The sequence below is a fragment of the Pecten maximus genome, chromosome 8, assembly GCF_902652985.1.
Source record: "Pecten maximus chromosome 8, xPecMax1.1, whole genome shotgun sequence".
Lineage (NCBI taxonomy): Eukaryota > Metazoa > Mollusca > Bivalvia > Pectinida > Pectinidae > Pecten > Pecten maximus.
In genome coordinates, this window is record NC_047022.1 from 44431047 (window position 1) to 44503135 (window position 72089).

The 72089-nt window shown below is 40.8% G+C and overlaps 4 protein-coding genes across 4 annotated transcripts; 3 read left to right on the top strand and 1 right to left on the bottom strand.

Moving 5' to 3' along the window:
- The first annotated feature begins 21153 nt into the window (after positions 1–21153).
- LOC117333636 (profilin-like) lies at positions 21154–53731 on the top strand. Its single transcript, XM_033893036.1, has 2 exons — positions 21154–21260; positions 52122–53731. Exon 2 carries the CDS (start codon positions 52143–52145, stop codon positions 52563–52565), a length of 423 nt encoding a protein of 140 aa, XP_033748927.1. The 5' UTR covers positions 21154–21260; positions 52122–52142; the 3' UTR covers positions 52566–53731.
- On the top strand, positions 21575–39564 carry LOC117333635 (profilin-like). The gene is made up of 2 exons (XM_033893033.1): positions 21575–21748; positions 38501–39564. Exon 2 carries the CDS (start codon positions 38517–38519, stop codon positions 38937–38939), a length of 423 nt encoding a protein of 140 aa, XP_033748924.1. The 5' UTR covers positions 21575–21748; positions 38501–38516; the 3' UTR covers positions 38940–39564.
- On the bottom strand, positions 32133–36063 carry LOC117333634 (E3 SUMO-protein ligase KIAA1586-like). The gene is made up of 2 exons (XM_033893032.1): positions 35626–36063; positions 32133–34575 (listed from the first exon to the last, which is right to left on the bottom strand). The coding sequence occupies exon 2, from the start codon at positions 34190–34192 to the stop codon at positions 33236–33238; it is 957 nt and encodes a 318-aa protein (XP_033748923.1). The 5' UTR covers positions 34193–34575; positions 35626–36063; the 3' UTR covers positions 32133–33235.
- Positions 53732–56464: 2733 nt separating the features above from the next.
- On the top strand, positions 56465–57133 carry LOC117332357 (S-antigen protein-like). The gene has a single exon (XM_033891243.1). It carries the CDS (start codon positions 56465–56467, stop codon positions 57131–57133), a length of 669 nt encoding a protein of 222 aa, XP_033747134.1.
- Positions 57134–72089: the final 14956 nt, after the last annotated feature.

A 72089-nucleotide genomic window follows, 5' to 3' on the forward strand; every position in this document is an offset into this window, starting at 1 on the left:
AGAGACAAACAGACAAGACGGTATCATCTTAATCAATCTGGAGAGACAAACAGACAAGACGATATCATCTTAATCAATCTGAGGACACAAACAGACAAGACGGTATCATCTTAATCAATCTGAGGACACAAACAGACAAGACGGTATCATCTTAATCAATCTGGAGAGACAAACAGACAAGACGATATCATCTTAATCAATCTGGAGAGACAAACAGACAAGACGGTATCATCTTAATCAATCTGGAGAGACAAACAGACAAGACGATATCATCTTAATCAATCTGAGGACACAAACAGACAAGACGGTATCATCTTAATCTATCTGAGGAGACAAACAGACAAGACGATATCATCTTAATCAATCTGAGGACACAAACAGACAAGACGATATCATCTTAATCTATCTGAGGTGACAAACAGACAAGACGATATCATCTTAATCTATCTGAGGAGACAAACAGACAAGACGATATCATCTTAATCAATCTGAGGTGACAAACAGACAAGACGATATCATCTTAATCTATCTGAGGAGACAAACAGACAAGACGGTATCATCTTAATCTATCTGAGGAGACAAACAGACAAGACGATATCATCTTAATCTATATGAGGACACAAACAAACAAGACGATATCATCTTAATCAATCTAAAGAGACAAACAGACAAGACGATATCATCTCAATCAAATTAAAGACACAAACAGACAAAACGATATGGTTTTAATTAATCTAAGAACTATTTCCCCCATTAGAAACACGTAACGTGCACATCACAACGGGAAAAACATGACTCCACTTAGTCCCCTACAGTCCTATACATAGTACATACATGTCAGACAATATCAAACTATCCGAGTTAATTATTGATGTGTGTAAAATACGATCTAGCCTTCTTAAACGTACAAACTGTGCTATACACGACAGGATAAGGACTTATGGCATGACGAGTCGGAACGCTGGTATAAGGACATAGGAGTTGTCTCCCCTCCACTCGCATCTTACTTTTTTTTTTCTTCTTTTGTAAGGGAGATAAATCTGTTGTTCTTAAGCTGAATATTGATTATATCAGTTAAAACAGACACTTACTTTGCGAACAAAGTAACCTTCTCGGTCTAGTGGGTTATGCCATCAGTAACGAATAGCTTAGTTTTAATCGAATTACAATCGATAATATTAATATAAACATTGGAATGTATTGTTATGATATTTAAAGCTGTTATTAACAACTCAATAAAGATATCACCCTCGTCTCTTAAATGTTAACATTTTTTGTGTGAGTCTACGAGGGGATTGTCTTTCGTGATAAAAGCTAGTTAATTATTGGAGTTAGCTCCCTTACATCACCGTGTATCACCTATATGTCGGAGTATCGGAGGCGTTACGGAGTCTGTGTGTGAGCGGCAGGGCGGTGAGTAACCGATGATCGCATCTCGGATACTATTTGTAAAGGACATGAAACGAAGGGTCAAATATTCTTTCTGTGTTAATAAAGGCTATTGCGGTGTCATAAACAGAAGTAAATTACAGACAGGTGGTAGTTATAGACAGATGTTTATTATAGACAGGTGGTGTTATAGACAGATGTTTATTACAGACAGACGATAGTTATAGACTGATGTTTATTACAGACAGACGATAGTTATAGACAGATGTTTATTATAGGCAGACGATAGTTATAGACAGATGTTTATTATAGACAGGTGGTAGTTATAGACAGATGTTTATTATAGACAGGTGGTAGTTATAGACAGATGTTTATTACAGACAGACGATAGTTATAGACAGATGTTTATTACAGACAGACGATAGTTATAGACAGATGTTTATAACAGACAGGTGGTGTTATAGACGGATGTTTATTATAGACAGGTGGTGTTATAGACAGATGTTTATTATAGACAGTTGGTGTTATAGACAGATGCTTATTACAGACAGGTGGTAGTTATAGACAGATGTTTATTACAGACAGGTGGTAGTTATAGACAGATGTTTATTACAGACAGACGATAGTTATAGACAGATGTTTATTACAGACAGACGATAGTTATAGACAGATGTTTATTATAGACAGGTGGTGTTATAGACAGATGTTTATTATAGACAGGTGGTAGTTATAGACAGATGTTTATAACAGACAGGTGGTGTTATAGACAGATGTTTATTATAGACAGGTGGTAGTTATAGACAGATGTTTATAACAGACAGGTGGTGTTATAGACAATTGTTTATTATAGACAGGTGGTAGTTATAGACAGATGTTTATTACAGACAGGTGGTAGTTATAGACAGATGTTTATTATAGACAGGTGGTAGTTATAGACAGATGTTTATTACAGACAGGTGGTAGTTATAGACAGATGTTTATTACAGACAGGTGGTGTTATAGACAGATGTTTATTATAGACAGGTGGTAGTTATAGACAGATGTTTATTATAGACCGGTGGTAGTTATAGACAGATGTTTATTACAGACAGGTGGTGTGATAGACAGATGTTTATTATAGACAGGTGGTGTTATAGACAGATGTTTATTATAGACAGGTGGTAGTTATAGACAGATGTTTATTACAGACAGGTGGTGTTATAGACAGATGTTTATTATAGACAGGGGGTGTTATAGACAGATGTTTATTATAGACAGGGGGTGTTATAGACAGATGTTTATTACAGACAGACGATAGTTATAGACAGATGTTTATTACAGACAGACGATAGTTATAGACAGATGTTTATTATAGACAGGTGGTGTTATAGACAGATGTTTATTATAGACAGGTGATAGTTATAGACAGCTGTTTATCATAGACAGGTGGTGTTATAGACAGATGTTTATTATAGACAGGTGGTGTTATAGACAGATGTTTATTATAGACAGGTGGTGTGATAGACAGATGTTTATTATAGACAGGTGGTAGTTATAGACAGATGTTTATTATAGACAGGTGGTGTTATAGACAGATGTTTAGTATAGACAGGTGGTGTGATAGACAGATGTTTATTATAGACAGGTGGTAGTTATAGACAGATGTTTATTACAGACAGGTGGTAGTTATAGACAGATGTTTATTATAGACAGGTGGTAGTTATAGACAGATGTTTATTATAGACAGGTGGTAGTTATAGACAGATGTTTATTACAGACAGGTGGTGTTATAGACGGGTGTTTATTACAAACAGACGATAGTTATAGACTGATGTTTATTACAGACAGACGATAGTTATAGACAGATGTTTATTACAGACAGGTGGTAGTTATAGACAGATGTTTATTATAGACAGGTGGTGTTATAGACAGATGTTTATTATAGACAGGTGGTAGTTATAGACAGATGTTTATAACAGACAGGTGGTGTTATAGACAGATGTTTATTACAGACAGGTGGTAGTTATAGACAGATGTTTATTATAGACAGGTGGTGTGATAGACAGATGTTTATTATAGACAGGTGGTGTTATAGACAGATGTTTATTATAGACAGGTGGTAGTTATAGACAGATGTTTATTACAGACATGTGGTAGTTATAGACAGATGTTTATTACAGACAGGTGGTGTTATAGACAGATGTATATTATAGACAGGGGGTGTTATAGACAGATGTTTATTATAGACAGTTGGTGTTATAGACAGATGCTTATTACAGACAGGTGGTAGTTATAGACAGATGTTTGTTATAGACAGGTGGTAGTTATAGACAGATGTTTATTACAGACAGGTTGTGTTATGACAGATGTTTATTATAGACAGGTGGTAGTTTATTATAGACAGGTGGTAGTTATAGACAGATGTTTATTATAGACAGGTGGTAGTTATAGACAGATGTTTATTACAGACAGGTGGTAGTTATAGACAGATGTTTATTACAGACAGGTGGTAGTTATAGACAGATGTTTATTACAGACAGGTGGTAGTTATAGACAGATGTTTATTATAGACAGGTGGTAGTTATAGACAGATGTTTATTATAGACAGGTGGTAGTTATAGACAGATGTTTATTACAGACATGTGGTAGTTACAGACATGTGTTTGTTATAGATTAATGGTGTTATAGGTGATAATTACATGCACCCCTAAGGCCTTATTTGTTCTGTCAATCTTAGAGTGTATTACAGGTACTACGTGCTTACAATAATATAATGACGTCATGTCAACACTGAATTAAGTCACGATATTGTTGCATTGCATTATTATTTCTTAATATTTGAACCGAACCCTGTGTAATCAAAATAATCTGCTGGGGAAATATGAAGATCCCTTGAGTTGAGGACGTAACGAAGAAATATTTACCCCTTCGGGGAGGGGGTAATTTTGATTTTCTGAACCTCAACAGAACCCCAGGTGAGACAACAAAAAATATCACCCTCGGGACGAAGATTTTTCTATCACATCCTCAACACAACCTAAATGTATGGAAGATTTCATTAACATCTTCCCTAGTGGCAACAAGATCACTTTGTGTGTATCCCTGTAGATCACTGTGTGGATCCCTGTAGATCCCTGTATATCACTGTGTGTATCCCTGTATATCACTGTGTGTATCCCTGTATATCACTGTGTGGATCCCTGTAGATCACTGTGTGTATCCCTGTATATCACTGTGTGTATCACTGTAGATCACTGTGTGTATCCCAGTAGATCACTGTGTGTGTCCCTGTAGATCACTGTGTGTATCCCTGTAGATCACTGTGTGGATCCCTGTAGATCACTGTGTGTATCCCTGTAGATCACTGTGTGGGTACCTGTATATCACTGTGTGGGTCCCTGTATATCACTATGTGTGTCCCTGTAGATCACTGTGTGTATCCCTGTATATCACTGTGTGTATCCCTGTAGATCATTTTGTTATCCCGAATCCTTTTTGTACCCCTGTAATAACTTGTGTACCCCTGTAGACCTTGTGGATCCCTGTAATCACTGTAGACACTGTGTGTACCCCGTAATACTGTAATCACTGGTGTATCCTGTAATCTTGTGTGTATCCCCTGTAGATCACTTTGTGTATCCCTGTAGATAACTGTGTGGGTCCCTGTATATCACTATGTTTGCCCGTAATCATGTGGCCCCTGTAATCACTGTGTGGACCCCTTGATCACGGGGTTTACCCGAAATCACTGTGTGGATCCCTGTAACATTTTGGGGTCCCTGTAATCACTGTGTGCCCCCGAATCCTGTTTTTGACCCCTGTAAAAATCACGGGGTTGCCCTTAATCACGTGTGTACCCCTTAGATCACTTGGTATCCCGATATCACTGTGTGGATCCCTGTAGATCACTGTGTGTATCCCTGTAGATCACTGTGTGTATCCCTGTAGATCACTGTGTGGATCCTAGATCCCTGTGTGTATCACTGTAGATCACTGTGTGTCATCCCTGTAGATCACTGTGTGTATCCCTGTAGATCACTGTGTGGATCCCCTGTAGATCACTGTGTGATACACTGTATATGACTGTGTGTATCCCTGTATATCACTGTGTGGATCCCTGTAGATCACTGTAGATCACTGTGTGTATCCCTGTAGATCACTGTGTGGATCCCTGTAGATCACTGTGTGGATCCCTGTAGATCATTGTGTGTATCCCTGTAGATCACTGTGTGTATCACTGTAGATCACTGTGTGTATCCCTGTAGATCACTGTGTGGACCCCTGTAGATCACTGTGTGGACCCTGTAGATCACTGTGTGTATCCCTGTAGATCACTGTGTGTATCCCTGTAGATCCCTGTAGATCACTGTGTGTATCCCTGTAGATCACTGTGTGTATCCCTGTAGATCACTGTGTGTATCCCTGTAGATCACTGTGTGTATCCCTGTAGATCACTGTGTGTATCCCTGTAGATCACTGTGTGTATCCCTGTAGATCACTGTGTGTATCCCTGTAGATCACTGTGTGTACCCCTGTATATCACTTGTGTACCCCTGTAGATCCCTGTGTGGATGGGATCCTGTAGATACTGTTTATCCCTTAGTCTCTGTTTACCCCTGTGTACTTGGGGTCCGAAATCCTGTGTGATCCTTAGATCACTGTGTGGACCCCTGTAGATCACTGTGTATCCCTGTAGATACTTGTGGGTCCCCTGAATCACTGTGGGGGTCCTTATCACTTTTGGGGGCCCCTGTATACACTATGTGGGGGCCCTGTAGAATCATGTGTGGCCCTTTAAACACTTTTGGGGACCCCATAATCACTGGTGGCCCTGTAACCTTTTTGTGTTCCCTGTAGACACGTGTGTTCCCTTATCACTTTTTGGGGCCCCTGTAGATCATTGGGGCCCCTGTGATCCTGTGTTTCCCCCTGTAATAACGGGTTTTACCCCCAGATCACGTGGTATCCCTGTAGTCACGTGTGTATCCCGAAATTCCGTGTGTTCCCGTAACCCTGTGTGTATCCCTTAGATACTGTGTGTATCCCAGTAATCCGGTTTTATCCCGTAGATCAGTTGTACCCGTAATCACTGTGTGGGTCCCTGTAGATCACTGTGTGTGTCCCTGTAGATCACTGTGTGTATCCCTGTAGATCACTGTGTGTATCCCTGTAGATCACTGTGTGTATCCCTGTAGATCACTGTGTGGGTCCCTGAAATCCGTGGGGGTCCTTATATCACGGGTTTTGGTCCCTTATACACATGTGTGTCCCTGGATCACTTGTGTACCCCTGAAATTCCTGTGTGGACCCTGTAGTTTACTGTGTTACCCTTAGATGTGTGTGTACCCCTGTAGACATGTGTGTATCCCTTTACACGTGTGTTCCCAGATCCTGTGTTATCCCTGAATACTGTGTGTACCCATTGTCACTGTTCTCCCTGTAATCCGTGGGGGCCCTTTTAGATCACTGTGTTACCCTGAACCCCTGTGTGTACCCCTTTAAACTTGTGTTCCTGTAGATCCTTTTGGTTCCCTGAAAACCCGTTTTTCCCTGAATCCTGGTGGGTACCTGTATATCACTGTGTGGGCCCTGATTCACTATTTGCCCCTGTAATCACGTGTGTATCCCTGTAATCCTGTTGGATCCCTGATTACGAAAGATCACTGTAGGATCCCGTAGATCACTGTGTGTACCCTGTAGATCACTTTTTTGTACCCTGTATCCGTTGTATCCCTGTAGATCACTGTGTGTATCCCTGTAGATCACTGTGTGGATCCCTGTAGATCACTGTGTTTATCCCGTATACACTGTTTATCCCTGTATTCACTGTGTTTTCCCCCTGGATTACTGTAGATCACTGTTGGACCCCTGTAATCACGTGTGTACCCTGTAGATACTGAATCCTGTGTGACCCCGTAATCACGGAATCACTGTGTTATCCCTTAATCCGTAGATCCTGTGTGTTCCCTGAAAAACTGTAGATCACGGGTTTGTATCCCTGTAGTTTTTGGTGTATCCCTGTAATCTCTGGGGGTTTACCCTGTAGATCACTGTAGATCACTGTGTGTATCCCTGTAGATCTCTGTGTGTATCCCTGTAGATCACTGTAGATCACTGTGTGTATCCCTGTAGATCTCTGTGTGTATCCCTGTAGATCTCTGTGTGTATCCCTGTAGATCACTGTAGATCACTGTGTGTATCCCTGTAGATCACTGTGTGTATCCCTGTAGATCCCTGTGTGTATCCCTGAGACACTGTGTGTACCCTTAGATCACTGGTGTATCCCGTAATCCTGTGGTATCCCGAGATCAGTGTGGACCCCTTAATCACTGTGTGTATCCCTTTAGATACTGGGGTTTACCCCTTTTGGACACGTGGTATCCCTTAGATCACTTGTGTATCCCTGTAATCACTGTTGTTCCCTAGATCCTGTGTTACCCCCTGTAGTCCGGGGGGTTTTCCCCTGTAGATCATGTGTTTTCCCCTGTAATCCTGTGTTATCCCTGAGACCCGGTTTTCCTTGTAGACACTGGTGTATCCCTGTAGATCACTGTGGTACCCCTTTAACCCACTGTGTGTACCCTGTAATCCTGTTGGGATTGGATCACGTAGATCACTTTTTGGGACCCTGTAGACTCTTTTGGTTCCCTGTAACACTGTGTGGATCCCGAATCCTGTTGGATCCCTGAATCACTGTGGTATCCCTTAGTCCCTGTGTCACTGTGTGTCCCCTGTAACTGTGTTATCCCTGTAACCCTTTTAATCACTGGTGTTCCGTAATATGTGTGGGTCCCTTTATCACTGTTGGGCCCGGGGATATCACTGTTTTGTACCTGTGATCATGTGGGACCCCTGTGACACTTTTGGGGTCCCTGTAGATCACTGTGTGTACCCCTGTAGATCACTGTGTGGATCCCTGTAGATCACTGTGTGGATCCCTGTAGATCACTGTGTGGACCCCTGTAGATCACTGTGTGTATCCCTGTAGATCACTGTGTGGACCCTGAATCCTGTGTGGGGCCCCCCTTTTAATCACTGTTGTGTCCCTTTAATCACTATGTTGCCCCCTGTGATCACTGTGGGGACCCTGTAATCACTTTGGTACCCCTGTGATCACTGGGGTGTATCCCTTAATACGTAGATCACTGTATGGACCCCTGTAGATCACTGTGTGTATCCCTGTAGATAACTAAATCCTGTTGTATCCCTGTAATCACTGTTGGACCCGTAATTCTTAATCACGTATCGATCCCTGTAGATCACTGTGTGTATCCCTGTAGATAACTGTAGATCACTGTGTGTATCCCTAGATCAGAGTCACGGTGTATCCCGTAGTCACGGATCATGTTGTTCCCGTAGATAACGTAGATCACTGTTGTATCCCTTAATCTCTTTTGGTACCCCGTAATCTCTGTGGTTCCCTTAGACACTGTAGATCCGGGTTGTATCCCTGTAGATCTCTGTGTGTATCCCTGTAGATCACTGTAGATCACTGTGTGTATCCCTGTAGATCTCTGTGTGTATCCCTTAATCCTTGTGTACCCTGTAATCACGTAGATCACTGGTTACCCCTGAAACACTGGGGGTTCCCTGTGACCCTGAGATCCTGGTGTACCCCTGTAGATCATGGGTACCCCCTTAGATCACTTGTTTCCCTTAGATCAGGGGGTTAACCCTGAGATCACTGGTGGCCCCCTGTAATCCTGTGTGTTCCCCTAGATCACGGGTACCCCTGTAGATACTGTGTGTATCCCTGTAATACTGTGTGTACCCCTGAGATCCTGTTTATCCCTTAATTTTTGGTGTTCCCTTTAGATCCTGTGTGTATCCCTGTGCCGGTGTGTTCCCTGTAGATCCTTTGTGTTCCCTTAGATCATTTTTGGTATCCTTGTAATCACTGTGTGTATCCTGTGTCACGGTGTTACCCTGTAATCACTTGGTTCCCTGTAGATCACTGTGTGGATCCATGTAGATCACTGTGTGTATCCCTGTAGATCATTGTGTGTATCCCTGTAGATCACTGTGTGTATCCCTGTAGATCACTGTGTGGATCCCTGTAGATCACTGTGTGTACCCTGTATATCACTGTGTGGATCACTGTAGATCACTGTGTGTATCCCTGTAGATCACTGTGTGTATCCCTGTAGATCACTGCGTGTATCCCTGTAGATCATTGTGTGTATCACTGTAGATCACTGTGTGTATCCCTGTAGATCACTGCGTGTATCCCTGTAGATCACTGTGTGTATCACAGTAGATCACTGTGTGGATCCCTGTAGATCACTGTGTGTATCCCTGTAGATCACTGTGTGTACCCCTGTAGATCACTGTGTGGATCCCTGTAGATCACTGTGTAAATCCCTGTAGATCACTGTGTGGACCCCTGTAGATCATTGTGTGTATCCCTGTAGATCACTGTGTGTATCCCTGTAGATCACTGTGTGTAATCCCGTATATCACATGTTGCCCCGTAATCCTGTTGTATCCCGGTAATCCTGTGTGGGTCCCGTAATCACTGGTGTATCCGTGATCCTGGGGTTATCCCTGAGTCACTGTGGGGATCCCTGTAGATCCTGTTGGCCCCCAGTAGACACTGTTTGGCCCTGTAGACCCGTTTTGTCCCTGTAGATACTGGTGTACCCCTTAGATCACTGTTTTTGGTCCCGTAGTCACAATGTGGGTCCCTTAATCATTTGTGGGGGTCCCTGTAATCACTGTGTATCCCTTGACCTGTGTGGGTCCCTGTAATCACTTTGGGTCCCTGTGATCCTGTGTGTATCCCTGTAATCACTGTGGTTCCCGTAGATCCGGTGTTACCCTGTAATCACTGTTGTACCCTTTAGATACTGTGTGACCCGTGATCCTGGGGGGGCCCTGTATATCACTGTGGGGGCCCCTGTAAATCATTTGTGTGCCCCTTTTGAATTCACTGGTGTATCCCTTATACACGTGTGGATCCCTGTAGATCACTCTGTGGATCCCTGTAGATCACTGTGTGTATCCCTGTACATCACTGTGTGTATCACTGTATATCACTGTGTGTATCACAGTAGATCACTGTGTGTATCCCTGTAGATCACTGTGTGTATCCCTGTAGATCACTGTGTGGATCCCTGTAGATCACTGTGTGGATCCCTGTAGATCACTGTGTGGATCCCTGTAGATCACTGTGTGGATCCCTGTAGATCATTGTGTGTATCCCTGTAGATCACTGTGTGTATCCCTGTAGATCACTGTGTGTATCCCTGTAGATCTCTGTGTGTATCCCTGTAGATCATTGTGTGTATCCCTGTAGATCACTGTGTGTATCACTGTAGATCACTTTCTTGTATCCCTGTAGATCACTGTGTGTATCCCTGTAGATCACTGTGTGGACCCCTGTAGATCACTGTGTGGGATCCCTGTAGATCACAGTGTGTATCCCTGTAGATCACTGTGTGTACCCTTAGATCACGTTGTATCCCTGTAAATAGTTGTTCCCTGTGATCACTGGGGGTTTTCCCCTGTAATCACTGTAGATCACTGGTGATCCCTTAATCATGGTGTACCCCCTTAGATCACTGGGTTCCCTTAGCCTGTGTGTTCCTTGTAGATCACTTGTTACCCTGTTCCTGGTACCCCTTGTCACTGTGTGTATCCCTGTAATCACTTGGGGGGGATTGGTCACTGTAGATCACTGTGTGTACCCTGAATCTCTTTTTGTATCCCTGTAATCTCTGGGGGTCCCCCGGGGAATCACTGTTGATCCCGAGATCATTTGGGGTGCACCCCTTTAAATTCACGTGGGGGACCGAAATTCCACTGTGGGGGCCCCTGTTATCACTTGGTGTCCCTTAATCCTGTGTGTATCCCTGTAACACTGTGTGACCCCTTAGATCACTGTTGGATCTCGAGATCACTGTTTTTGGATCTCTGTAGATCACTGTGTGTATCACTGTAGATCACTGTGTGTATCCCTGTAGATCGCTGTGTGTATCCCTGTAGATCACTGTGTGGATCCCTGTAGATCACTGTGTGTATCCCTGTAGATCACTGTGTGTATCCCTGTAGATCACTGTGTGTATCCCTGTAGATCACTGTGTGGATCCCTGTAGATCACTGTGTGGATCCCTGTAGATCACTGTGTGTATCCCTGTAGATCACTGTGTGGATCCCTGTAGATCACTGTGTGTATCCCTGTAGATCACTGTGTGTATCACTGTAGATCACTGTGTGTATCCCTGTAGATCACTGTGTGTATCCCTGTAGATCACTGTGTGTATCCCTGTAGATCACTGTGTGGATCCCTGTAGATCACTGTGTGTATCCCTGTAGATCACTGTGTGTATCCCTGTAGATCACTGTGTGTATCCCTGTAGATCACTGTGTGTATCCCTGTAGATCACTGTGTGTATCCCTGTAGATCACTGTGTGTATCCCTGTAGATCACTGTGTGGATCCCTGTAGATCACTGTGTATCCCTGTAGATCACTGTGTGTATCCCTGTAGATCACTGTGTGTATCCCTGTAGATCACTGTGTGTATCCCTGTAGATCACTGTGTGGTATCACTGTAGATCACTGTGTGTATCCCTGTAGATCACTGTGTGGATCCCTGTAGATCACTGTGTGGATCCCTGTAGATCACTGTGTATCCCTGTAGATCACTGTGTGTATCCCTGTAGATCACTGCGTGTATCCCTGTAGATCACTGTGTGGATCCCTGTAGATCACTGTGTGTATCCCTGTAGATCACTGTGTGGATCACTGTGTGTATCCCTGTAGATCACTGTGTGTATCCCTGTAGATCACTGTGTGTATCCCTGTAGATCACTGTGTGTATCCCTGTAGATCACTGTGTGTATCCCTGTAGATCACTGTGTGGATCCCTGTAGATCACTGTGTGTATCCCTGTAGATCACTGTGTGTATCCCTGTAGATCACTGTGTGTATCCCTGTAGATCACTGTGTGTATCCCTGTAGATCACTGTGTGTATCCCTGTAGATCACTGTGTGTATCCCTGTATATCACTTGTGTGTATCCCTGTAGATCACTGTGTGTATCCCTGTAGATCACTGTGTGTATCCCTGTAGATCACTGTGTGTATCCCTGTAGATCACTGTGTGTATCCCTGTAGATCACTGTGTGGATCCCTGTAGATCACTGTGTGGATCCCTGTAGATCACTGTGTGGACCCCTGTAGATCACTGTGTATCCCTGTAGATCACTGTGTGTATCCCTGTAGATCACTGTGTGGATCCCTGTAGATCACTGTGTGTATCCCTGTAGATCACTGTGTGTATCCCTGTAGATCACTGTGTGGATCCCTGTAGATCACTGTGTGTATCACTGTATATCACTGTGTGTATCCCTGTAGATCACTGTGTGTATCCCTGTAGATCACTGTGTGGATCCCTGTAGATCACTGTGTGGATCCCTGTAGATCACTGTGTGGATCCCTGTAGATCACTGTGTGGATCCCTGTAGATCACTGTGTGTATCCCTGTAGATCACTGTGTGGATCCCTGTAGATCACTGTGTGTATCCCTGTAGATCACTGTGTGTATCCCAGTAGATCACTGTGTGATCCCAGTAGGATCACTGGTGTATCCCTGTAGATCACTGTGTGTATCCCTGTAGATCACTGTGTGTATCCCTGTAGATCACTATGTGTATCCCTGTAGATCACTGTGTGTATCCCTGTAGATCACTGTGTGTATCCCAGTAGATCACTGTGTGTATCCCAGTAGATCACTGTGTGTATCCCAGTAGATCACTGTGTGGATCCTGTAGATCACTGTGTGTATCCCTGTAGATCACTGTGTATCCCAGTAGATCACTGTGTGTATCCCTGTAGATCACTGTGTGTATCCCTGTAGATAACTGTAGATCACTGTGTGTATCCCTGTAGATCACTGTGTGTATCCCTGTAGATCACTGTAGATCACTGTGTGTATCCCTGTAGATCACTGTGTGTATCCCTGTAGATCACTGTGTATCCCTGTATATCACTGTGTGTATCCCTGTAGATCACTGTGTGTATCCCTGTAGATCACTGTGTGTATCCCTGTAGATCACTGTGTGTATCCCTGTAGATCACTGTGTGTATCCCTGTAGATCACTGTGTGGATCCCTGTAGATCACTGTGTGGATCCCTGTAGATCACTGTGTGTATCCCTGTAGATCACTGTGTGGATCCCTGTAGATCACTGTGTGTATCCCTGTAGATCACTGTGTGTATCCCTGTAGATCACTGTGTGGATCCCTGTAGATCACTGTGTGTATCCCTGTAGATCACTGTGTGTATCCCTGTAGATCACTGTGTGTATCCCTGTAGATCACTGTGTGTATCCCTGTAGATCACTGTGTGTATCCCTGTAGATCACTGTGTGTATCCCTGTAGATCACTGTGTGTATCCCTGTAGATCACTGTGTGTATCCCTGTAGATCACTGTGTGTATCCCTGTAGATCACTGTGTGGATCCCTGTAGATCACTGTGTGTATCCCTGTAGATCACTGTGTGGATCCCTGTATATCACTGTGTGTATCCCTGTAGATCACTGTGTGGATCCCTGTATATCACTGTGTTTATCCCTGTAGATCACTGTGTGTATCCCTGTAGATCACTGTGTGTATCCCTGTATATCACTGTGTGTATCCCTGTAGATCACTGTGTGGATCCCTGTAGATCACTGGGTGTATCCCTGTAGATCACTGTGTGTATCCCTGTAGATCACTGTGTGGACCCCTGTAGATCACTGTGTGTATCCCTGTATATCACTGTGTGTATCCCTGTAGATCACTGTGTGTATCTCTGTAGATCACTGTGTGTATCCCTGTAGATCGCTGTGTGTATCCCTGTAGATCACTGTGTGTATCCCTGTAGATCACTGTGTGTATCCCTGTAGATCACTGTGTGTATCCCTGTAGATCACTGTGTGTATCCCAGTAGATCACTGTGTATCCCTGTATATCACTGTGTGTATCCCAGTAGATCACTGTGTGGGTCCCTGTATATCACTGTGTGTATCCCTGTAGATCACTATGTGGGTCCCTGTATATCACTGTGTGTATCCCTGTAGATCACGTTTTCCCCAGTAGATCACGTTGTATCCCTTAGATCACTGTGTGATCCCGTAATCACTGTGTTTTCCCCCTTTATCACGTGTTTCCCTTAGATCACTTTTACCCTAATCCGTGTTTTCCCCTGAAAGATCACTGTTGTATCCCAAAATCACTGTGGGGGATCCCGAAATCACGGTGTTTCCCGTAATCACTGTGGGACCCCTTTAGACACTGTTTTCCCTGTAATACTGTAATCACTTGTGTACCGTAACCCGTTTTCCCCAGTAGATCACTGTTTATCCCTTAGATCACGTGTGGACCCTGTAATCACGTTTACCCCTGTAATCACTGTGTGTTCCCAAAATCACTGTGTGTATCCCGTAATCCTGTTGTATCCCAGTAGATCACGGGTGGTTCCAGTGATCACTGTGTTACCCCAGTAGTCACGTGTGTTCCCTTGATCCCATTGTACCCCTGTAGATCATGTGTGTATCCCTGTAATCCTTGTGTATCCCTGTAGATCACTGTGTATCCCAGTAGATCACTGTGTGTATCCCTGTAGATCACTATGTGTATCCCTGTAGATCACTGTGTGTATCCCTGTATATCACTGTGTGGGTCCCTGTATATCACTGTGTGGGTCCCGGTATATCACTATGTGTATCCCTGTAGATCACTGTGTGTATCCCTGTAGATCACTGTGTGTATCCCTTTAGATCACTGTGTGTATCCCTGTAGATCACTGTGTGGGTCCCTGTATATCACTGTGTGTGTCCCTGTAGATCACTGTGTGTATCCCTGTAGATCACTGTGTGTATCCCTGTAGATCACTGTGTGGATCTCTGTAGATCACTGTGTGGATCTCTGTAGATCACTGTGTGTATCCCTGTAGATCACTGTGTGTATCCCTGTAGATCACTGTGTGTATCCCTGTAGATCACTGTGTGTATCCCTGTATATCACTGTGTGTATCCCTGTAGATCACTGTGTGGATCCCTGTAGATCACTGTGTGTATCCCTGTAGATCACTGTGTGTATCCCTGTAGATCACTGTGTGTATCCCTGTAGATCACCATAACCCTAACCCTACATATACATATCGGGGCCCCTGAGATTGGATATATTTAACCAACCTAGAGTGTCCCTTGCACATTAAGTAAAGACAAATAACTGGACAAGCATTTCCTATATACTACGACCAACCCGCCACCAGAGACACAGGAACGAGGAAAAGTCCTGATATTGAAATATGGTAACAGGGAAGTGTCAAAATCATGCCAGAGACCCGGGTTCGATTCCTGTCGGGACACTCGGCAGGAATGTGTTTTCCCTGTTCTTTCACATTGGCCCCCATCTAAAAACCCGCTATGCTACTTCCAGTGTTATATTAATTGCCATTAATACACCAATGGTTATTGTGTAATAATAGGATACACCAGTGGTTATTGTGTAATAATCCGATACACCGGTGGTTATTGTGTAATAATCGGATACACCAGTGGTTATTGTGTAATAATCGGATACACCAGTAGTTATTGTGTAATAATCGGATACACCAGTAGTTATTGTGTAATAACCGGATACACCAGTAGTTATTGTGTAATAACCGGATACACCAGTGGTTATTGTGTAATAATCGGATACACCAGTGGTTATTGTGTAATAATCAGATACACCAGTGGTTATTGTGTAATAATCGGATACACCAGTAGTTATTGTGTAATAATCAGATACACCAGTGGTTATTGTGTAATAATCAGATACACCAGTGGTTATTGTGTAATAATCGGATACACCAGTGGTTATTGTGTAATAATCAGATACACCAGTGGTTATTGTGTAATAATCGGATACACCAGTAGTTATTGTGTAATAATCAGATACACCAGTGGTTATTGTGTAATAATCGGATACACCAGTGGTTATTGTGTAATAATCGGATACACCAGTAGTTATTGTGTAATAATCGGATACACCAGTGGTTATTGTGTAATAATCGGATACACCAGTAGTTATTGTGTAATAATCGGATACACCAGTGATTATTGTGTAATAATCGGATACACCAGTGGTTATTGTGTAATAATCGGATACACCAGTGGTTATTGTGTAATAATCGGATACACCAGTGGTTATTGTGTACTAATCGGATACACCAGTAGTTATTGTGTAATAATCGGATACACCATGCAGTGGTTATTGTGTAATAATCGGATACACCAGTGGTTATTGTGTAATAATCGGATACACCAGTGGTTATTGTGTAATAATCGGATAGACCAGTAGTTATTGTGTAATAATCGGATACACCAGTGGTTATTGTGTAATAATCGGATACATCAATGGTTATTGTGTAATAATCGGATACACCAGTAGTTATTGTGTAATAATCGGATACACCAGTAGTTATTGTGTACAAGTATTTTGCTTAATAGACAGCAGAAAGATATTAAAAAAAGACTCGGCTGTGAAACGGTATCTTTCAACATAAGAGAGTGTGTTTATTGGAATCTGGAAAACTACAGCAAAGTATATGCAGCTTTCCTGGACACAAGGAAGGCATTTGATACATTCTGGCATGATGGACTTCTGAGAATTATATATGAATTCGGAATAAGAATAAGGAATAATGCAAGACTTCTCTGTCTACGGGTACAGTAGAATTGGGAGCGCATTCGGGACTCATGAAACCAGATCAAATTGACCTCAAGTCGGCTCTGGTATCCGGCAAGGTGGGATTGCCTCCACTTTTCTATATCTAACCCATATCAATGACTTATTTGCCGATTTGGAAAATTCAAACGAAGTTGCAAAAGTAATGGATATAAGATGTGGCAATCTGGCGTTTGCTGATGACTTGGTTCTGTTAATGATTAACCCACCATCCCTCCAAAGTATGTTAGACATTTGTACCGGATATGCGAGAACCATGCACTTCCGGTATACCACTGAAAAAGCACTATAGTGGTATATGGGAGAAGTAAAAATGAGATCGTCAAAGCCAAATGGACACTTATGGATGAGAGGATCAGTATTTCTAAATCATGTAAACACGTAGGTGTGTTATTAGCGGAAAATCTAAAGAGCTCTCGAGCGACAGAGAACGAATGTTTAAAAGGAAGAAAATCTTATACTGTAATTACAAAAATTCTGCTCCGATTGCCAAAAACCAAATCCCGCAATCATAGCGAGAGTATACAAGAAAGTCTTGTTACCGAGTGTCTTACATGGACCACAGTTCTTGTCTAATTGGAACACACAACAACTCCGTGTATTCCAACACTAAGAGGATTCAGTACCTCCCATCATACACTCGGTCTGGTCTGGCAGAGTCTGTACTAGATCTGCCAAGGATAGAGTGTGAAATAGAGAAACGAAAACTAAACTAGGCTTTCTGGATTAAGTCGTCAACCTGCCATCGTACACGATATTTAAAGATATAAGTAGGAACCATTTCGGTCCCCAGATGGGTTTCATTCCGGAAGTGTTTCAACTATTACAAATATACGAATTGTCTATCGTTTGAGATACATAGACAATGCAACATTCCAGTCAAAAACTTTATGGATTCAAAAGATTGAAAAGGTAATTTACCGTTCTGAAAATGAGCTTCTCGCAATTGAAATGCACCGGGCTTCCGGGAAGTACATGGCAGTAATCATCATCCATAGAAAATGTGGCCAATGGTGTTAAAATGTCACTATGAGAGATCCGCCATTAGATATATCAGCAAAGTCCTGTCAGCCATACCAAGTTGGACAGAAGGTCAGTGTCTTAAATGTGGATTCTTATACATTGATTTAATTTTACATATAGCGACGACTTGTGACATCACACACACACACACTATCAGATGTGATTATATGATATAAATTCTAGAGTTTGGTGTGTACTTAAACAATCTTCCACACGAGGAATTCCAGAGGTGCCTCCTAGGTAGAGAGACTGAACTGAACAGTCTTCACCATCAAAGACACAAATGCGTTCTACTTAAAAGTGTGAAATATATCTTCAAGGCAGCCAAACGCTATTTTGAAAATAACTAAATGTTAGTCAAATATATATGATATTCATCTATCTGAATATTATGTGTAATATGTAAATATGATGAAGAAAATACTCTGCCAGTTAAACCTAATGTGACATATGATATCCTTTTTTTCCCTTTTGTTTCAAAATTTGTATCTCTTAATTAACGAGAAGAATAAAAGAATTGATTGATTGATTAATTTGTTGATTTATTGGGTCTGTATAGATTGTACATAGTGTTAGATACGGTCTCTGTCATTCAGCTGATGGAGAGGGTCAGTGTGACTTGTACATAGTGTTAGATACGGTCTCTGTCACTCAGCTGATGGAGGGGGTCAGTGTGACTTGTACATAGTGTTAGATACAGTCTCTGTCACTCAGCTGATGGAGTGGGTCGGTGTGACTTGTATGTAGAGTTAAATACGGTCTCTGTCACTCAGCTGATGGAGTGGGTCAGTGTGACTTGTACATAGTGTTGAATACGGTCTCAGTCACTCAGCTGATGGAGTGGGTCAGTGTGACTTGTCCATAGTGTTGAATACGGTCTCTGTCACTCAGCTGATGGAGGGGGTCAGTGTGACTTGTACATAGTGTTAGATACGGTCTCTGTCACTCAGCTGATGGAGGGGGTCGGTGTGGCTTGTACATAGTGTTGAATACGGTCTCTGTCACTCAGCTGACGGAGCAAGCTTCTTTTGCTCAGAAGGTAGAGTAATGACTTATCATGCCGGAGACCCGGGTTCGATTCCTGTCGGGACAGTCGGCAGAAATGTGTTTTCCATTTCCTTTCACATTGGCGCCCAACTAAAAACGAGGGTGGTGGTATTGAGAATCTCGGGTAAAGAATTGGGTAAATATCAAGAAAGACAAGGGGAGTAGTTTAAAAGGAACGGTTTGGTGTGGCTTGTACATAGTATTAAATACTGTCTCTGTCATTCAGCTGACGGAACATGCTTCTTTGGCTCCGGAAGTAGAGTCATGACTTATCATGCCGTAGACCCGGGTGCGACTCCTGTCGGCACTCGACAGGAATGTGCTTCCCCCTGTTCTTTCACAATTGGATTTAAGGACATGTCATACGCAGATATGCTAAACGGCTTGGATTACTAACACTTGCCTTCAGAGGAATCATCGGAGACATAACATGAATTTTAATATATCGCGAAAACAGTGAGCTTCCCAATGCAGGAAAGCATTATCTGCATTTAAAAAAACTTGTGTTTCCATATTTTTTCAATGTTTCCACATTATTAAGTCTGTTCGACACGTACGCAGGAAGTGTGGCGGGGTATAGTAGTGAAGTATGGGGTTTCCATATAACCCCCGATAAGTACATATATTTAGATTTTTGTAAAAAATATTCTCGGAGTTAAACGATCGACACCAAATGCTATGATATACTTTGAATTGGGAAGGTTTCCAATGGTCCTCTCCCGTTAATTGAAAATACTTAAATACTGGTGTAAATTAACTTCTACCAAGAATTGTATATTAAATGCATGTTACGAATATATGTACAACGATTGTCAGGTGAACCCAAATTGTAAAAACTGGGTTGCCAAAGTAAAACACGAGCTGTGCTCATTAGGTACGGTGAACATGTGGGTTTGCCAACACGTTACAAATATAAGTTATTGCATAGCTACAGTAAAACAACGATTGTTAGACAGTTTCAAACAAGAATGTGAGATTTTTGTTTGTATTATCGCTGAAATATGTTTTATACAGGCATGTTGTAGATCATTTAACATTACAAACATATCTTTTAAAACCATTTCCTGCTAATTATAAAAAAACTATTGTTAGATTACGTTTATCTTCCCATTGTCTTCTTAACGAATCAGGTAGACATAGAAACGTACCTAGGCACTTAGAACCTGCCCTGTTTGTCTTACTGACATCGAGGATGAATATCACCTCATTTTTAAATGGCCCTTGTACAGTAAACTGATAATCAAATATATTAAGCTCTATTTTCGTGTAAATCCCTCCGTCTTCAAATTAGTTATACACTGTATTTCTATCGTCTGGTACTACAAAAGAATTGTGTAATTTAGGAAAATGTGTTCGTCATGCAAACATATTACGAGGAAATCATTTAGCAGAAAATTAGATTTTGTATGATTGACCCTGGACATATTTATTGTAATTTAATGTATGCAAATCTTATATCTATAAACTGTATCAGTTTACGATTAATAAAGAATTGACATGGTAGAAGTATTTGTAATAACGACTTTATGTTCGCGATAGTACAGCAGCGAATGCAAGGTCCAAAGACAAATGCCACTCAATACACGATTCTCAAAACATATGTAAAAAAAGTGGTACAATGAAGAACTATTTTGTTAACATCTAGTTAGAATATGCAATATAATTTATCAGAGCATGGGACATCGGCACTAACAGTGATTATTTAATAAGAAATATATTTGACGGTTAATGGGCCGATAAAGAACTTTTATATAATTAAAAAATCAGAAATCCAGGAATTGTTGTCACAATTGATCATGATTTACCCGTTAATTCTATTATCGTTATTATTGTATACTACTTAAGCCAAATTTTTGTTTGGTGTTAATAAAAAGTCAGATTCAATGAAGATTTTTTAATATTCTTTTATGTGTATGGCATTTATTGAGACCCTCCTACAAGAAGTCGAGTTATATTTGACAAATATCACACTGATGTTAGAGTGCTTCCCCTTCTAGTTTCGGAGAGGTTAACTATAGACGGCGCTGTACCAGAACTTACTAAGGTGAGGCGGAACTGTCAGGTGGAACACCGAAGGAGAAGACTTTACACCGACGAGAAACAAGTAATTATATTTCTTTTTTTTTGTGAAATTATCGAGCTCTCGTGACTGATGATAAGTGTATTTATGTAATTGCATATTATTAATTGATATTTCTATGAAGATAAACACCGAATAGGTATAAGGAAGACAATTGGTATGTGGACTGGGACTACTTTTCTTGCCCCCGTCAAAAAAAAATGTTTCGGTCATATATTCTGATTCTGTTCACTGCCATTTATTCTGTCCTTATAGCAAAGCGAACATGTAACTTTCATTGGGGAATAATTATGGTTGTCATTATGGAGTAGAATTTTCTAGAATACTGAAAGCACATGTGTATGCAACAAGTATGGGAGTTCCAAAATGGAGTCTGATCACGTGATCTGACAGACAGCCAGCTTTGCCCGTCCCACTTACCGCGTGATTTCACAAGGTCCATTTTCACGGAGACCACTGATGCAGGCAAAGGCCGCCATTTGACATACGACGGACAAAACTAATTCTAAGAGGTTTGGCATTTGATAATATTACTACATTTTAACCTTTATGCGTGTTATTACATGAAAGATATGATAATTTGGAGCCTTTGGTTCATTGGTATGACAGGAAGTCTAGCCATGATGACCTAATATGACTAACGCAGTCAGAAAATGGAGGAAGTAAATTTTACACACCCATTGTGGGTAGACTGTCGATTTGAGAGAATTAATGGCGAATTACATTTGACACCGTTGCATACATATTTGCTTTTATCGTGTTCTATTCTAATGGATCTAAAGGGTTTTTTTTGTCACAACTGAAACTAGACGTTTGAATGATTCAGGATTCAGTTGTTCAATACACAATGTGATATGATTCATTGTGTAAATTTTCCATCCTGCTAGCTCCTTGGAAGTTAGAGAGCTTCGCTGTATTTGAAAACCGATCAAATGAAATACTTAAATACCTGTAGTTCATCATCTAATGGGTTTATATACACATTCCCAAAGATACAACATAAGGCCAATTAAGACTATAAAATTATAATAAACCTAGCTAGTTGTGTATCAAATCAGATTTCCTTACATACATCATAGGAAAGGGTCAGTCACGGGAAGTGATCAATTACACAAAACTTTACTGTAGGATTCTTAGTGAAAATTTTATTTCACTTTTCAAATCCAAAACCAACTTCAGCTTTTTCCTGAGGGCTGTTGGGGACTGTTAATGGGCCCTATTCCCAATTCAAATTATTTCAGATTTAAGCTGAATTCCCAATATTTTCAGTTTACTCCTGAAAAAATCTTTCTTTATTCACCTCTTTTCTTCCCAACATGAGACAAAAAGGCAGCATCCCAAACCAGTTGAATGTGTCCTGCAATTTAATGTGGAAAATACAGTATTTTTGGGGGTGTTGATACCTATATTTTTTCTTTTTTGACACACTTTAAGTCGTTTCTTGTAGAGATCATTATTAGATGAGAATCATCACATTCCTTTGTCAAGATGGCTTTATTTCCATTCAGTCAAAGGATGACTGCTACGTATACCTGCAATACATACACATTATATAATGATTAAGAAATGAGATATTCTTAACACTTCTGCAGTATATTGTCATCAGCACCTTGTTTAATTTGCAAAATTATGAAATGTGCTGTAAGGTGCGAGTGAAGTACAGTCCACTTAAAGTTAAATGCAATGATGTTTTAATTTTAAAGATGTTTTTAAAATATTCGGCATTTTGAAGTAGTGACAAGAGAAGCAGACCTCAAGTGAAGCATGCCCATACTAGTGTAAGTATCAATGCTTTAATGGTTAGGAAAAAATATCTGACTACAATAAAATACAAGTTCAGCATTTAAGTACAACCTCTGCTAATGAACATAAGTAGTTTATAAAGTGAGTTTTTAAGTTGTGTAAATATTCCCTGCTTTATTAGAAAACAATTGGAATGTTAAATTTATAAAAAAAAATATTTATTTTCATCTGACAATTCACAACTAGTCTGTCAAAACATGAAATAAGTGTATTCACCATCAACATTTTCCCTTTATTAGTGAGAGAATAAGTTTAAACCTGGTGACTTTTTCATAATCATAAAAACATGTGTCAAATATGACTTTGATTATAAACTTTAAATTTATGCTGATTAGACAAGACATTTTTCTTTCAGGATACAGAAAATGATTTGGTATTCTAATTTGAGATGCTGCTGCACAAGTGCCATTCATATGTGTGGACTGCATATCATTGGTCTGAATGGAAGTCAATAAGGACAACGACTTGGTCATATACTATACAGATCGCACATGACTCACTAAAGCAATGTTCTTTGTTGTGAAGTTGAAAACATTTGAAGTTTTCTCGTTGGAAGCAGAAGTTAAAAGACAAGTAGACCTTTTCTCAAAGCTATTAAAAACTCAGGGTTGGAAACGTTGGTCATCAAATAATTGGAAACAACAGACTGTTTCGAATAGTTGAGAGGGGATATCAAGACTAATTTAAAGTCGAGAGGGATCTTTATTCTGATGTTAAGTCGAGAGGGATCTTGATTCTGATGTTAAGTCGAGAGGGATCTTGATTCTGATGTTAAATCGAGAGGGATCTTGATTCTGATGTTAAGTCGAGAGGGATCTTGAGGCTGATGTTAAGTCGAGAGGGATCTTGAGGCTGATGTTAAGTCGAGAGGGATCTTGATTCTGATGTTAAGTCGAGAGGGATCTTGATTCTGATGTTAAGTCGAGAGGGATCTTGAGGCTGATGTTAAGTCGAGAGGGATCTTGAGGCTGATGTTAAGTCGAGAGGGATCTTGATTCTGATGTTAAGTCGAGAGGGATCTTGATTCTGATGTTAAGTCGAGAGGGATCTTGAGGCTGATGTTAAGTCGAGAGGGATCTTGAGGCTGATGTTAAGTCGAGAGGGATCTTGATTCTGATGTTAAGTCGAGAGGGATCTTGATTCTGATGTTAAGTCGAGAGGGATCTTGATTCTGATGTTAAGTCGAGAGGGATCTTGAGGCTGATGTTAAGTCGAGAGGGATCTTGAGGCTGATGTTAAGTCGAGAGGGATCTTGAGGCTGATGTTAAGTCGAGAGGGATCTTGAGGCTGATGTTAAGTCGAGAGGGATCTTGATTCTGATGTTAAATCGAGAGGGATCTTGATTCTGATGTTAAGTCGAGAGGGATCTTGAGGCTGATGTTAAGTCGAGAGGGATCTTGATTCTGATGTTAAGTCGAGAGGGATCTTGAGGCTGATGTTAAGTCGAGAGGGATCTTGATTCTGATGTTAAGTCGAGAGGGATCTTGATTCTGATGTTAAGTCGAGAGGGATCTTGATTCTGATGTTAAGTCGAGAGGGATCTTGAGGCTGATGTTAAGTCGAGAGGGATCTTGAGGCTGATGTTAAGTCGAGAGGGATCTTGAGGCTGATGTTAAGTCGAGAGGGATCTTGATTCTGATGTTAAGTCGAGAGGGATCTTGATTCTGATGTTAAGTCGAGAGGGATCTTGAGGCTGATGTTAAGTCAAGAGGGATCTTGAGGCTGATGTTAAGTCGAGAGGGATCTTGATTCTGATGTTAAGTCGAGAGGGATCTTGATTCTGATGTTAAGTCGAGAGGGATCTTTATTCTGATGTTAAGTCGAGAGGGATCTTGATTCTGATGTTAAGTCGAGAGGGATCTTGATTCTGATGTTAAGTCGAGAGGGATCTTGATTCTGATGTTAAGTCGAGAGGGATCTTGAGGCTGATGTTAAGTCGAGAGGGATCTTGAGGCTGATGTTAAGTCGAGAGGGATCTTGAGGCTGATGTTAAGTCGAGAGGGATCTTGATTCTGATGTTAAGTCTATTTCTTGAGAAGTACTGGAGGGATATTTCTCAAAGTCAAACTTTACAGGTTTGTTCCCCTTTGCCTGTAAATGTGCATTTTGAGTCCGATCTGGAAAACAAAGGCCTTGAAGTTTGTTATTATTTTTTGGAAAGTTCTAGAGCTAGAGGGGTAATTCTCAAACTTCACATGTAGGTTCCCATTGGTCCCTTGTGCCCACACAATTCTAATCAATTTTAGGGACACAAAATGACCCAACAGGAACATTAACCCATCTGTGATTTTGACAATTAAATCTGTTATAGAGCTATTTTGAAAAGTACTAGAGGGATATTTCTTGAACTTCACATGTACATTCCTCTTAGTCTTTGTGTGCTGACATAATTCTGATTCTGATATTTTAAAAAACAAGTCTTTGATTTAGAGAATTGAAGATTGTTTTCACTGTTTTTTGAAAAGCACTGGAGGAATATTTAAGAACATTTAAGAAAAATAATACTTGTAATGGCTAACGAATACTAGAGCTGCCACAATGCTACAATGTATTTTGTTACAGGGGTGTAAAAAATCAAACTTCCTGTTTTGATAGACAACCATCATTTTACAGATACAAAATCTTACCTTTTTCTAATAAGAACATTTGGTCAAGTATTACATTAACCTCTTTAAACCATTATTTCATACTTCAGCTACAGTTTCTTTTATTTTCATCAGTTTGAAAGTCTTAAAAACGTTAAGAAGTGAAGGTTTCAGAGTGCCACCAGCGACCTACTTTTCCCACCTCAAAATTAGATTTATCAGCATGCCAAATAAAGATAATTCAACTACTAATTGTTTATTTTAAATGTTTTAGCATACTTCTACACTACTGTCATTCTGATAAATTCTCTAATCACACAGAATTCAGGAAATCGAAACATGAAAATCATTTTAGAGAGAGAAAATGACTTGTCCTGGGCAAGTGTACAAACATTTTTGGCTCGAACTCAAATTTTGGTTTCCCGGGACATCGGACAAGTGGATTTTTACACCCCTGCGTTGCATTAGGACTGTAATTTGATGTAATGTATGTGGTTTTTTGTCATGTCTCATTGTCATATAATTGTTAACTGTATATGTGTTCATATAATGATTGATATGTTACCAATTAAATTAATCATATCTTACATATATATATATATGTATTCAAGTAGGTAATTATTGTTGTGAAATGAAACTGAAATGAATAGATAACTTTTTGTGTGGGCAGGTGCATAGTTGCTTGTATTATTTGTTTATTAGTGTGATTTCAGATGATCTTTTACATAATAAAACAATACTGAGTGATGTAATAATAAAACAATACTGATGTAATATTAAATAAAAATGTGAAGTGACATCTGTCTTTTTTTTTCTTTCTAACCAGGCATTTAACATACTCTCGGTCTCACTCTTGTCATAAAACTTTGTGACTTTTCTCTGAAAAACTTGCCAATGTTAAAATGGCAATATATAAAACGTAACCTTCAGGTATTGGCAATGTTTTCTGCTTCCTTGGTTGCTTCCTGATAAACCAAGTCAGTTTATACCTGACTTCTATGCTTTATTCAATGACAAGTAGTCTAACCTTGTCACTATCGTCTTTGTCAACCTCACTGCTGAATGCTGCGTTGAATGAAGTATATTTTCCTGTCCTTGTGGAAGCCTGGATAAGGCAGAAGACTAGTCTGTCGCCTTAAAAGAAGGCCTTTGGATTTTCCCTAGCTGTCACTATGGTGAGATGCTACAAACATATGCATGCACTTGACGTCGGGCTAGACCGTGCATTACTGTGGTGTGGTGTGAAGAATTGTGTTTTCCACTGTTTGATAGCCACTACTAGTTTGGTGTCAAAATGCACTTTTTGACCACTGGTATGCCACAGCATCATGATGCTTGACAACATAGATGTGCACCCGATATATGGATACAGTTGGCTTCACCAGGACAACTGGTTACAGAAAATCGTTGTTGTATGTTGCTATAATGTTATGGCTTTGTTGCATTAATGTAGTACCTAAATGCCCCGACAGCCTGAATGTCGAATGAAGTGTCTGTGGTTGGATGTTGTAGTTGATATATAACTGCTTCCAGTTTCTGATGTCATCAAATCTTTATTGGTCAGAGCATGCATGCTGTTCATCTTGGGCATGAATAGGTTTTTGTAATTTACATCCAGAGCCTGTATGACCTTATATATATATATTGGTTCATTCTCTTTATGAAATATCAGGATTGCATAATGTGCTTAAAAGTTGTGACTGACAGTTTAAAAATTAGAATTTGCAAACAACTAACAATAAAAAATGCATGTCCAAAAACAATACTTTAATAATATTAAGTTCTATAGATCTGGCAAGCAAAGTTTACCAGTAACATTCCTTGTCTTTATGTTATCAGGTTTTATAAGTCATCTGACCAAAAGGGTTTGGATGACCTGTAGTGATCTGCTTTGTCCATCATATGTACAACATGCATTGGGGGGGGAGGGGGCTGTTGTTTACACTAACGTGCCCCCCAAAAAGTTCGGGTTTGAAAATCGGAAATACTTTCTTCTTTTTTTTTTTACTTTTTCCCCCTCGTATCTTAACTTTGATTAATAAAACACTGGAATATGATTGATGTTAAATAAGTCAAATCTGCATTAAGCGACCACTCAAGGAAAGTTGAGAACCGGTCTCTTAACGGAGAAAAGTTGAGAACCGGTCTCTTAACGGAGAAAAGTTGAGAACCGGTCTCTTAACGGAGAGTGGTCTCTTTACTAGAGATTGGCAATAATGATTACTATAAAAAATAAACCATCCAATTGAACAAACCAAAAAAATTAAAAAAAATTCATTCATTTTTATAATCATCATTATGCTATTTTTTTTTATCATTTTATCATTAAATGTATTTTTTGTTTTTCATTTAGCATAGCAAATCACATCAATTTATCATTAGAGATATATTTTATTGGTTAAATTAGATTACTTTCCAATGTCTTTTTAATTCCCGAAATCTTGGCCTGGACATGTACATCTGCCCCGATTATTAGTTACTACTGCATTTCCTACTTTATAAATGGCGACTTTAACACTGACATTTCTGTTGTAATTTCTTAAAAAAGATAACTAATCATGATTTAACTGTTAGTTGACTTTTTATGCATTCCTATAACAATTAACTTTTTATGCATTCCTTAATTGTTTTATTTCTCGTGCTAATTTACGTATTTTATGAGTCAAAACATCTGAAAATTGTCAGAATTCTAGACCATCTCTTCGCCTCCTCTCCTGTCATTTTTCACGGAAGGTAACCAAAACTACTTGGATGTTATCGAGGCGAAAATGTTCCATGGGAGGCATTTTGGAGACTTCTGGTCGCTTATTTGAGAGTTATTGTTATCCATGGAATAAAACAAAATTGCTGTCGCTGGTCACTTTTTAAACAGAGGGTCGCTTAATCGAGTTAAAATATATAGCGAAAACGCTCAGGAGGAATGGTTTAGAACAGAGAGTCGCTTAATAGAGTTGGTGGTTTGGACAGATTTGATTGTATACATAATGTAACATGTAAATGTACATTTTATATTTATATTAAGACCTGTGTGCATCTTATGATTTTAAATATCATTATCGGACGATAAATATCAGTATGTTAAAATCTGTCAAATATTAATATTATTTAGTGTGGTTGTTTATGATATATAGAGTTCTGTCGATAGTATTAATGACATGTCAAAGTATATAGTCACTAGAGACTGCCAATAATACAGCATTCTTCAATTTTTTTCGTCAATAACCCCTCGGGGTCGGGAGTAAAAAAATAGGTGGGTCGGGTAACAGAAACAAAGCTATTTTTAGGCCTTACCTTTTCACATTTAAACTTCTCAAGTGAATGAGCTGAAACTTGCTTTGAATGACCCCGAGATTGTCCTGACCAAGTGTTGTTAATTTTCGGATCAGTCTTAAATTCAAGATGGTTGCCATGGCAGCCATCTTGAAAATCACATTTTAAACTTCTTCAGTTCCACGGGTGCCATAGAGCTGGATATTGTGAGGATGTTAAGGAAGGTGAGGAAAAAAGTGCTATTATTTTTCAGTCTGTCCAGTAAAGACTTTGATACATAGCAGCCACTGCAGCCATTTTGTAGCATGATTGCACACAATCAAGGTTTTCCTTAACAACACCTATTCCAAACTTCTTCTTGAGTTCCACCAGTGGGATTCAGCTCTTAACTTACTTGAGATGGTCCTGACCAAGTGTTATTTTTCAGGTCGGTCCGTAATCCAAGATGGCTGTCATGGCGCCAATTGAAAAACACTTTCAAAAATTCTTCTCCATTTCACTGGTGCCATTGAGCTTGAAACTTGTGAGGATGTTCAGGAAGGGGAGCCAACAAAGTGTTGTTATTTTTGAAAACAAGGAATAATTCAATTTCACTCATTTTTAGTGATGGGGCAGAATTTGGAAAGGGGGGAGCTTCCCCAAAAAGGTCATTGCTCAAGAGTCGCAGAATGTGCGTAGAAATTGTGATGTAATTAATGTTGTTACACCAGATGACAGCTTATAACTCCTATTTGACATTACAGTGATAGCACACATTTCATTATTTTTTATTAGGTCACCTGAGACGAAGTCTCAGTTGACCTATTGCAATCGCCTTTTGTCCGTCGTCGTGCGTCGTAAACAATTTACATTTTCAACTTCTTCTTAAAAACTGCTAAACTAAATTCAATGAAATTTTACAGGAAGCTTCCATGGCTGAGGGTGAACCAAAATTGTGAATTATATGGTCCCCACCCCCCAGGGGCCTGAGGGGTGGGGCCAAAAAGGGTCAAATTGACTAAAATTTCAAAAATCTTCTTCTCTGCTCTCAGATAGGGTAGAATCAAATACTTTTCATAGATGGAAGGGTCTTAAGGTGCTTTACCAAAATTGTGAATTTCATGACCCTGGGGTCTCACGTTTGCCCCTGGGGAGGGGGTAAACTTTACAATAGTTTATATAGGGAAATCACATTTTTGACTATTATTTGTTGGATTTCTATTGGAATTTATTCTAACTTTGTTCAAATTATCAGCATAGGATGACAGTTTGATGGTATGTACATGTTGGCCCTGGTTGACCCCCAGGGGCTGGTGGGCGGGGTCAAATTGACTAAAATTTCAAAAATCTTCTTCTCTACTCTCAGATATGTTAGAATCAAATACTCTTCATAGATGAAGGGGTCTTATGATGCTTTACCAAAATTGTGAATTTCATGACCCTGGGGTCTCACGTTTGCCCCTGGTTAGGGGGTAAACTTTACTATAGTTTATATAGGGAAATCACATTTTTGACTATTATTTGTTGGATTTTTATTGGAATTCATTCTAACTTCGTTAACGTTATCAGCTTGGGATGACAGTTTGATGTACATGTTGGCCCTGACTGACCCCCAGGGGCTGATGGGCGGGGCCAAAAAGGGTCAAATCAACTGAAATTTCAAAAATCTTCTTCTTACAACCCAAATAAGGTAGAATTAAATACTCTTCACAGATCGAAGGGTCTTGAGGTGCTTTACCATAATTGTGAATTTCCTAGCCCTGGGGTCTCGCGTTTGCCCCATGGAAGGGGATAAACTTTACTATAGTTATAGGGAAATCACATTTTTGACTATCATTTGTTTTATTTGTTTTGAAATTCATTCTTTCATTCAAATTTACTGAAATATTTCAAAAATCAGGTGACCGTTAAGGCCCATGGGCCTCTTGTTTTGATATATGGTTCCCAAGGAGGATGTTGACATGGTCAGTTACGCATCAGTACATTATGGTCGTCAAAAGTACCCGTATAAATGCCTCATGTGTCAGTCTTGTGGAAGATTTCTCTCCATATGCATGGGCCTCTTGTTTTTTTGTTGTTGTTTTTTTCTCACTATTTCAAGGAAGCACTATTAAAGTCAATTAACAAGATTCCTTGTTTTAGATACTTACCATTTAAAGCCTCTTTGTTTGATTTAATGATCTATAAAACAAGACAAACTTCATAATCCCCTAGCTATTGGCTTTTTCTTCATTCAATTTTCTGTCGAATCTCAGTTACAATAACATCAACAATTCATAGTGAAGTACCGTATTTGACCTAATAAGGGCGCCTGCCCTAATAAGGGCGCCCCTACCTTTTTTCAAGGAAATAAATCTTTGACTGAGTGTCAAAATGGTGTTCAAAAGTAATAATTCATGTGAAATATTTTGCTACTTTATGTGTTCAATTTTCTTCAGCAAATTAAGTAACTGGAGCACATGTTTTCGCCACATTTTGTGTATTCCTACAGGCTACAGATGACATGTCAGTGCAAAGAGCACCCAAAACTAAACACACATACAAATAATAACTTACCATTTTTTTTAAGGTAAAGTAAAGACTTCATTCTTGTTGATAAATAACTTTTGTTCAGAACAGAAAGCTAGTAAAAGACATTGTAAATCAATTATTAGGTCAAAGAAAATGATGTCTGATATGATCTGGGAAACCACCTGTTTCTATAAATAGAACACACAGTGTTCCAGCTAGGATTTCAAAAGGGCAGGTCACTGACCCAAAAAAAGGGCATTTTTTTACGCGGTTTCAGATTTTTAGGGCATATTACATGTTGCATACATTGAAACAGTATAATACAAGGTGATAACAATTTGCATTCATTGTTGTTTCTTAATTGGTTCTAGTAATAATGTATTGGGGCATCCAGTAAACATATTGGTTTGTTTTTTTTAGGTGTAATCATTAAATGTCTGTATAATATTGGAAACAAATTCAAAAGAACCTTTCTTTTATGAATTTAAATTGCTAAAACTCATGGGTCAACTAGATGCTAAAGTATATAAAATATGCTTTCCTTCTCCAGATTTCTCTTCCACTTTAATAATTATGTTTGTAAAGTCCATTCAGCCTCATTTCAAGAATGATCTACCAGTTAATTAATAATTGTATCTTTTTTTGTAACCATTAAAATTTCATCATTGTTTTCTTTCAGAATTCAGTTCTGCCCATGAGCTTGAATGGAATTTACAGGCTTAATATAAATTAATGAGAAACAAAAGTATAACAATAAAATTAAATTTATTAACAGTGCATCAATGAAAACATTACCTTACAACAGTATTTTAATCAACTCTTTCTCTATTGAATCAATATATTGCACTCTCTCTGACCAGTAAAAGATTAAAGCACTAGTTTACAAGACTACACAAACACACACCTCTTGGAATATTTTAATCAACTCTTTCTCTACTGAATCAATATAATTAAAGCACTAGTCTACAGATATAAGATCTTTCACTTCAACAACATGCTTTCACATTATCAATCTCAGAGCTCTCCAAGACTACACAAACACACACCTCTTAGAATAAGTTAAGTAATTTACATTCAAACAAAATATGACATATTTACTTTGTAACAAATTCAAAAGAAAGCTCAATACATAAATAACATCTTACTGTTCAACAATTGTTTAAAATATATTATCACAATGTGCATTCAGTCTTTCACTGCTTTACTAAAATCACACACACCATAAGTTAGTAAATCCATTTAAATCTAACATGAAATGAAAGATAACAACAAAATTAAACATAGAATCTCAAAATATAATACCATTTTTGAAAATACATTTTTCTAATCAAATTGTATCACTATCACAGGTTCTGATAAATCGTAATCAAAATGTATCACCATCACAGGTTCTTCTGATAAATAAGACATCTACATAAGTCATTTCATGATATGTTAGTGGGGAAATCCTTTGTCACAAGAAGTCTAACAGGCACTGGCTTTGTTAAGGGCAATGAGAGTCGGGAGCCTCCTATTCTTTGCACAAATCCATTTCCTGGTGACTGCTGGAAGAACTGCCTCAAACATCTCCGATGAACAGTTCAATTTCACATTCAGTAGCCGGTTTAATGTGGTCTGGTGCATCCTGTTACGATGAGCTGTCTTAATTAACTTTAACTGGGAGAAGACTCTCTCAACTTCAGCTGTACTAAGAGGAATTACACATGCCTTAGCATAAAGTGAGGAAATGTTTGGAAAGAGTGCCTTCAGTCCCAAGTCATTCTGTCCATGAAAAAGTTTGAGGCATGCCAGCATGTTACAGGAACTCTCTCTCTCAGTGATGAAGTTGAGGAAATCTGTCCATTCCACTACTTAAGACTCCTCCTCAAGGCTGTAGTGGTTTGCAAGATGCTCCATCTCCGACACTCCATAAAAGCACCCAGCAGACTCGATGGATGAAGTGTCCAGAATGGCAAGGTTGTCCATTACCTCAGTGTCCTTGAAACGGTTCTCAATGTTGTTGATGAGCGTGGAGATGAATGGCTCCCTGACCTGTTTCCTGAAACTTTCTCTGGCCTTGGTGTCGGGAGTATCCACGCCACAATCATGTAAGACGCTGTCCAGTTTCCTCAACCATGGTCCATCATCTTTTCCTCTCATCTCCAGACTCTTTAATGTCTTCTGGACAACAGCCCCTACCATTCCCATGTTGACTGCTTGCTTCTGAAAAAACAGGGAAAGGCTTGCAAGATGTGGCAACACATCGGCCAGGAAGAAGATGGTCTGAACTACTGCAGGATCTTTCATCAGCTTCAAGATACCATTTCCAACTGCATCAGCAGAGATCGTGTTCTGCTCCAGATCTGTTATGAGGCTTTTGAAGCTCCTGGCAACAGAGGTCACAGCTTTGGAGTGGCTCAGCCATCTGTGATGTTTTGCTTGCTGCACACAAAGTGTTGGCTCTCCAAAAGCTTTCTGGACTTCCTTCAGGGTGGCAGTGTGGACTGTGCTGTATTTGTAATATTTGTGCAGTCTTTCAAGAGTCTCATCCACTTTGTTGGCTACCTTGACCTCTTTGAAACTGTCTCTACAGGCCAGAGCTAATCTATGGTCCCTACAATGGCTGGTGATTAAACCTGGACTGATGTCCTTCAATCGTTTCGCCACTCCATTATGTTTTCCTGTGAAGACAGCAGCCCCATCTGATGCAAACCCTGCCATCTTCTGTGAGTCCAAGGTCAAGCTAGTTATCTCCTCCTGGATGGTATCAACGATGGTAGCTGCCTTTCCATTAGAAACGGCATAACATGACCACATAGGGCTCTTCATCAGTACAGACTGTTCTGTTTATCAACCATGGTCTGTCGACTGTCCATTCAGATTTGAAACCTAAACGATGTCCAGAAGTATGTCGCTTCCTTGGCGGAGTTCCGTCTGGTGTATCATCCAGGCGGCGCTTACAGGCTGGTATTCTCACTGGGGATGCTGCTGGTGATTCTGTCAGAGTGTGAGAATGGTAAACAACATCAATGGGCAAAAATGGTGAGGCAGGATTAGGAAGTGATCGGCAATCATCTGGAACAGGTGTAGTTGGGCGTGATATGTTAGGCAAAGGTGATACTGGACATGTGTTGTCTGGGAATGGTGAAGCTGGGCGTGATGTGTTGTCAGCATCAGACTCGTCATCTGTGTTTGGAGCAGAATCAATCCCTCTACAAGAGAAGATAATATAAAATTATATTCATCATCAAATAAGTGGGGTGTATTTGATTTTTAATTCTGACTTGTAAAATGAATTTTGCATGTTTCTGCAATTTAAAAAACATAGAGTTTACAGACAATTACTCAATGTTTTCTGAAATGCATGGAACATACCGGGTAAACAACCAGAAATTTTATAAAAATATATTACACTTTTGACTAATTATCATAAATTACTTTGCCAAGTTGTTTCGATTTTGTGTTATGATCACATGACCTATATATATACAAATTATTTCTTGAATAATGTACATCCCTTCAAAATTGTACATGCTTATGTTGACACCGTTAGGTTTCCACATGTAAAATCAATGAAGTTAATAAGATACCAGGCTTCAGTAAAACCATGGCTCAATTTTGAATAATAACTTATATTTTCATTAAATTTTAGAAATAGTAATTACACAGTCTTAAGGAAGCATACAGTTTACAAAGTGAAGTTAATTCTACTAGATGCTTCCTGAAGGTGGAATATGTTGAAATTTGTGAAATCAAAATTGGCAAAGTAATTCTGGATTAATTTGGGGTTATATTTTGTCGAATTACAGTGATAATAATTCATGATCAATGAATATCAATCTAAAATAAAAAAGAAACATATATTTGATGAATTCTGTTCAAAATATACCTTATAAATGTGCCTACTGAAATTCAGCAATTGATGGCTAAAAAAAATGGTGTATTTTGTTAAAATACGGATTGGATTATTCGAAGCCATACAATATATATATATATAATGCCCCTCAAAAATAGACCATTTTCCAAAGATATCACCCAACATCTAATCATTTTTCATTTGAAAAATGTTACTGATGGCATATATTGTAACTAGACTTCAAAAGATTTCGAACCGTGAACAGTAAAACCTGTTATTTTGTAAATTAAATTACATCTCGCACATCAAAGGAAAGCCGACAGACAAAAATAACTTTTTTATTTGTAAGCCATCGACGATAAATACCAATTAATATTTATAACAAACAATAAGCACAAATACGTACCTGAACATTGACAAGATGTTGTGGCATTTCTTCGCCGATTTGCTGAGTTCTTGAATACGTCTTTGGCGAGAAGGCATTGTAAATTTTCTGTGTTTATTGTAAGGCGGAAGTCGAATGGATCGACGGTATGCGCGAGCAGATAGGAAGCGGGAAGTTACGTAAATTAAGAAACGACGGGCGGAAAGTTCGGAGCTGAAGTTACGGGGATGAAAGACGATAAAAAAAATCGTCAGGGCATATTGCGGGGCGCGTGGAAATAGGGCAGGGCGTAAGAAAAAAGGGCAGGGCGCATTTTTAATTTACAGATTAAGGGCAGGGCGCCGCGCCCTGTTAACCCGACCTAGCTGGAACACTGACACAAAAGAGTTCCATTTGAACATAAATGGTGGAACACACGTTCTCTGGTCTAAAGATCAGCTGGCATGGTTTACAGGAGTATTCAAGTGGTGTTTAAGCTTAATATATGATAATGATTAGATATCTTCATCTGGAATATTATTATGACTGAATATTTTACCGTTTCCACAACCTTGGGTATTCTGCTCTAAGGTATAGTTTGTTTCATAAAACTTCAGAATAACTAATCTTAATAAGGGCGCCCCCACTGTCAATTACCCGCGCCCTGCGCCCTTATTAGGTCAAATACGGTATGTTGTGATCATCAAAAAATATGTAAACCAACCCTGAACACATCGAGGTATATCCCAGGATAATGAACAGAATGCAGAGGAGTTTCACTGCCAACTCATGGTGGCTTAAGAGGGGAAATTTGGTGAATTTTTGAAAACTTCTTGGGCTTTATATTCATAATATGTATATGATTGTATTCCTAAATGGATTTTTTGATTAAGCATTTTATTAAAAGGATCTTGACGGTCATTTATAATTCAATATTTCAATAATATTAATCTAAGCAGTTTCTTAGCTTTCATACTGATTCTGTGAACCTCTTGTAATTCAATGAAGTATCTGAAATGTCAAGCAATGCTGATTTGAGGGTATCATATACTTGTCGCAGTAATGCAGAAACTACTGGTTTTCACTAAAGCTATGAAAACCCCAAATTCCAATATGTAAACAATTTCCATTGTATTCGTCTTCTTGGAAATCTATGAACCAATTATTAATCACCTGGTCCAAATTTAAAGGACCAAGGTGAGCTTATACCATACTGTGGCGTCCGTCGTCTGTCAACATTTGACTTATTTGACTTCTTCATAACCCCTGATCAGAATTTGGTCAGAAGCATCCCTATGGGTATCTCAAAATTGTACAAATGATGGAGCTGACCCCCTGGGGGCCTCTGGGATGGGGTCAATTTGGAGCTATTGACATAAACGACTTCTTCTCTGAAACCAAGCAATGGCATATTTGCCAGGTAGCATCACTATGGGGTGGGGATTCAAAATTGTACAAATGAAGGGGCTGACCCCCCAGGGGCCTGAAGGACGGGGCCAAATGTGGTCAATCTGGCTATATTGATATAAACGACTTCTTCTCTGAAACCAAGCAATGGCTACTGCTCATATTTACCTGGTAGCATCATTATGGGGTGGGGATTAAAAATTGTACAAATGATGGGGCTGACCCCCCAGGGGCCTAAGGAGTGGGGCAAAATGTGGTCAATTGGGCTATATTCATATAATTGACTTCTTCTCTGGAACCAAGCAATGGATATCTCATATTTTACTGGTAGCATCACCTAGGGGTAAGAATTTGAAATTGTACAAATGACGGGGTCGACCCCCCCTGGGGGCTGAGGGGCAGGGCCAAAAGGGGTCAATTTTGCAAAATTGAAATAAACGACTTCTGCTTTGAAACTAAGCAATGGATATCGCTCATATTTCCCGGGTAACATCCCTATGGGATGGGGATTCAAAATTGAACAAATGGTGGGGCTGAACCCCCCCCCCACCACCACCAACTTCTCTGAAACTAAGCAATGGATATCACTCACATTTGTGTGGTAGCGTCCATATAAGGTCATGCCAAAAGTCAATATCATTTCATGGATTAATGCACTTTTTGGAATTTTCAGTATTAAATAAAACCAATGTAAAATGCTTATAATATATATTGACATACCAATACCAGCGACAAATATACTTCAGCATCATTCTTGTTTCATATCTCAAGAAACCAGGTGAGCGATACAGGCCCTCTGGGCCTCTTGTATAAATTAATTGCAATGAAATTTTACAGAAACCTTCCATGGCCAAAGCTCACAAAGGGTCTTTATGTGCTTTATGTGAATTTTGTGATCCTGGGGTCTTGTGCCTTGGTGAATATGGAAAACTTTACTATCGAACAAAGAAATCGTATGGATATGGTAAACTTTACTATCGAACAAAGAAATCTTATGGATATGGTAAACTTTACTATCGAACAAAGAAATCGTATGGATATGGTAAACTTTATTATCGAACAAAGAAATCTTATGGATATGGTAAACTTTACTATCGAACAAAGAAATCGTATGGATATTGTAAACTTTATTATAGAACAAGGAAATCGTATGGATATGGTAAACTTTATTATAGAACAAAGAAATATTGAGGATATGGAAAACTTCATTATAGAAATGAAAAAACAAAGAAATCACATTTTTGACTATCATTTGTTGAATTTCTTCTGAAATTAGAGTAATCGGTATGGGATTATAGATTGATGGTATGCATATGTTGGTCTGTCCCAGGGGCTGATTGGCAGCGCCAAAAAATTGTCCAAATGGACTGAAATACTTCCGAACTCTGGTGTCTGTCCATGGGCCCTTTAATTTGTATCATTCACAGTATTGAATTATGTGGCAGGACCATTTTTGACCCTTTGTGGCCTTACACTTTTCAAATGTATTCATTAATTTTTTTTTTTACAGATTCTGAACCATCAAAATGTCTTGGGACCCATACATCGACAACTTGGTTGCCCAAAGCAAGGATGCAACTGGAACTGCTCATGCAGACAAGGCATGCATTATAGGAATAGATGGAGGTGCTTCATGGACCTCTGAGGGTCATGGGTGTGCATTGAAACTTCAAGGGACTGAAGGAGCCGACATTGCAAGATGTTTTAAAAGCAAGGATTTTTCACCTTTCATGTCTAACGGTGTTAAAGTTGAGGGTACAAAATATCAGTTTCTTAGAGAAGAAGATAGTAAACTTGTTTTATGTAAAAAGAAAGGAGAAGGTGCATTAACAATTCAATGCTCGAAGACAGCACTTGTTGTTGCACATTGCCCAGAGGGAGGTCAGCAGGGTAGTACTAATAAGGGAGTGGGAGTGATCGCAGATTATCTTGAGAGTATGAATATGTGATTACATCGGAGAAATTCCTGATCGCTGTTAGTACGCGTTAACCATATGATGATGCTGAACTCATCTAAAGAAGTAATCATTTTGCACACAAATTTGACTTTTATCTCTATAATTATTATTCATTCTGTATTTGAAGTTCACAAAAGTTACCAACTGATATGATTTTCTAGAAGAGGAATACTTTCTTAGATGTTGCTGGCTGAATAGGAACTTTGAGGACTGATTGCTCCTGCTTCGGTAAATGGAAATATGTGAACTGCAAATCGGCAAATAATGTATATTGACTTTATAAACTCTTCAAGTTCAGCTGCTTAATAAACTCCTTATGCTGTCAAATGTAGATTTGTTGTGTTCTTCACAATCCTTGATATGATAATGCACACGTGAACGAAAGAGAATTAGAGGACAATACAACAACGTGGCACTTCTGACAATGAAGATTGAGTTAAAAAATCTACGGGAAATTTTGACTACAGTGACTAAGTAATTTGATCAAAGATTCCAAATAGGTGGAAAATTTAACATTGACAAATCCAGTACTATAACAGGACATTCTCTTCTAAAGATTAAAAATCATGCTGTTGTTTGTCCAGGCCAGCATATGCTAATAAAAGGTAGCATCCCATTTAGTGTGATTTATAATTATTTAACAAATTTTATACTTATATAATGGGAATGGTTAATTTCAATTCCTTTGCAAATAAAAAGCTCTACAGGAAATACCGTTCCAAGGGCACTGTGAATTCCATAATTATTCTATTGCTAAATGTTTCAAATCAGTAACTTTGCTGTATAGCTAGCTCAAAGTAACAAGCTATTGTTATACAATTTTCAGTGCTTTTAAATGCCGGTTTCAAGATTTCAAAATGTGATGTGTCTATATTTTGTTTACAAAATTTGCTACTGGTGGCCTAGGTAAAGCAAGGATAAAACAAGACTGATGCTCCAAGTGCTTTTCTCTCCAAGTTTGTGGCCAAATCTAGTGCAGATTGCCAATACACTAGCTCTGTTATTTCCTCGTGAATATAGATGACCATACTTCAATATAAATAATATGTAAAAAAAAAATTAACATTTGTATTTGTTATATTTCATTACATCTCCCTGAAACTGTGAAAAGGGGTGTAGAGCCAACACCAGTGAGTATATCGGTGGCTGGAGTACTGAGTTCCTGGGTCCCTGAGCTGGATATCCAGAGATATGCAGGGTGATTGAAGTAAGGTATAATGCAAAGTATGAAGAGTCGATCACAACAGTCAAAGGAGACCTCAATGGTTACTTTTTATTGGACCAATAAAAATGAAGCATTGATGAGGTCTCCTTTAACTGTTGTGATTGACTCTTCCTACTTTGCATCTCCCTGAAACTGTTTTGGATATAGAATTTATCTTACCCAAATTGTAACAGGTTCCTTGTTACCGAAACGCCATTTGAAGTGACTATCTCATATTTATATCATCATTATAAATGCAAATGTGATAATGTGATGTAATGAGAGCAGAATGCGAGGAATTGGGACACAGCTATAGTTATGAGCCCTGGTGGTCCTTGGTCCGAGGGTCATTAGCCCTGATGGTCCTCAGTCTTTGGTCTGTGGGTCATTAGCTCTGGCGGCCCACTGTCCTTGATCTGAGGGTCATTAACCCTGGTGGTCCTCGGTCTGAGGGTCATTAGCTCTGGCGGCCCTCGACCCTTGGTTTGAGGGTCATTAGCCCCGACCACCCTGGGTCTGAGGGTTATTAGTCCTGATGACGGCCCTCTGTCTTTGGTCTGAGGGTCATTAATTGGCCCTCGGACCTTGGTCTGAGGGTGCACATGATGACGCAAATTATTGGCACTGGGGTTGAAGGTCAATGTGATCTGTAAGTGGAGTACAGATACATTAACACAATTTGGTTTTGAGATTTAGAATTTGAGATTTAGAACTACCGGGGGGGGGGATAATGGCTTCAAGGTCACAGGGGGCAAATATGCTAAAATCTTTAAATAACTTCTACATAGCCAAGATACTCATAACTGGTTTGTAGCATTCATTGATAAAAGATTGTTAAATAGATGACAACCTTCATTCAACATCCCACAGGCCTCTTCATCACTAGCAATTCATTGCAAGTGCCTTAAGTTTCCACTAGCAGACTTTATAACTGCAGTGTTTTCATTAATTTCGCTGCAAAATTAAGAAAATACAGGAATCGTACAATTAATCGGAAAGATTTCATTCCTCTTAAAAGTATAATTTTGAAAGTTGGTATCTATTTTGCACTCAAATTTTCACTATTTTGCTCCTGAAGCACATATATGAACAAATAGCATGGGAAACACTAGCAAAAAATTGAGAGTATACAAAATTTTAATCAGCATTTCTGCAATTTAACTGGCATTTTGCTGCTTATAAAGAGTTTATTTCGAATCCTGTAGGGGGATGGAGATGGATCTGTTTACAGTTGGAAGGTTAATTTAATGTAGGCTTATCGTAACACTTTGGTTTCCCCGCAATAATCTCGGTTCTTATGGGCTTGTCATGTCCAGCGATATGTTCTTAAGGAATGAAATTGCTGCAAGGTAGACATCCAGGGTTTTATTTACATTCATTAGCTCGCATGGCACAAAGTGCTAGTGAGTTTATGACAAGTTGGACGTCCACCATCTGTCCGCCTATCAAATTTCAACTTCTTCTAGAAAAAAGATATAAGCAAGAACTCAAATTTGGCCAGGAAGTATATTGGGAAGATACTTTGACCTATTTTCAAGGTCACAGGGGTCAAACATGACAAAAGCTTCAAGATTTTTCCAGTTCCAGAAGACCCAGAGACCTGATATGTTGGTAACGGGCACTTATATGGAAGAGGGATATAAAGTTTCCTCATATAAATGACCTTGATTTATTTTGAAGGTCACACTGACATAATAGTAAAAAAAAAATCTTTGAAGCTTCTTAAGTTCTTTAAAGACCAAGGGCGCTCATCTTTTGGCGAGACGTTTCCTGCTATGGAGTGCTAAGAAATGTCCTTGTATTAATGACCTTGACCTATTTGTGAGATCACAGTGCTCAAATATTTTGGAAATTTCAGGAACCTTTTTTTCCAGTTCTGGAAGACCAAGAAACATGGTGAGTTGACAGTAGGTACCTGGTACACAGTGGTATGCAATACAAGCTCCACATATAAATGCCCATGATCTATTTTCAATGTCAAAGGGCTCAAATATGTTACAAACTTCAAGAATCCTAAAGTTCCGGAGGGCTGATATTTTGCCAGCAGGTAAGTATACCTTTGGCAAAGTGGTATAAAGTGTCCTCATAAAAATGACCTTGACCTGTTTTCAAGGCCACCTGATCAACAACATGCTTCACATCGAGCATCGCAAGGAAACATAAATGGTTTCACATTATGTTTGATTTAACAGAAACGCCAACAGAGTTCATTGGTATTTCAATAACATTTACTGACTGGACAAAGCAAAACCCTGTAAGAGAATCATTTCACCTGTTAGAAAAATTCTATACCATAAATAATATAAAACATATAGTACAGACAAGGTAAATTGTCGAAATGTAATATATAAATTGATATTTTACAGTCAACATGGAAATTGGAAAAAATAATTTTGCCATTCTTAACTGGCTATGTGAGCGATTCGGGCCTTCCGTCCAGCGTCCATCCGTTTGGCGTCAACTTTTTCCTTTAAAGAGCTTCTTCTCCATAAACATGATGCATATAGACCTGATAGGGCGACAGGCTATCAAGTTTGTCCAAATAAAGGACCTTGGCCTACATTTAGGTCACGGGTCTAAAAGGCCGAAGGGTCAGGATGATCTATAGTCATCATGCTTCTTTGTACATGTGCGCCGTGCGTAAACTTTTCACATTTCAAATTTCTTCTTAAATTCCAATAGTGGGATTGAGCTGGAAGGATCTTGCGATGGTCCTGACCAAGTGTTGTTATTGTTCAGGTCGGTCAGAAATCCAAGATGGCCACCATGACGGCCATCTTGAAAAACACATTTTAAACTTCTCCAGTTCCACTGGTGCCATTGAGCTGTAAATTGGTGAGGATGTTAAGGAAGGAGAGCCAACAAAGTGTTGTCATTTTTCAGCCTCGTTAAAACTTTGACATGGCAGTCATGGTGGCCATTTTGTAACATGATTGCGCAATCATGGTTTTCCTGAACAAACACGTATTTCAAACATTCTCAAATTCCACCAGTGGGATTCAGCTCAAATATACCAGAAATGATCCTGAGATAGTCTTAATCAAGTGTTGTTATTTTTCGGGTTGATCCAAATTCCAAGATGACCACTTGCACCATGGCCAACAGTGCCACTATACTCGCTACAGAGAATGTATACTACAATAGTATAAAGTATAGAGGTCTTTAATTTAGAGTCGGATGACCGTTAAGGCCCTTGGGCCTCTTGTTTAAAACAACTGCCTGTAGCATGTTTTTTTCAAATGAATGACTTTGACCTTCATTAAAGGTCATAGGGGTCAAATATGCTAAAAGCTTTAAATGACTTCTGGATAACCAAGTGGCCCAAAGACTCAATATTTTGGTTTGTAACGTGTTCTGATGAAGGGTTGCAAAGTTTGTACTAATGGATGACCTTGACCTTCAAGGTCACAGGTCAATTATGCTAAAATCTTTGAATAACTTATTTTCACTAATGAAGAGGTCCTTAGAAATGATATTGGGCTTGTAGCATGCTGAGATGAAGGGTTTCAAAGTTTGTTTAAATGGATGACCTTGACCATGATTCTAGGTCACAGGAGTCAAATATTGCTAAAATATTAAAGACTAGGAAACAAAGAGGCCTAGAGACCTGATATGGGGCCTGAAGCATGCTTGGGTGTAGGGCCATCAAGATTGTTAAAATAAATGACTTCTGACATTCATTCAAGGTCACAGGGTCAAATATGTCAAAATCATAAAACAAAATATTCTCTCTAAGTAAGAGGCCCAGAGACCTGTTATTGGGCCTTTAGTATGCTAGGACATTGACCTCAAATTCAAGTCACGGGAATCATATCTGCCTAAGTATATTAAAACTCATGCGACCGTGAAGGCCCATTGGTCTCTTGTTTAGAATTATCAGCATTAGATAATAGTTTGATGTTCTGCACATGTTTACCAGGGCTGATGGGGAGGGATAGAAAGGGTCAAACTGACTTGAAATATTTCGTAACTCAGATGACCGTTTAGGCCCATAGGCCTCTTGTTCATTGATTAGTTCCCACCATACTTTGTCGTTCGTTGACTAGCGATATAAATCAGCAAAACATTTCGGACTATCACAAGGTGGGGGATCCCTCAACGCTGCGTGATTTTTCAAGAAAGTGTGTATACAGGGTATCATTACATATCGAACATCGTAGCAGTACAGACCAGTAACACATTTCTGTTCAAAACGATTGTACAGCGAAATGCCGCGATTCGAGTTAAGTCGCGAGGGTCAGAGCCATTGCTTTGGTAATGCAGGGGCATTCGCAACATCATGTAGCCCTGCACTACATGAGAAAACAATATCCCATTTAGTGGGGCGTCTCTGAGCCACCTCCGTAACTGATTTCAGATGGGAGACGGCACGTCAAGTTGTCGGACACTCGTGGTCGGCTTGTGTGTCTAAGAACGGTTATAATTATGAGTCGGTTGTGGGAGCTTTATTTAAGGCCTCGAAGCCCCTATGTTGGTGCGAAACGTATGCAGAGGCGACGCAAACGTCGAATGCAGTGGCTGCTTGCACATGTATCTCATCAGTTTCATTCGGCCCATTAGAGGATGACAGCGTGTCTATTGACGTCGTGGTGAGCGATATTCTGATGCATGCGTAACGGAAAGCGAAAGATTCGATCTGTTATGGTATGGACAGGAATAGTTCAAGGAGTGAAAACACCTCGTGATTATCCATGGTAATCTTACAGCAGTAAGATATCGGGTCAGGTCTTTAGACCACACAATCTTCCTCTTATCCTTCAATTAATGTAACCTTACGTTGCAGCAGGACAACACGAGACCCCATACATGCCTAGGGTTGTCACGACTTTGCTCAAAACAGCTTTCTAGTTCTTGATTGGCTATCATACAGTCCAGATATGTCCCTGATCGAGCATTTGTGGGACGAGCTAGACAGGAGGGTTAGGAAGCTTGTCAACTTCCATAGAATGTCGCTCAACTCACGCAGGCTCTTATTCAGGAGTGGAATAATATCCCTCATAGGAAATAAATACATTGATGGGGTCACTGTTGAGGAGAGTAAGAAAGGGTTTCTTTTTCCCGCTTGTATAGAGTGTGGGATGGCAATTCGTGCGAAACGCACCGGCACAGTCGGGTCACTATATCTTTATGTACAATTATTTATCTCGCCTTAAAGATCCGAATTGTCCTGAATACAATTATTTATCTCTCCATAAAGATCTGAATTGTCCTGAATACAATTATTTATCTCGCCTTAAAGATCCGAATTGTCCTGAATACAATTATTTATCTCACTTAAAGATCCGAATTGTCCTGAATACAATTATTTATCTCGCCTTAAAGATCCGAATTGTCCTGAATGCAATTATTTATCTCACTTTAAAGATCCGAATTGTCCTGAATACAATTATTTATCTCGCCTTAAAGATCCGAATTGTCCTGAATGCAATTATTTATCTCACTTTAAAGATCCGAATTGTCCTGAATACAATTATTTATCTCGCCTTAAAGATCCGAATTGTCCTGAATGCAATTATTTATCTCGCCTTAAAGATCCGAATTGTCCTGAATGCAATTATTTATCTCGCCTTAAAGATCCGAATTGTCCTGAATGCAATTATTTATCTCGCCTTAAAGATCCGAATTGTCCTGAATGCAATTATTTATCTCGCCTTAAAGATCCGAATTGTCCTGAATGCAATTATTTATCTCGCCTTAAAGATCCGAATTGTCCTGAAATGCAATTATTTATCTCGCCTTAAAGATCCGAATTGTCCTGAATGCAATTATTTATCTCGCCTTAAAGATCCGAATTGTCCTGAATGCAATTATTTATCTCGCCTTAAAGATCCGAATTGTCCTGAATGCAATTATTTATCTCGCCTTAAAGATCCGAATTGTCCTGAATGCAATTATTTATCTCGTCTTAAAGATCCGAATTGTCCTGAATGCAATTATTTATCTCGCCTTAAAGATCCGAATTGTCCTGAATGCAATTATTTATCTCGCCTTAAAGATCCGAATTGTCCTGAATACAATTATTTATCTCACTTTAAAGATCCGAATTGTCCTGAATACAATTATTTATCTCGCCTTAAAGATCCGAATCGTCCTGAATACAATTATTTATCTCACCTTAAAGATCCGAGTTGTCCAGAATGCTTTATCTCAGATGTTTCCTTGTGATTTTTTCAATCTTTCATGTTACTTTTTGACTCAATTTAGCCGCGACGCTCTGTCGCCTCAGACTTGCCGCAATGTGAAAGTTTTGAGGTGACTGTAATTGTAATTGAGCCGTCCTGTGCTGTTGTGGTTGTGTATTTAAACAAGTCACTTCACCGCAAGTTTTTTCGTTACATGCAAACTGCTTGTTTAGTGAGGTAGCCACCAGCTACTATATGAGTCGATGGGTCAAAAAGGCTAAATCCTTTAAACGACTTCCTCTCAACCAAAAGAGGCCAAGGACCTTGGTATTGGGTCTGTAGAGCATGCTGGGATGAAGGGCTACCAAGTTTGACCAAATGAATAACCTTGACCGACATTCAATGTCACAGGGCTGAATAGGCTAAACTCTTTAAACGACTTCTTAATAACCAAGAGGCAGGGATTTGATACTGAGTCTGTAGCATGCTTAGGTGAAAGGCTATGAATGACCTTGACCTACATTCAAGGTCTCCGGGTGTCAAATAGGCTAAAATCTTTTAACGACGTCTTGTCAATAACCAAGAGGCACAGGGAGTTGATATTGGGTCTGTAGCATGCTTGGGTGAAGGCTAGGAAGTTTGTTCAAAAGAATGACCTGGGCCATAATTTAAGTTTGAAAAGTTAAATTGGACAAAATATTTAAAAGAAACACTATATGATAACTGCCAGATCCTGAGATATTATATTTGGTCTCTGATACACTTGTTCTTAATTATGTTTATGTATAAAAAGGATAATTGGATAGCAACTGATTGAATCGGACCCATTGGGCTCTTGTACTGGTTTAACTTTGTACGAGTGGAATTAAGGGTCCGGAGAGCTTATGCAATGGCGTCCGTCGTCCGTCAACATTTGCTTTAAATCTCTACTAGTCATAAAGTTTTAACGGATTGAAATCTACTGTGGTCAGAAACGTCCTTTGGGTGAATTTGAAGGGGAAACGATCCGTAAACAGTGACTCTGACCCTCAAGGGTCCAGAGGGAGGGGTCCAGAAGGGCGGGGTCCAATAAGGGAAATAGAGAGAAATGCCGTTAAATCGCTCCCTGTCATAAAGTTATGAAGAAATCTGAACCCAATTCATTCAGAAGCATCCTTGGGGAAAGGGAAACAGATTTTGGATAAATGGTGACCCTGACCAACATGGGGCCAGAGTGGTGGGGCCCAATAAGGGAAACATTCAATTAAATTCTTTATTAATCGAAAACTGATACAGTTCATGGATATAAGATTTGCATACATTAAATTACAATAAATATGTCCAGGGACAATCATACAAAATCTAATGTTCTGCTAAATGATTTCCTCGTAATATGTTTGCATGACGAACACATTTTCCTAAATTACACAATTCTTTTGTAGTACCAGACGATAGAAATATAACTAATTTGAAGACGGAGGGATTTATACGAAAATAGAGCTTAATATATTTGATTCTCAGTTTACTGTAAAAGGGGCATTTGAAAATGAGGTGATATTTATCCTCGATGTCAGTAAGACAAACAGGGCAGGTTCTAAGTGCCCAGGTACGTTTCTATGTCCACATGATTCGATAAGAAGACAATGGGACGATAAACGTAATCTAACAATAGATTTTTTTTATAATTAGCAGGAATTGGTTATAAAAGATATGTTTACAACGTTAAATGATCTATAACATGCCTGTATAAAACATATTTCGGCGATAATACAAACAAAAATCTCACATTCTTGTTTGAAACTGTTGTTTTACTGTAGCTATGCAATAACTTATATTTGTAACGTGTTGGCAAACCCACATGTTCACCGTACCTAGTGAGCACTGCTCGTGGTTGACTTTGGCAACCCTGTTTTTACAGTTTGGGTTCAATCTTTGTACATATATTCGTAACATGCATTTAATATACAATTCTTGGTAGAAGTTAATTTACACCAGTATTTAAATATTTTTAATTTACGAGAGGGGACCATTGGAAACCTTCCCATTTCAAAGTATATCATAGCATTTGGTGTCGACCGTTTAACTCCAAGAATATTTTTACAAAAATCTAATGCACTTTCACAATATCGGGGGTTATATGGAAACCCCATGCTTCACTACTATACCCCGCCACACTTCCTACGTATGCGTCGTATTCCTTCATATCGCTACCTGTCAAAAAGTTTGAGATGGATTTAAAACCAAACATCATTGGGGGGGGGGGGGGGGGGGGGGGGGGGGGGGGGGGGGAGGGAAACAGATTTTTTTTCATTAATTATAACTCTGTCAGAGGGACGGGGCCCAATAGAGGAAATTGTCGGAATTCCTTGAAGTCGCTACTAGATATAAAGTTGTGAATGGATTTTAACCCAGTTTGGTAAGAAACATCATTAGGGTAAAGGGCACACATTTTATCATAAATGGTGACTCTGACACTGACCTCTTAGGGCAAGAGGGGTGGGGCTCAATAGGGAAATAGCAGAAATAAAGGTAAGCCATTTAATCGCTACTTGTCAAAAAGCACTGAACGGATTTAAACTAAATTTGGTCAACAGCATCTTTGAGGGACGTGGAAATCAGATTGTGCATAAATGGTGACTGTGACCCCTTGGGGCCAGATGGATGGGGCCCAATAGGGGAAATTGGGGTATTTTTTTTTTAAATCGCTACTAGTCCTGAACGATTTAATGGATTTTAATCAAGAGTATTAATAGAGAAGGCCTAATTAGAAATAGGCAAATGTGCAGCCCCCCCCAACAACAACAACAACAACAAAAAAACTCTTTATTTCTTGATAAGACTGGATTTGGTCCATATTTGCTTTAAAGCTTAGTGGGAATATGCAGCAAAAAAAAAAAAAAGATATAACAATTATAATGTAGCTCAAAATATTTTGCCCTGATTACTGAAATCCAGATGAGCGATGTAGACTGCCTGTGCCTCTTGTTTACTGGTTTAACTGTGTACAAAGCACGCTTGGACCATATTCAGTTTCACTTGTTAAAATTTTGTCTCCGAACGAATTCCCTCGTGTATAGGTACATGTATGTAAGCGATGTACTCGTCAGTACCGGAAGTTCAAGCTACACGTGTACACGGCGATAACCTAACCCTTTCCTCCACCGGACTACCAACACTTGGCATGGCGTAAGGTACGGAAAAGTCCTGTTTCCGGTTTCCTGGTGTTATGAAGTGACTTCCTCCCGATACACAATGTAGTGGAGTGAAGCAGTACACGGCTGTAAACGTGACCCATGTTCCATTTTCAAAACCCCAATGTAGACAATTATGGCTCTAATAATAGTTACAGCGAAAAATGCGGAACAGTTTTAAAAGAATTCTTCAGTCGAATCATGGTCGGTTTATAAGGTAGTTAACGTGTAGCTGAATGGAACTAAAAATGTCTAAATCACATTGAAATTTCCTGTTTGGTATTGGATCACTCTAGGAAGTCGATCCGACCTGATATTATCTTGTTAATGTCACAATTTAGATTACACAATTTTATAACAATTCAAACGTAATAATGAAATGTATGAAACATAATTTTACCAAAAAAGATTTACTAAAAAAGAACTCTTCTGTTGTTCATCAATTACATTTTCCAAGTCTTCTCAGTAACCAAGACGCCCAGGGTCATGAATTGGGTCAGAATCATGCTGGGATGCAGGGCTACCAAGTTTATTACAATGAATGATGTTGACATTCTTTCAATGTCACATATGTCAAATGTGTTAAAGTCTTTAATTTACTTCTTCTCAGTAGCCAAGAGGCACAGGGTCATGACATTGGACCAGTAGCATGCTGGAATGCGGGGCTACTGATTTTGTTCAAATGAATGACCTTGATCTTCTTTCAAGGTCACAGAGGTCAAATGTGTTGGAATCTTTAATTTACTTCTTCTCAGTAACCAAGTGGCACAGGGTTATGACATTGGGCCCGTACCATGATTAAATGAAGGGCTATCAAGTTTTTTTTCAAATGAATGACCTTGGCATTCTTTCAAGGTCACAGAGGTCAAATGTATTGGAATCTTTAATTTACTTCTTCTCAGTGACCAAGAGGCACAGGGTCATGGTACTGGGCCCGTACCATGATTGCAAGATTCAAGATTTTTTTATTTGCATGAAGGCCTGCTATCCTGATCCAATAATGTCTACTTATAACGACCATTCCAGACAGATTTGTGAGTTTACGGACGATATGACGGAGATACTTATTGTACTGATAATGTTCATTTTATCAAATTTATATGTTTTTTCGTTGAGTCAACCTTGAGTAGACACATTGTCCGTGGTGTAAGACATTGAGTGATATCCACTCCTCTGCCAAGCACAGCATATTCCTGCCCTGAACATCTGCCGAATTGTTTATGCTTCGCATGGATATTTGAAATTATTATGAAGATTGCATCGATCTTGTAATACTGACTGCAATACGAATCAAACAGCGTAGTTTTTATTTTATTACAAATTCTATATAAATCTAATGTGTACAGTGACCATATTATCTGGCTGTTCCATCCAGCGGTGATGAGGTATTGTGTTAGAAACACTCAAACACTCGTCACTAACCTATGATACTGTGGTTCAATACAGCTCTATTTTTTCACCGTTTATGAGAACATTTATCCAGTAGAGTACATGACAGGGGCTAAATGTTTTTATATCATCAATTAGATTTTAAAATTAGAAATTGAATCTTATTTTTTTATGTAAAAAAATAATTCTCGAAATCAACAAATCGTCTCTGATGTTAAAATGTCGAATTCTTTGAGATAAAAAATAATGAATTGAAAAAAAGGCAGCCTCATTATCACCTAATTTTCTATATCAAGAATTCAAATTTTTGATATATTTTTTGTATATCAAAAATAAAGAAAATAATAATGAAATTTCTTGAAATAAGTAAATAAAAAAAAACAATCGAATATCTGATATAGAAAAAAGTAAATTAATAGCAAGAAAAGAAAACAACAACAACAAAAAACGCCTAGTAGACGCCCTGGTCAGATTTCCGTTCATTTCGTGGGTTAATACAGAAAATATTTAGTTTAAACCTGATTTTTATTCAATACAGAACTTTATTACGTATACACAAATTAATCATAGGATGGGAAAACCACATTTAAGTTAATATTAATTCCTTTATCAATGGTGGGACGAAGTGTCCTTCCCAAGACATGTTACCCTGATTAATTTGTACCGTAGAGATATTTCTATCCTGGTTAATTGTTTTGACAGTATGAGGCCGGATCTTGTTTATCTAGACATCAGTTAAATCGTCCGCACTTTTAAAACACATAACAATTACCGTTAATACTGTGACCTTTCCCCATACAGAAACCCCAACAATTCATCCTTTATCCCAACCAAACTTGATCAAATCTAGAAAGAACACCAACTGATACCATTGCCAAATCAAGAAAGACACAATCTTGTCCAATAGCAGATCTAGATACTCACTAAAATGTCCCGTAACCAAATCTAGATAAACACAATATCTAGATATCCTTAAACTTATTCTATGTCCGCCTGTCAGATATACACACACCCGCCCATGTCCAAACCGTCTGCCTGTCAGATATACACACACCCGCCCATGTCCAAACCGTCCGCCTGTCAGATATACACACACCCGCCCATGTCCAAACCGTCCGCCTGTCAGATATACACACACCCGCCCATGTCCAAACCTAGATATCTGAAGACTCATCGTATGTCCGCCAGTCAGATATACACAACCGCCAACAACTTTGATACAATGAATCTGTCGAATCGATCCGTATTTACATCTTTGTTGTATTAATGCTTTATTTGTATGTTTCAGACCTGCACACTAGCTATCACAATGTCTTGGGATTCATACATAGACAACTTGAGGGCCTATAGTAAGGACGGTTCCGGAAGGATTAACGCTGACCGCGCCTGTATTATTGGTCTGGACGGCGGGGCTAAATGGACAACAGACGAACATCCAAATGCCTTCAAACCAGATCCTCAGGAGTGTGCTGACATTGCCAGTGTTTTTAAAGGGAAGAATTTCGGATTATTCCAAACCAGCGGAATATACATAGAGGGAGTAAAATACCAATTTCTGAGGGAAGAGGACCAAAAAACTGCCATGGCGAAAAAGAAGGACCTAGGATCTGTAACGTTACAAGCTTCTAAAACGGCTGTGGTGATTGGTCATTGTCCCGAGGGTAGCCAACAAGGGAACCTCAACAAAGCTGTTAGTATCATTGCGGAGTACTTGGAGAGTTTGAACATGTGATGTCGTAGAGCTCGTGCATAGACTGCTTCATTGCGAACAAAAGATAGGGAATGGGAATCGCCAACTTTAAAATATCGGAGATTTCATACGAAACTAAAAAGTATCACCTGAAGCACTAAATCCAAATCAAGCCTGCGATTGGACAAATCTATCACGTGATATGCGCACTATGGTCTGCGAATAGTAGAAATACCAGAGGTGTATCATTTTATGATACTAAACATCGCGACTTATCGGTTCTGCTGTTAAATACTGACCAAATGAAGTCCCTATTTTATGACCAGTCAAGGACTACAATGACGTCATAACTATATTAACATTCACAGGTGATCAGCACGGGCTCCTTTAGTGCATGAGTGATTTTAAAAGCCAGTTAATTTCAGCATCCATAGTTATACCAATCAGCGGGCGAAAAGTTCTGGAAGCTGCCGTGTATTCTGTAAAGACTGGATGCTGCACTAAACGGGAGCTTTTAGAATGACTCGTACCTTAGGATGATTTTCTCTCCGTGATCCTGTTCCCTGGTGTTGTGTCCTGTGCACGGTAGATAGATAAATAATATGTACATAGAATTAAGTGTCGTGTTCAACATTATAGTAAAATCATCACGTAGTTTCTCGGTAGTGTATTCATGATGGTGGTAGTACAACTAAAGAAAGCTGCAAGATTATAAGTATATATAACACATTCAATCATAAACGACATCCTGTGTAAATGAACCGTTATTCGGTGACGAGCACTTGTCTTGTGAAAACCTCGCCGTTTTGTTTTGAGAGATGTGACTCACGAGCTCGGTAAATCATTCCTCCATTATTTTTGGCAGGGCTAAATATCTGTAGGAATTATTATAACAACACCTCGGAAAATTTAGACAAAGGTCGGAACGGATTTGTAGCTTTCCGGAATTTTCTGAAATGTTGCAGCGCATGTACAACACATTGTATGGGGTAATGATGGTTTGAGGGACATTTCCGCTTCTAATGGTAGATATCTAAAACGTCGTATGCATGAGTTAGGGCGTGAATCTGCTGGTCAGTGTTGTGCAATGGTCAGTCTTAGGGACATTAGCCGTCAAGGTCAGTGTCACTTACTTGGATGTAGAGCATACGATTTACAGCGACAAATTATGCTTTAAAAAATAAAAACAAACATTGAGAGAGAAAAAACGCATTGTTTTGATTTTTGTATTTGTCCGTGGTTACAACCCACGATCCTGGCTCAGTAACGTACATGTAATTAACATTACAAATCGCCCCGTGTCTGGCCATCTGGAATATCATGATCAAAGTCTTTTTTTTGTCTCGTCCCAGGATCGTTCGCATATGTGCTTCTCTTTGTAACTTCATATGCACGAAAACCAAGATGAGGTCAACATTTTGGAAACCAAGGTCTGGGTCAACATATGTATGCGCGAAAACCAAGGTGAGGTCAACATTTTGGAAACCAAGGTCAGGGTCACCATTTGTATGCCTGAAAACCTAGGTCAGGGTCAACATTTATATGCGTGAAAACCTAGGTAAGGGTCAACATTTGTATGCGTGAAAACCTAGGTCAGGGTCAATATTTGTAAGCGTGAAAACCTAGGTAAGGGTCAATATTTGTATGCGTGAAAACCTAGGTCAGGGTCAACATTTGTATGCGTGAAAACCTAGGTCAGGGTCAACATTTGTATGCGTGAAAACCTAGGTCAGGGTCAACATTTGTATGCGTGAAAACCTAGGTCAGGGTCAACATTTGTATGCCTGAAAACCTAGGTCAGGGTCACGTTTGCCAGCATCCAAACCTTATCAATATTGATCATATTCCAGTATTTATGGACATTTTTAGCACTCATTGCCCAGAGCTTATGCAACGGTGCAGCATCCGTCGTCTGTCAACATTGTCTTTAAATACCTACTAGTCCTGAACGCTTGAATGGATTTTGATGACATTTGGTCTGGAGCATTATTGGGCAAAGGAGATAAAACATTGTATAAACGGAAGGTGTGCCTACCCTGGGGCGGGAGGGGCGGGGCGTAATAGGGGAAATTGAGGTAAATCATTAAAATCGCTACTAGTCCTGAACGTTTGAATGGAATTTTATGAAATTTCTAATGTGGTAAAAAACGGTGGTTTAGGCTCCCCTGGGGCCGGAGGGATGGGATCCAATACGGGAAATTGAGGTAAATCCTTTAAATACCTACTAGTCTTGAACGCCAGATTGGATTTTGATGAAATTTGGTCTGAAGCATAACTTGGTAAAGATAATCTGATGTTGTATAAGTGGAGGATGTGGCCCTATTGGAATGAGACAAAGATGGCCAAATAGGGGAATATAGCAGCGAGGAAAAAATAGAAATCGTTGTTTTTTCGTGAATAACAGGATTTGGTCCACCTGTAGTTTAAACCATTGTTGGCAAAGGCAGTTTACAAGTAGGAAAATACCTGGTATAACTGAAATATCCAGGTAAGTGATGCAAGTGATAATTTATAAGATCACGAATTGGTCTTGTTTCGACAAAGATATATGCTAGAAACACGTGGTGTAGATTCATGCAAGATCAAGGTCAGTGGATTATAAAGGTCAAATATTTAACGTGACGTTAGTCATGTCCCAAGTGCTCTATACTATGATACAGGTTAGACGTCGTAGTCCCTATGATACAGGTTAGACGTCGTAGTCCCCTATGATACAGGTTAGACGTCGAAGTCCCCTATGATACAGGTTAGACGTCGTAGTCCCTATGATACAGGTTAGACGTCGTAGTCCCCTATGATACAGGTTAGACGTCGTAGTCCCCCTATGATACAGGTTAGACGTCGTAGTCCCTATGATACAGGTTAGACGTCGTAGTCCCCTATGATACAGGTTAGACGTCGTAGTCCCCTATGATACAGGTTAGACGTCGTAGTCCCCTATGATACAGGTTAGACGTCGTAGTCCCCCTATGATACAGGTTAGACGTCGTAGTCCCCCTATGATACAGGTTAGACGTCGTAGTCCCCCTATGATACAGGTTAGACGTCGTAGTCCCCTGTGATACAGGTTAGACGTCGTAGTCCCCTATGATACAGGTTAGACGTCGTAGTCCCCTATGATACAGGTTAGACGTCGTAGTCCCCTATGATACAGGTTAGACGTCGTAGTCCCCTATGATACAGGTTAGACGTCGTAGTCCCTATGATACAGGTTAGACGTCGTAGTCCCCTATGATACAGGTCAGACGTCGTAGTCCCCTATGATACAGGTCAGACGTCGTAGTCCCTATGATACAGGTTAGACGTCGTAGTCCCTATGATACAGGTTAGACGTCGTAGTCCCCTATGATACAGGTTAGACGTCGTAGTCCCCTATGATACAGGTTAGACGTCGTAGTCCCCTATGATACAGGTTAGACGTCGTAGTCCCCTATGATACAGGTTAGACGTCGTAGTCCCCTATGATACAGGTTAGACGTCGTAGTCCCCTATGATACAGGTTAGACGTCGTAGTCCCCTATGATACAGGTTAGACGTCATAGTCTATAACACCAATATTTGTATTCGCTTTCAAGTATATCATTATACATGTAGAGGTATCTTTATTGATCCCGTAATTATTCCATGTAAGTTTAACTTTCTTTAGATGTTACTGAGCAAATTAAGTAGCTTCTCCCGGTGTATCCAATAGTGACATGTACATGATAGCAGTGTTGCCTTGAAATCTCATCTTAAGTTTTTCATTGGAATTTCTATAGTGAGACTTCCGGGTCTATGTAACAGTAGCAGTGAGCACTATCGCTAGGAATTTCTTACCACTACTAATGTTTATGGTTCGGTTCCGAGAGAAACATTGAGACAATTAGTTCAAAATCTGACTGGGGTTCGGAGGCAAGAAGATAACACAGTCATTCATCGAGGAGGGGCCAGGGAGGGAATTTATGGGGTCGACTGGAGACCAGGAGAGGGAACCTATGGGGTCGGCTGGGGACCAGGAGAGGGAACCTATGGGGTCGGCTGGGGACCAGGAGAGGGAACCTATAGGGTCGGCTGGGGACCAGGAGAGGGAACCTATGGGGTCGGTTGGGGACCAGGAGAGGGAACCTATGGGGTCGGCTGGGGACCAGGAGAGGGAACCTATGGGGTCGGCTGGGGACCAGGAGAGGGAACCTATAGGGTCGGCTGGGGACCAGGAGAGGGAACCTATGGGGTCGGCTGGGGACCAGGAGAGGGAACCTATGGGGTCGGCTGGGGACCAGGAGAGGGAACCTATGGGGTCGGCTGGGGACCAGGAGAGGGAACCTATAGGGTCGGCTGGGGACCAGGAGAGGGAACCTATGGGGTCGGTTGGGGACCAGGAGAGGGAACCTATGGGGTCGGCTGGGGACCAGGAGAGGGAACCTATAGGGTCGGCTGGGGACCAGGAGAGGGAACCTATGGGGTCGGCTGGGGACCAGGAGAGGGAACCTATGGGGTCGGCTGGGGACCAGGAGAGGGAACCTATGGGGTCGGCTGGGGACCAGGAGAGGGAACCTATGGGGTCGGCTGGGGACCAGGAGAGGGAACCTATGGGGTCGGCTGGGGACCAGGAGAGGGAACCTATGGGGTAGGCTGGGGACCAGGAAAGGGAACCTATGGGGTCGGCTGGGGACCAGGAGAGGGAACCTATGGGGTCGGTTGGGGACCAGGAGAGGGAACCTATGGGGTCGACTGGGGACCAGGAGAGGGAACCTATGGGGTCGGTCGGGGACCAGGAGAGGGAACCTATGGGGTCGGCTGGGGACAAGGAGAGGGAACCTATGGGGTAGGCTGGGGACCAGGAGAGGGCCGGTATAGCGTCTGGTTATATCGTAGGAAGAGAGGAGATAACACCTGTTGGGAGAGTCGTAGAAAATTTTTTTTGTAGCTTCATTTTGTAGGTAGTAGACTCAATAGGTTCATGGGATTCAGAAGTTTAACGACAGATCGATGGGATGGGAGAAGGAGTGGGAGATGAAATTAAAATGTATGTGTGGAAGAGGGAGATGATGGGGGAGTAGTGGCCTTCCATTTTGTGGAAATCTATTTTTGTGAGGAAGATTTTATGGAGGGGGCAGTGAGAGGAGGAGTACTGGGAATGTAAGGGGAGGGGAAGTGGAGGGGGGGGTAGGAATGGGAGGGGTTTAGGAGTAGTGCGGGTAACGTAAGGGGCAGTGGGAGAAGTCCTGGGAATGTAAGGGGGGGGGGAGTAAGTGGGGGGGGGGGGGGGGGGGGGGTAGTGGTGGGAAGGGTAGTGGTGGGAAGGGTTTAGGGTTAGTGTGGGTAGGTGTAGTAGTGGGAGGGGTTTGGGGTTAGTGTCGGTAGGTGTAGTGGTGGAAGGGGGTGGGGTTAGTGTCGGTAGGTGTAGTAGTGGGAGGGGTTTGGGGTTAGTGTGGGTAGGTGTAGTGGTGGGAGGGGTTGGGGTTAGTGTGGGTAGGTGTAGTAGTGGGAGGGGTTTGGGGTTAGTGTCGGTAGGTGTAGTGGTGGGAGGGGTTTGGGGTTAGTGTCGGTAGGTGTAGTGGTGGAAGGGGTTGGGGTTAGTGTCGGTAGGTGTAGTAGTGGGAGGGGTTTGGGGTTAGTGTCGGTAATTGTAGTAGTGGGAGGGGTTTGGGGTTAGTGTCGGTAGGTGTAGTGGTGGAAGGGGTTTGGGGTTAGTGTCGGTAGGTGTAGTAGTGGGAGGGGTTTGGGGTTAGTGTGGGTAGGTGTAGTGGTGGGAAGGGTTTAGGGTTAGTGGGTACGGGTGTTAGTGGGAGGGGGTTTGGGGTTAGTGTGGGTAGGTGTAGTAGTGGGAGGGGTTTGGGGTTAGTGGGTACGGGTGTTAGTGGGAGGGGGGTTTGGGGTTAGTGTGGTAGGTGTAGTAGTGGGAGGGGTTTGGGGTTAGTGTGGGTAGGTGTAGTGGTGGGAAGGGTTTAGGGTTAGTGTGGGGTAGGTGTAGTAGTGGGAGGGGTTTGGGGTTAGTGTGGGTAGGTGTAGTGGTGGGAGGGGTTTGGGGTTAGTGTCGGTAGGTGTAGTGGTGGGAGGGGTTTGGGGTTAGTGTGGGTAGGTGTAGTAGTGGGAGGGTTTGGGGTTTAGTGTCGGTAGGTGTAGTAGTGGGAGGGGGTTTGGGGTTAGTGTGGGTAGGTGTAGTAGTGGGAGGGGTTTGGGGTTAGTGGGTACGGGTGTTAGTGGGAGGGGGTTTGGGGTTAGTGTGGGTAGGTGTAGTGGTGGGAGGGGTTTGGGGTTAGTGTCGGTAGGTGTAGTGGTGGGAGGGGTTTGGGGTTAGTGTGGGTAGGTGTAGTAGTGGGAGGGGTTTGGGGTTAGTGTGGGTAGGTGTAGTGGTGGGAAGGGTTTAGGGTTAGTGGGTACGGGTGTTGGGAGGGGTTTGGGGTTAGTGTCGGTAGGTGTAGTAGTGGGAGGGGTTTGGGGTTAGTGTCGGTAGGTGTAGTAGTGGGAGGGGTTTGGGGTTAGTGTGGGTAGGTGTAGTGGTGGGAAGGGTTTAGTGTTAGTGGGTACGGGTGTTAGTGGGAGGGGTTGGGGTTAGTGTAGGTAGGTGTAGTGGTGGGAGGGGTTTGGGGTTAGTGTAGGTAGGTGTAGTAGTGGGAGGGGTTTGGCGTTAGTCGGGTAGGGGTGTTAGTAGGAGGGAGTTGGTGTTAGTGTGGGTAGGGTTGGTAGTGGGGGGGGGGGGGGGGGGGTAGTGGGAGGGGATAGGGGTGGTAGTGGGAGGGGTAAGCGAGTGGTAGATATTATGGGAGGGGGTAGTGTCAGGAGTGAGAGGGTTAACACGGGCCAGATGTGCTGTGATAACAGGGATCTCCACACTAACACGATATGTGCATTAGAACTCGTGTTATCTCTGTGTGGCCAGTTACACATTACTCACGCTCTAGTGAAGCAGATAACACCAGTAAGTATTTACCTTCTCCCTACTCCGGCTGTTCAGGTCCTACTTAACCCCATCGTAGACTCCTGTCCTACTTATCCCTATCCTAGACTCAGGTCCTACTTATCCCCTTCCTAGACTCCTGTCCTACTTATCCCCATCCTAGACTCAGGTCCTACTTATCCCCTTCCTAGACTCCTGTCCTACTTATCCCCATCCTAGACTCCTGTCCTACTTATCCCCATCCTAGACTCCTGTCCTACTTATCCCCATCCTAGACTCAGGTCCTACTTATCCCCATCCTAGACTCAGGTCCTACTTATCCCCTTCCTAGACTCCTGTCCTACTTATCCCCATCCTAGACTCCTGTCCTACTTATCCCCTTCCTAGACTCCTGTCCTACTCATCCCCATCCTAGACTCAGGTCCTACTTATCCCCATCCTAGACTCAGGTCCTACTTATCCCCATCCTAGACTCCGGTCCTACTTATCCCCTTCCTAGACTCCTGTCCTACTTATCCCCATCCTAGACTCCTGTCCTACTTATCCCCATCCTAGACTCCTGTCCTACTTATCCCCATCCTAAACTCCTGTCCTACTTATCCCCATCCTAGACTCCTGTCCTACTTATCCCCATCCTAGACTCCTGTCCTACTTATCCCCTTCCTAGACTCCTGTCCTACTTATCCCCATCCTAGACTCCTGTCCTACTTATCCCCATCCTAGACTCCTGTCCTACTTATCCCCATCCTAGACTCAGGTCCTACTTATCCCCATCCTAGACTCAGGTCCTACTTATCCCCATCTTAGACTCAGGTCCTACTTATCCCGATCCTAGTCTCAGGTCCTACTTATCCCCTTCCTAGACTCCTGTCCTACTTATCCCCATCCTAGACTCCTGTCCTACTTATCCCCATCCTAGACTCCTGTCCTACTTATCCCCATCCTAGACTCCTGTCCTACTTATCCCCATCCTAGACTCAGGTCCTACTTATCCCCATCCTAGACTCCTGTCCTACTTATCCCCATCCTAGACTCAGGTCCTACTTATCCCCATCCTAGACTCCTGTCCTACTTATCCCCATCCTAGACTCAGGTCCTACTTATCCCCATCCTAGACTCCTGTCCTACTTATCCCCATCCTAGACTCCTGTCCTACTTATCCCCATCCTAGACTCCTGTCCTACTTATCCCCATCATAGACTCCTGTCCTACTTATCCCCATCCTAGACTCAGGTCCTACTTATCCCCTTCCTAGACTCCTGTCCTACTTATCCCCATCCTAGACTCCTGTCCTACTTATCCCCATCCTAGACTCCTGTCCTACTTATCCCCATCCTAGACTCCTGTCCTACTTATCCCCATCCTAGACTCCTGTCCTACTTATCCCCATCCTAGACTCCTGTCCTACTTATCCCCATCCTAGACTCCTGTCCTACTTATCCCCATCCTAGACTCAGGTCCTACTTATCCCCATCCTAGACTCCTGTCCTACTTATCCCCATCCTAGACTCCTGTCCTACTTATCCCCATCCTAGACTCCTGTCCTACTTACCAGTACTAGGTGATACCGGCTCAGCTTTTCATTATCGTACTCTACTTTTTACTATTCTTTTGAATTTGATTTCAGTTCGCTTCGGTTCGGTTCAATTCAATTCAATTTTTCATTGTGCACTTCCAATCAAGTAATTTGAATACAGGTATGATATAATAGTACTTTTTACAATCACATAATTCCACTAATTTATGAAGAGTTCAGTATGAATATTTTTTCATACAGACTTTTTGAAAGATGTCAACTTTTATATATTTGTATGGTTTTCAAGCTGCTTATCCAATTAGAATATATAACGATTCAACAATAAACAAACATATAACGATTCAACAATAAACAAACATATAACGATTCAACAATAAACAAACATATAACGATTCAACAATATACAAATATATAACGATTCAACAATAAACAAACATATAACGATTCAACAATAAACAAACATATAACGATTCAACAATATACAAACATATAACGATTCAACAATATACAAATATATAACGATTCAACAATATACAAATATATAAAGGTTTAACAATGTCAAAACACATAACGGCCCAAGAATATCCAAATAATCAACGGCTCAAACAGAAACAAATATATGACGAATTCCTCCGATACTCTCCACATCATTTACTGTGTGTAATACCCGATACTCCCCTGTCTGTTACTATGTGTAATACCCGATACTCCCCCGTCTGTTACTGTGTGTAATACCCGATACTCCCCTGTCTGTTACTGTGTGTAATACCCGATACTCCCCTGTCTGTTACTGTGTGTAATACCCGATACTCCCCTGTCTGTTACTGTGTGTAATACCCGATACTCCCCTGTCTGTTACTGTGTGTAATACCCGATACTCCCCCGTCTGTTACTGTGTGTAATACCCGATACTCCCCTGTCTGTTACTGTGTGTAATACACGATACTCCCCTGTCTGTTACTGTGTGTAATACCCGGTACTCCCCTGTCTGTTACTGTGTGTAATACCCGATACTCCCCTGTCTCTTACTGTGTGTAATACCCGATACTCCCCCGTCTGTTACTATGTGTAATACCCGATACTCCCCTGTCTGTTACTGTGTGTAATACCCGATACTCCCCCGTCTGTTACTATGTGTAATACCCGGTACTCCCCTGTCTGTTACTGTGTGTAATACCCGATACTCTCCTGTCTCTTACTGTGTGTAATACCCGATACTCCCCCGTCTGTTACTATGTGTAATAACCGATACTCCCCCGTCTGTTACTATGTGTAATAACCGATACTCCCCTGTCTCTTACTGTGTGTAATACCCGATACTCCCCTGTCTGTTACTGTGTGTAATACCCGATACTCCCCCGTCTGTTACTATGTGTAATACCCGATACTCCCCTGTCTGTTACTGTGTGTAATACCCGATACTCCCCCGTCTGTTACTGTGTGTAATACCCGATACTCCCCTGTCTGTTACTATGTGTAATACCCGATACTCCCCTGTCCGTTACTATGTAATACCCGATACTCCCTCGTCTGTTACTATGTGTAATACCCGATACTCCCCTGTCTGTTACTATGTGTAATACCCGATACTCCCCTGTCTGTTACTATGTGTAATACCCGATACTCCCCTGTCTCTTACTATGTGTAATACCCGATACTCCCCTGTCTGTTACTATGTGTAATACCCGATACTCCCCTGTCTGTTACTATGTGTAATACCCGATACTCCCCTGTCTGTTAGTGTGTGTAATACCCGATACTCCCCTGTCTGTTACTGTGTGTAATACCCGATACTCCCCCGTCTGTTACTGTGTGTAATACCCGATACTCCCCCGTCTGTTACTATATGTAATACCCAATACTCCCCTGTCTGTTACTATGTGTAATACCCGATACTCCCCTGTCTGTTACTGTGTGTAATACCCGATACTCCCCTGTCTGTTACTGTGTGTAATACCCGATACTCCCCTGTCTGTTACTGTGTGTAATACCCGATACTCCCCTGTCTGTTACTATGTGTAATACCCGATACTCCCCCGTCTGTTACTATGTGTAATACCCGATACTCCCCTGTCTGTTACTGTGTGTAATACACGATACTCCCCCGTCTGTTACTATGTAATACCCGATACTCCCCTGTCTGTTACTATGTGTAATACCCGATACTCCCCTGTCTGTTACTGTGTGTAATACCCGATACTCCCCCGTCTGTTACTATGTAATACCCGATACTCCCCTGTCTGTTACTATGTAATACCCGATACTCCCCTGTCTGTTACTGTATGTAATACCCGATACTCCCCTGTCTGTTACTATGTGTAATACCCGATACTCCCCTGTCTGTTACTGTGTGTAATACCCGATACTCCCCCGTCTGTTACTATGTGTAATACCCGATACTCCCCTGTCTGTTACTGTGTGTAATACACGATACTCCCCTGTCTGTTACTGTGTGTAATACCCGATACTCCCCTGTCTGTTACTATGTAATACCCTATACTCCCCTGTCTGTTACTATGTGTAATACCCGATACTCACCCGTCTGTTACTGTGTGTAATACCCGATACTCCCTCGTCTGTTACTATGTGTAATACCCGATACTCCCCTGTCTGTTACTATGTGTAATACCCGATACTCCCCTGTCTGTTACTGTGTGTAATACCCGATTCTCCCCTGTCTGTTACTATGTAATACCCGATACTCCCCCGTCTGTTACTGTGTGTAATACCCGATACTCCCCCGTCTGTTACTGTGTGTAATACCCGATACTCCCCCGTCTGTCACTGTGTGTAATACCCGATACTCCACTGTCTGTTACTGTGTGTAATACCCGATACTCCCCTGTCTGTTACTGTGTGTAATACCCGATACTCCACTGTCTGTTACTATGTGTAATACCCGATACTCCCCGGTCTGTTACTGTGTGTAATACCCGATACTCCCCTGTCTGTTACTGTGTGTAATACCCGATACTCCCCTGTCTGTTACTATGTGTAATATCCGATACTCCCCGGTCTGTTACTGTGTGTAATACCCGATACTCCCCTGTCTGTTACTGTGTGTAATACCCGATACTCCACTGTCTGTTACTATGTGTAATACCCGATACTCCCCTGTCTGTTACTGTGTGTAATACCCGATACTCCCCTGTCTGTTACTGTGTGTAATACCCGATACTCCACTGTTTGTTACTGTGTGTAATACCCGATACTCCCCTGTCTGTTACTATGTAATACCCGATACTCCCCTGTCTGTTACTATGTGTAATACCCGATACTCCCCTGTCTGTTACTATGTGTAATACCCGATACTCCCCTGTCTGTTACTATGTGTAATACCCGATACTCCCCTGTCTGTTACTATGTGTAATACCCGATACTCCCCTGTCTGTTACTGTGTGTAATACCAGATACTCCCCTGTCTGTTACTATGTGTAATACCCGATACTCCCTTGTCTGTTACTATGTGTAATACCCGATACTCCCCTGTCTGTTACTGTGTGTAATATCCGATACTCCCCTGTCTGTTACTATGTAATACCCGATACTCCCCCGTCTGTTACTATGTGTAATACCCGATACTCCCCTGTCTGTTTCTATGTGTAATACCCGATACTCCCCTGTCTGTTACTATGTGTAATACCCGATACTCCCCTGTCTGTTTCTATGTGTAATACCCGATACTCCCCTGTCTGTTACTGTGTGTAATACCCGATACTCCCCCGTCTGTTACTGTGTGTAATACCCGATACTCCCCTGACTGTTACTGTGTGTAATACCCGATACTCCCCCGTCTGTTACTATGTGTAATACCCGATACTCCCCCGTCTGTTACTATGTGTAATACCCGATACTCCCCTGTCTGTTACTGTGTGTAATACCCGATACTCCCCTGTCTGTTACTGTATGTAATACCCGATACTCCCCTGTCTGTTACTATGTGTAATACCCGATACTCCCCTGTCTGTTACTGTATGTAATACCCGATACTCCCCTGTCTGTTACTGTGTGTAACACCCGATACTCCCCTGTCTGTTACTGTGTGTAATACCCGATACTCCCCTGTCTGTTACTATGTGTAATACCCGATACTCCCCCGTCTGTTACTGTGTGTAATACCCGATACTCCCCTGTCTGTTACTGTGTGTAATACCCGATACTCCCCCGTCTGTTACTGTGTGTAATACCCGACACTCCCCTGTCTGTTACTATGTAATACCCGATACTCCCCTGTCTGTTACTCTGTGTAATACCCGATACTCCCCCTCTGTTACTGTGTGTAATACCCGATACTCCCCTGTCTGTTACTGTGTGTAATACCCGATACTCCCCTGTCTGTTACTGTGGGTAATACCCGATACTCCCCTGTCTGTTACTATATGGAATACACAAAGCGACAGAAACGATTTCCATCTTTGTTTTCGGTTGATGTCTGTGTTTCCTGTATACAGTCAGGGATAAGCCAGCCGTCCTCTCCAGGAATATCTAGTTAGAGTATACATAATACGACTATTGTACAGTGTGTATGTGTCTCCTTCCCCTTACATGAGAGACGTACCGTGTATACGTAAGCTTCACACAGGTGCGAATCGTCATAGTATAGACACATTCCTAGCCTTCGACCAACCGTAGCGAGCGACAATAAAAAATGTCCTCATTATTACAGGCCGTAATTAATGCCCTATCTTTTTAGGGACGGACTTGGTATATTTGTGACATGCTGAACAACTGGGACGGACTTGGTACATTTCTGACGTGTTGAACAATTCATCTGTAATTTTCACAATGAACCATGCAGAATGAGATACGTTAAGCTGACTTTTTACCGAGACGGCAGTATTATTTTGGACAAGACTCTTCGTCTGACCACGGACCTAATATAATACGAAATATCAATGAATCCATGGTCACCGAAGTTTGACCGTCAACTGTTTTGGGTCATCTTTTACGTCAATCATACAACACCTATTCTTACAAGGGTTTGACACATTTCTGTGACCTAGAATGATCACACACACACATATATATATATTGACTGTTGTGGCTAGGTCGGAATCCCAGGAACATGTTAAGCCCCTGTGTCTATTACCGCAGATCAAACCGAGTGTGTGTAGTGGACCCGGCCCATGCAAATTAGCATATCTCTATTTACAAACCCATCCGTATCTATATAACGTGGGTTTATTGACTCCTCGCCACATACAGTGTGGTGGAGTATACCTATAGTCTCGCCTCTTCAGTCACGTAAACTTATTTTCCTGCTCGTTATTTATCATATGTTACAACATTATCCTCCAAATATTCGTATCGTGAATTTTCTAAAGAGTTTTCATATATTTTGATTGTTGATGGAATTCGCTGCAAAAGTGGTTTAAAAGGGAAGTTATACACATTTTTCGTATAATTAATAGGGAAGTACTTGATTCTAACATAGACAAACCGACAGGTCAACAAAAATATTGCAATGTTTTCCGCTGAGAGAGGTGAAGTTATATTTAGGTTTATCTCGTACTATCTTCACCAGGAAGTATCTAGTGGTACGTCCTACTCACAACATGTTGGAATCTGACCACTTTCTGTGTAACCTAGAGCATCACTGCATTTCCACACAACCCCGATGAAGTTTATTATAACATTTCCACACAACCCCCGGTTTAGTTTATTACCACATTCCCACACAACCCCCGGTGTACTTTGTTACCACATTTTCACACAACCCCTCTTGATTAGCTTGTTACCACATTCCCGCACAACTCCCAGTATGGATTTGTTACCATATTCCAACAAGCGATGTTTTGTTAAGTTAGAATTGATATTAGTTGATAATTGACAAATCCAGTCTTATTCTGGGTGTTTGGAAGGAGTCCGTATTTCGGTGATGCTCGAGAGGTAAGCTTCCGACAAAATGACTAAACTCCCAAAGTACTATAAACATCAACATGAAAAATCTAAGAGTAGGAGGCAATAGAACAACCAGGTTACGTTAAAGAGGCTTACCCGCAGACGGACCGGTAAACGGCACATCTCCGATCACTAAATAAACTTCAGTACACGTTTCTATGTGACAAAATTAGAGGCTTTCCGACTTTATTTCTTGAAAACAATTACAGAATATGCATTTAAAAGACGTTTTAAAACTCAACCTGAGAGGGAAACGTATGGAATATAACGGCAAATCTTCTTTGTAAATCGCCGCTGCCTTTGAAGTTATCACTGTGCGGCACTGTGCACGTGCTTGTTTCTTTGATGTGTCAATCAAATTAGACTTATTGCGGGTTGCGATTAAATAAATAATATTTAAAAATGAGGTTTTAATATCACTTTTCAGCGTTTTATAAGGAAAATAAAATGAAAAACTCAACAATTCCAACAATCTGTCATGTGTAAAAAATCTTTTTCTATTAGCCAATTTTTCTGATCTCTCTGCGGGCAAGCCTCTTTAAACTTCCATTTTCGTAACATGAAACATTATTATTTCCCAGCCGTCAACTTCATTGTTACTAACATCATTGATCCTGTTGGTTCTATGACATTGATTGACTTCAGGAAGAGCCAAGTTCGTCTTGGAACCACAGGGAAAGGCCCGTTATGATAAAACCCTTATATCTTCTTATCTTCCCTTATCTCTAGATAATACTTCACCAAACATTTGATACACCCCCTCCTTGGTGGAATTGATAGACTTAACTCAGAATAGCAAATTATTTTCTGTACTACGTCATATAAATAGCTTTCGTTGGTTGTTTGTTAAAAATGTAGTTTTTTCTTTGCTTGAATTTATTCTCGATATCATTCTATCTTCCTAATTATCCATTGGTCAATACATGACTGAACATTTCCTCGACAAATATACACACATAACAAATTTCAGTTAAATACTGGTTCAAACTTTCGGACCTAACAATGGATCTATTTCTGGTTTCACAAGCTCGCTCTTCTTTCAGAACTAAATAAAACAATCGATAAACGTACAGCTTACCTCCGGTTATATCTTATTTCCGGTTGCGTCTTACTTCCGGTTACGTCTTACTTCCTGTAACGTCTTACTTCCGGTTGCGTTACTGTGTTGATAAAGATATTGACATATTCATCGAAGTTTAATACAGAGTTATCTACATACAACAAGGAAAAAAAGGTGAAAGTGACCTGTATCTCTCCAACCTCATTAAAGTAACACAATTCTTTACTGCATATGGGAGTGGTTGTAATTACTCCACTTTAGCGTACCGACCCTTTGCCGGACAGCTGACCAATCAGCAACTAAATGGTTGAGAGGAGTCGTAGGACTATCATAATACCGGACAACTGACCAATCAGTAACTAAATGTTGAGCGGAGTCGTAGGACTATCATTATACCGGACAGCTGACCAATCAGTAACTAAATGTTGAGCGGAGTCGTAGGACTATCATAATACCGGACAACTGACCAATCAGTAAGTAAATGTTGACCAGACTCGTAGGACTATCATAATACCGGACAACTGACCAATCAGTAACTAAATGTTGACCAGAGTCGTAGGACTATCATTATACCGGACAGCTGACCAATCAGTAACTAAATGTTGAGCGGAGTCGTAGGACTATCATAATACCGGACAGCTGACCAACCAGTAACTAAATGTTGACCGGACTCGTAGGACTATCATTATACCGGACAGCTGGCCAACCAGTAACTAAATGGTTGAGCGGGGTCGTAGGACTATCATTATACCGGACAGCTGGCCAACCAGTAACTAAATGGTTGAGCGGGGTCGTAGGACTATCATGATACCGGACAACTGACCAGTCAGTAACTAAATGTTGACCAAAGTCGAAGGACTATCAAAATACCGGACAACTAACCAGTCAGTAACTAAATGTTGACCAAAGGCGTAGGACTATCATAATACCGGACAACTGACCGATCAGTAACTAAATGTTGACCAAAGTCGAAGGACTATCAAAATACCGGACAACTGACCAGTCAGTAACTAAATGTTGACCAGAGTCGTAGGACTATCATAATACCGGACAACTGACCAATTAGTAACTCAATGTTGACCAGACTCGTAGGACTATAATAATACCGGACAACTGACCAATTACATGTAGTAACTCAATGTTGACCAGACTCGTTGGACTATCATAATACCGGACAACTGACCAATTAGCAACTCAATGTTGACCAGACTCGTTGGACTATCATAATACCGGACAACTGACCAATGAGTAAGTAAATGTTGACCAAAGTCGTAGGACTATAAAAATACCCGACAACTGACCAACCAGTAACTAAATGTTGATCAGACTCGGAGGACTATCATAATACCGGACAACTGACCAATCAGTAACTCAATGTTGACCAGACTCGTAGGACTATCATAATACCGGACAACTGACCAATTACATGTAGTAACTCAATGTTGACCAGACTCGTTGGACTATCATGATACCGGACAACTGACCAACCAGTAACTCAATGTTGATCAGACTCGTAGGACTATCATAATACCGGACAACTGACCAATTAGTAACTAAATGTTGACCAAAGTCGTAGGACTATCATAATACCGGACAGCTGACCAATCAGTATCTAAATGGTTGAGCGGGGTCGTAGGACTATCATAATACCGGACAACTGACCAGTCAGTAAGTAAATGTTGACCAGAGTCGTAGGACTATCATAATACCGGACAACTGACCAACCAGTAAGTAAATGTTGACCAGAGTCGTAGGACTATCATAATACCGGACAACTGACCAACCAGTAACTCAATGTTGACCAGACTGGAAGGACTGTCATAATACCGACAACTGACCAACCAGTAACTAAATGTTGACCAGACTCGTTGGACTATCATAATACCGGACAACTGACCAGTCAGTAAGTAAATGTTGACCAGAGTCGTAGGACTATCATAATACCGGACAACTGACCAACCAGTAAGTAAATGTTGACCAGAGTCGTAGGACTATCATAATACCGGACAACTGACCAACCAGTAACTCAATGTTGACCAGACTGGTAGGACTGTCATAATACCGACAACTGACCAACCAGTAACTAAATGTTGACCAGACTCGTTGGACTATCATAATACCGGACAACTGACCAACCAGTAACTAAATGTTTACCAGACTCGTAGGACTATCATAATACCGGACAACTGACCAATCAGTAAGTAAATGTTGACCAGAGTCGTAGGACTATCATAATACCGGACAACTGACCAACCAGTAACTCAATGTTGACCAGAGTCGTAGGACTATCATAATACCGGACAACTGACCAATCAGTAAGTAAATGTTGACCAGAGTCGTAGGACTATCATAATACCGGACAGCTGACCAATCAGTAAGTAAATGTTGACCAGAGTCGTAGGACTATCATAATACCGGACAGCTGACCAATCAGTAAGTAAATGTTGACCAGAGTCGTAGGACTATCATAATACCGGACAGCTGACCAATCAGTAAGTAAATGTTGACCAGAGTCGTAGGACTATCATAATACCGGACAACTGACCAATCAGTAAGTAAATGTTGACCAGAGTCGTAGGACTATCATAATACCGGACAGCTGACCAATCAGTAAGTAAATGTTGACCAGAGTCGTAGGACTATCATAATACCGGACAACTGACCAATCAGTAAGTAAATGTTGACCAGAGTCGTAGGACTATCATAATACCGGACAACTGACCAATCAGTAAGTAAATGTTGACCAGAGTCGTAGGACTGTCATCACGAACCGTTGTTCGTGTGTTAGGTATTCTTACTCGCGTTCCGACGCCGACAGAAATTCTCCTGGTTGCGCAATTCTAAGATATAGGGAAGGTTCTTGAGATTTTTACAAGGACATGCATTTCGATTTTTTTTACGATTTTATTTAAGGTACATATGTTCTTTATAGCGTGTAGGGGAAACGAACATGCGCATTTAAGTGTAGAATTAGCTGAAGAGCTCCACAATTCCAAGAATGTTGCTCATTTGATTTCTCTCTTATGTTTTTAAGTACATAACACTGTTTCACATATATACAAGAGGGCATGTTTTTCAGAATTTCAAGTTTGAGATATTTCAAAATTCAAACTCAAATATTGTTAAGATAGAAAACAACACAGTTTTTGTAGAACAATGTTGATATCATGACTTGATCAGTTCAGTGTGACGGTAAGTTTGTCAGTATAATGTGACCGTGTGGTGTGTCATACTACCGTATCCAGGGTGGGACATTTCAGTGTGACGGTAAGGTTGTCAGTATAATGTGACCGGGTGGGGTGTCATGTTATCGTGACCAGGGTAGGACATTTCAGTGTGACGGTAAGGTTGTCAGTATAATGTGACCGGGTGGGGTGTCATGTTATCGTGACCAGGGTAGGACATTTCAGTGTGACGGTAAGGTTGTCAGTATAATGTGACCGGGTTGGGTGTCATACAACCGTGTCCACCAAACCTTTATCAGATGAGAGGTTACAGAGTCTATGGACACTGTCTGTACCAAACCTTTATCAGATGAGTGGTTACAGAGTCTATGGACACTGTCTCCACCAAACCTTTATCAGATGAGAGGTTACAGAGTCTATGGACACTGTCTCCACCAAACCTTTATCAGATGAGAGGTTACAGAGTCTATGGACACTGTCTCCACCAAACCTTTATCAGATGAGAGGTTACAGAGTCTATGGACACTGTCTCCACCAAACCTTTATCAGATGAGAGGTTACAGAGTCTATGGACACTGTCTCCACCAAACATTTATCAGATGAGAGGTTACAGAGTCTATGGACACTGTCTGTACCAAACCTTTATCAGATGAGAGGTTACAGAGTCTATGGACACTGTCTCCACCAAACCTTTATCAGATGAGTGGTTACAGAGTCTATGGACACTGTCTCCACCAAACCTTTATCAGATGAGAGGTTACAGAGTCTATGGACACTGTCTCCACCAAACCTTTATCAGATGAGTGGTTACAGAGTCTATGGACACTGTCTCCACCAAACCTTTATCAGATGAGTGGTTACAGAGTCTATGGACACTGTCTCCACCAAACCTTTATCAGATGAGAGGTTACAGAGTCTATGGACACTGTCTCCACCAAACCTTTATCAGATGAGAGGTTACAGAGTCTATGGACACTGTCTCCACCAAACCTTTATCAGATGA

Coding starts and splice junctions, on each gene's coding strand:
- LOC117333634 (XM_033893032.1), bottom strand. CDS start 34,192: ATGAAGAGCCCTATGTGGTCATGTTATGCCGTTTCTAATGGAAAGGCA.
- LOC117333635 (XM_033893033.1), top strand. CDS start 38,517: ATGTCTTGGGACCCATACATCGACAACTTGGTTGCCCAAAGCAAGGAT.
- LOC117333636 (XM_033893036.1), top strand. CDS start 52,143: ATGTCTTGGGATTCATACATAGACAACTTGAGGGCCTATAGTAAGGAC.
- LOC117332357 (XM_033891243.1), top strand. CDS start 56,465: ATGGGGTCGACTGGAGACCAGGAGAGGGAACCTATGGGGTCGGCTGGG.